The sequence below is a fragment of the Gastrolobium bilobum genome, unplaced genomic scaffold, assembly GCF_033153095.1.
Source record: "Gastrolobium bilobum isolate Gb01-03AN ecotype WA unplaced genomic scaffold, APGP_CSIRO_Gbil_v1 utg57927, whole genome shotgun sequence".
NCBI classification, from domain to species: Eukaryota; Viridiplantae; Streptophyta; class Magnoliopsida; order Fabales; family Fabaceae; genus Gastrolobium; species Gastrolobium bilobum.
Genome location: NW_026895213.1, coordinates 62600 through 134688, shown reverse-complemented (window position 1 = coordinate 134688; position 72089 = coordinate 62600). Strand labels below are relative to the sequence as shown.

Sequence of the window (72089 nt, the reverse complement as noted above, 5' to 3'; positions counted from 1 at the left end):
CATGATTTCCATTTCTTGTGTCTATCTCTCTCTTAAAATGACATAACTTATGTCATTTGAAATGACAAACATCAAACCTGTAAGAACCCGCACCGTTAATTTAGGAAATTAAATTAATTAAATGTAAAATTATGAAATAATTCTATAATTGACCCTAATCATTATGAGATGGCTTAAATAATTATGGTAAGTAATTAACAATGTTGAAAGTCGTTTTTCTGACGAAAAGTGCAGATACCGATTCTGTCTCACGATATAAATGCGTACCGATAAAGTATCCCGAAAAATTATGAAAAGTATGTATATGTCACTAGAATAATATATAGGACTAGCATAACAAGTTTCAGGTCAAAATAATGAGAACTGGTGTCAGAACTGATATTGGCTATGTAAAAGCGAGTACTGGAAAAGTACTGCAAAAAATAAAATAAAAATATGACAAATCTTAGAAAAATGGCTAGGTTCAGAATCCAAAGTTTGGGATTAAAATGCTAAGTGTAGCTATTAATGCTAATACAATGTGCTTAAACTTAAACCGCCTATATATACTCCTTTGGCACAAAATCCTAGGCCATAATCAGCCTCTCTACGTGGGTTTCTAAGTGTGAGTTGCTGCCAATGTTGTTAAAATCGAGATCTTAAGTAAGATCGGAAGGGGATTAAAAAATCGTAAACCGTAAAATCATAATGTAAAAAAATCGTAAAAACGTGAAAGCGTTTGGAATATTAGTAAAATCGTTTTGATGAAAAAAATCGTAAAAACATAAAATCGTAGTGATAAATCGAGATTTTAACAACAATGGCTGCTGCACCTTCTTCCTTGGTCATTCTTGCATGAAAAACCTCTCAAGTCACCTCTTTTTACATTGATTCTTCTCTTTTATACATTGTAAACACTTGGTAGAGTGACTTGTGAGGGTGAGGGTCAGCCATTTCTGAGTTGAAGGTGTTGTTTTCTCTGTGTTGACGTGCTGACTTCTTGGTGAGGGTTGAGGGAGCTTTTGTTCTAGCATTTTGAGCTCCAAGGAGTGATTTTTGGTGAGAAAGAACCAACCTTGATCACCATTTTCGTGTACCTTTGAAGTCAGAAATTGTGGACTGACTTGTGAGCTCCAAGAGCACTTGTGGTTCTGTTTTGAAGCCTTTGGGTAAGCACCGTTACCTTGATCATGAGTTTTCCTTGTTTAAAGGTGGAGTCTTGAAATGTTAATGAGTTGAATAAGTAACCAACTTGAACATGAACCTAATAGTGAATAAAAATGCATGCTTGGACGTATTAGTGGGTTAAAAATGCAACCTTGAAGTGATATATTCGCGAAATGCAGAAATTGCATTCTGTCGCGAAATATCCGGATATTGATATCCGGATATGATATCTGGATATTGCTATCCAGATATGATATCCAGATATTGGTATCCGGATATGATATCCGGATATGGGGCTTGTGATATCCGGATATGAATATCCGGATATAGTATTCAGATATATCCCCGACATATATCCAGATATTCTGGGAATTTCAAGACAGTGAAGGTTCTTTTCAGACAGAACTGTATTATGGGTTTATGGACCCATGATTGGTCAAGTGAACATCTGTCATAACTAACTAAGTCAGAATCAAAGTGATTAAGGGCTTATGGCATTGTGCGAAGCCTAAAGAAATGAAACGTAAAAGGAAAGTGTTGTCTTTATGTCATATGCTTGTAGATTATGTTTGTTGATATTATTGCTGGTCTAAAACAGATTGTGATTCTGCTATTTGTGCACTTTGAGCTTGGTTGGAATCTTGGTTGGATAGTTAGCTTACGAGGTAAGCTTTCGTGTCCTCAGTTGAGCTATTGTTGATTCCACCATACCCCATGGGGGAATGGTTTATATGCATGATGTGTTTTCAAGTATTGATTTTGAAATGTTGTTGAGCTGTTTGTGCAAGTGCCTTATAATATGCATGTGTTGTTTCACCTAGACGGTAAGTCTGTGTATGTAGGAGACATACCATAGGATGATTCTGTGGATGAGTGCAAGTAGTGACTTGCACTGATTGGAGGTAATAGACGTATGTAAATCCTGCATTTCTCTGGCCAATAGAATAGTTGACACATATGACATTATTATTCTGTTGTATTGCACTGATTTTGGAACTTATATTGTAAACTGCTTTTAGAACTTATATTACACATGTAAGTGAGCTTGGGGTGGAGAAATCCTTGAGGACCCCTTGTCTTACTGAGATTTCTGTTTAGAGATCTCACCCCACGTTTGAGACACATTTTCAGGTTTAGGTAACTCAGTGGTTGAGACATCGGGCGGCAGGAGGCCGAAGCTAAGTTAGATATATGCTGTTTATGATGATATGCATGGATGCTGACATGTCATTTATTTATTACCATGTTGTGTGATTTGAGACTCTGTTGGGCTTGTTGCCTTATTTGATGAGCATGGGGTTGTTCATGCCACATTGATTTCTGTTATGTTTGAGTTTATCTGAGTTGTATAATGTATCAGGATATTGTCCGGACTACGTGTTGTAGATCCGTGACTTAGATACTCACTTATTTATATTATGAGGTTATTTAGTGTAGATAACTGTTTAATTGCAATTACACACAGGCAACTTTTTGAAAGTGATTAAGTAATCAACTTGGTTAATAATAATGACGTCATAATTGAAAAGCAAAAGTTTATTCTGCATTTTTATTAAGTGCTTTGGAAGTTGAAAGAAAAGTAAAAGAAAGAAGGAATCTTAATACGATGATATGATAACAAATCGGGTATACACGGAGTGTTACAAAACTCATCTTCTTTTACTGTTATAAGTGAATTTAGTTTGGTGTCTGGTTTTTATTTTCACGTTGTTATATTTAATTAATTAATTAATTAATAATTTTAAAATATGTTAAAAATTATAAGTATTTATTAATTATTTAAATATTTAAAATAAATTAAATATAAACTTATAAATTTTAATCGCTAAAGATAATTATTTTCAAATACTTATCATTTTTATATAATTATCTTTCAATACTTCTTAAATATATAATTTTAATTATTATTCAGATGAAACACTTAATATAATTTTCATTTTAATAAAAAATAAAAGTGTAAGTAAATTTATGTTGCGCTGGTATACAGTACTATTACCAATTTCCATAATATTAATTGATAAAATTAATGAAAGTAAATATTCTCATGTGTTATTTCACATACCAAGTTATTTGAAATGAAAGAGAAAAAATATTCAAATATAAGGTGAAAATAAGATAACTATTAATTTATCTATTTATAATCAATAATCATTTACACGATCTGGTCATATGAAATCTGATCATTTATTTTCCTATGAACGTGACTTGAGAGATATTTCGAAAGTGCATTTAAAAAATCTAAATTTTAATGTATACCACATGATATATTATGTTATATGCATTCGATTTTATTTAAGAAAAAACTTTATCAAGTTTTTTGTTCATAATACTTCTCTCCGAATGATTTGTTAGCATGAGTTCAATTAATATGTTTTAATCTCGGGCAAACTTATTTATTATATTTTTCATGTAACTTTTGTGTAAAATCCTGATTTATAAGAATTCAATCAGCATAAAATTATTATATTTTAAAAGAGAATTTTTTTTGATACATAAAGAAAAGCTAAAAAATATAAAATAAAAAGAAAAGAATCAACCAACACTCACTCCTAATTCGATAAGTGGATGAGGAGTCCGCAATTAAAAACAAGAGAAATTCAAGAGAAAGTTATGAAAAAACAGAGTTGTCATCTATTTTCCAGCGGTCTAGCATGAGGTTCTTTTGTTACTTTTATAGTTAATATAATAATTATCTTAATTATTATAGTTTAATATAATTATTTTTAATAAACTATCAATTAGAGTTGATTAAACTGTCTTATATATGTTATAATGTCGTCCTATTAGAGAATTATATATACGAAAAATTGTTTTCGATATGATTGAATTTTTAAAATTTATTATAATAATTAAAAAATAAAAAATATAAATAATAAACTTTAAAAATATTTTCATAACATTTTTATTGGATTAATTTGATGCTAAACATGATTTTTATGACTAATACAAAATTTTTGCATATACTAACGTTTTGTGACATATTAACTTCGAAATCCAAATACTATTTTTTCCGCTATTTCAACATGTATTATTTATGGGAAAAAATGTATTTATTTTAAGGGTTCGTTTTTTCTGTCGTTACTGCAGATAAGTTATCTGCAGTAAGCCCAATACGACATCGTTTTAGGGCGAAAATTATGGTATTTTTGTAATTTTAATTTATTTCAGGGTTATTATAGTCTTTATAATTATAATTTTCTAATCTTTTAATCCCAAAGCGATGTCATTTTGGAAATAAATGCAAATAACTTATCTGCATTAACTGCAGAAATATTTTACTGTTATTTTAAATGACATATCTTATATCATTTATCACTCTGAAAGAGGTGTGACCTACACCTTTAAAGTTTTTCCCACTCACTCTCTTTCCCATTATCTATATTTTTCTCTCATTTAAAATGTCATAACTTTATATCCTTAAAAATGATACATATTTTTTCCATTATTTATTTATTCTTCTGGTCAAAAAAATTCAACATATGTAATCATGTGTTTTTTTTTTACGTGGAATTCATATACTGTAGTGGGCTGGGAATGTAAACCCATTAAACAAACATTCAGTCAAGAACATGGAAAATGGACCAACAAAAAAAAGTTCAATCTCCATTGTTACCACAAGCCAAAGGCCCATAGATTAATCGAGTCTTTGGGCTTCCCTCATCCTCAATAATTCGCTTCGTCTCCAAGAAAAAACTAATTAAACAAAAACGGTTGTATTTACTTGTCCACATTTACAAGTTAAAAGTGTTCATCAAAATTAATTAATTAACGGGCTACATTGAGCTTGCATATTTGAATTGGATAATAGTTATAATTCACACAAGCTGTGATATTTTAGGGAATAGATGAATAGAAACGTTTTATTAATTAAGGAGCTAGACTTCACCAAATATTCAATAATATTCACATGTCACTACTTAATTGTCCTAAAAGCAATCTATAGGCACTTATATAGCTATGCCTTCAACAGCATATTGACGCATGCTAATGATGAAAGTTTGCAATGATGCACATGTTGTGTCTCCCAACTCCATGCTTTAACATCAGTGTCCAAAGCAAGAGGGAGAAGATACTTAATTTGGATGCATATATTGCAGTTTTTATCCAAAACAGGATATAACAGAGAACTATATTAAAGCAAAGCACACAATTAGATTTACTTTTTCGATTTGTGTGGACAAGCGGGAGTTGGACCACCTTTGATGATTATGTTATGGGAATCATACCTTCTCTATGAAACCACATATATGTTATGTTTGATGTAGTTGAAATGATGTTTATTGGACAATTAAGATATAGTCCAAACTAGTTCTAATTACATTATTATTAATTAATGATTCTGATAAATAAAGTGAAGAATTGCCAGGGAGAGAATGATAGGGTGAAAGGAGGCAGAAAGATGTGAGATTGATCAGAAAAAGGAGAATTAGGAATGATGTTAGTGATGGAAAGGAGGTGGGAGCATGTGATTTGAAGGTCCACATGGGTAGAAGAAAATGGCAGAGAGAAAAAGGTGGGATAAGAGAGGTTGGCCGAGAATAAAAGAAAGCAATGGTTCAAAATTAATGACCTCACTGGAAGCATATAAGGAAAAGGTACCATGTATTAAAAAAAAAATAAACCTTAATAAATGGCTATAACCGCTAAGTACTGAAAAAAAAAAAAATCATAAGAAAATGTATTGAATTAGGATTTTAAAATATTATTTTAAGATAAATTTTTGTATAAATTTAAAAAGATTATCTAGAATTATAATGACTTTAAAATTATAAGAGTGCTGGTGAATAATGACATGTCTCGTGACTCACACTCACACACCCATCAAGCTCATGAATAACTAAACTCCCTCACATAGTCACACAGAGTGAAAGTGCCATTTCGTTTGCTGTTTGGTGTGCTCGAGGAAGAAAATCATTTGTTGGATGAAATCCAGTTTCAATCACATACCTAGCAAAAACACTATTATAAACCCCATGATGTTACTAGTTAATATCCACTTAAAAGTTCAAGTGCTCAACAATGATGTGTTGCCTCAAGAAGCCGAAATAAGCAGTTTAATATGGGGGCCACTTTGTGGTTGCTTTGTTTGCATCTGAGCTAACGTTCGAATGACAAAAATCCAATGAATGATGAGTTAGGTTGAAAAGAAACTTGAGGTTGGGATTGCATGTACCCACCCTTCTACAGTTATTAGTTCTTCCTTCTAAATAAAAGAAGCCAAGAGAAGTGCAGGAAAAAAAAAGAATGTTTTTACTGCAAGTTTGCTTTTGTTGCAGTCCACCATATAAATAAATAAAAAAGGCACCAAACAGAAGACATGTCGTTTTCTATTTTGGATTGAACATGGAAGAAAGATTTATATGTCACACACACATATTTACCATGATCCGCGACGAATTCTCTTTTTTTTTTTAAAAAAGAAGAGAAAATCCAACGTCGGATCCTATTAAAAATATGTCTGTGACAGATAAAATTTTCCTGCCGCAAAAGTATAAATACTTTTGCCACAATAAAATAATGGAAAATGTTCGTAATCATTGCCCAGCTAGAATGGTTTAGTAACACTCTAATGTATTTTCATGGTTTAGTAAATACATTATAAATATAGATTATAGCTCATATTAATCAATTTTGGCCACGCTCTAAATCTACAAGCACATGGTGTTTGAGCCTTCAACTCAAACACTTAGTGTAATCAATATATTCCATCAAACTGCACTCACTAGTAGTAGTCACTACTGTCTAACCCCTGTTATCCCTTGGGTGGCCCGGCCCCTCTTCAACTACTTTGAACTGTTTTTCAAACGCTCTTAATTCCACCGGCTTCCTTCTTTCTGTTCTAATCAGAACGAATAACTTGTTAACAGGACATGGACATGTTGAATTATTTTTATTGAGACAGAATAGGATGTGCATAGAGCTAGATTATGGCTTTTTTTGTAGCTGAAAATGAATGAGAATTCAACGAAAAGACGTAGTCTGGGCCTCTAGAGGGAGGGGGAATTTAGATGTGGATTCAATTATCGAAGTGTATACGTACGAGCAATCATGTAAGTACAAGCCTGAAATTCAAATAAAGAATAGAGAAGCATCCGGATCATCTCATATTGAAAATAAAAATAAAAATGATACGGTAACTTGTATAATTATAATTATATAAAAATAGATTAATACTGATAAAGAAAGAAAGAGAAAAATATTAAAATAAATAATTATGAAATTATAATAGTTAATTTATCTTTGTATAGCTACGATTGTTCACATAACTATCGTGTAATTTATAATAGATAGTAAACATGGTAATTCAAATTGAAAATTAATAATTTAATATCAAAGCGACCAATTAAAAGTAAATATTTTGTCAATTAAAACTGAACAAAAATTACTGAGTAGTCAACATTTAATTAGAAAAATAAAAAAGGAAACAGAAAATAGAGAGTGAAGATTTCATTCCAGTCACACGAATAGTGTTCTATGGATTATGATTAGAGCCTGTGCAATAAGAATGCATTCACATAACACACCTATATATAATATACATGCTGCTGACACGCACGTGATATTAAATGATTGTTCGTGCATACAGGCTGATCCGTATTGTGTAAACATTAAAAATTAACATACATCTGCACAGAAGTGCGTTTTTATATGAGTGTGAGTGTCAATTCTGTGCGTTTTTATATGAGTGTGAGTGTCAATGGTAGGTAGAAGATTTACTGGTTTCAGTTCTTTGATGCAGTTGGAGAAAATTTTCATGTTATAAATATATTTTGTGTAGGGCCTATATCATTAACAAAATAAAAAAAATGTATTTCCGTCAATGATTTTTTTATATATACAAGAATTTCGAAATTAAATTCAAAATCACAATAATGAACTTTTTTTAATCAGACTACACATGTGGAAGGATCAAAATAAAAGTTCATAAAAATTTAAAGAAAACCAACTATAAATGATAAATTTTTTATAAAGTTAAAATAATATGTATATATGTACACGCAAGAATTGCAACCATATTGAGAAACAGAGCAACACATACATTAACCATGTTTAAGTCACAAATTACAAAATGATAGATTTATCAGCTGCTACCATATCAACGTTTGGGGGGACCGCTAATGTCTGACCAAGGGAGCCATGGCCCTACCATATTACAGAAATTGAGTCCCCATGTGAAGAAAGAGGCCAACCAGCTGGATATGTTCAGTGGGAAGCGTGGTGGGTCTCGTCTCTAATCTATTTTATTTTATTCCGTTTACTTGCTCCCTCTACCAATCGCCACCATCCAATGCCAATGCCAGTTCTAATGCTATAGACTATTTCCTACTGTTAATGTTATGTTACCACTCTATCCAATCGCCTCTCCCTAGTCTTGCTGTCTTTTCTTTTCAAAATTGCCGTCTTTTTTTTTTTTTTTTTTTCATTTCTCTTCAACAATTTTATATACTAATGATGATGAATTAAGAGTGGCCTTAACCTAGCTGAATTTATTGGCTTCCTACATAGTTCAAACAAATCACGCTATTTCTTTTCCTTCTTTTTTTTTTTTTCATGTATAAATTATTATATAGGGAAATTTTCAGATATTTGCGTCAAGGAATAAGCAAAAAGATAAACCTTAGAAAAGGGTTACGCAAAAATTTGTTGAATTACAAAAAAGATTAGTGTTTCTCTTGTTTATCTCTTGCAAGAAAAATTTTGGTGGATCGGGAGCATAGAACACGGTGTTTTCTTTTATTAAAAAAGAAATTTTTTTAGGACTTAAAAGAAAAATATTAAAAAAAGTATGGCAAAAAAAAGAAAAAAATTCATTTTTAATAAAAGGAAGCCGGTACATAAAAGTTTTTCTTCCTACGTATATAAAAGTACGTGAGATTTATGTTTTTTTTTCTATCTCTTCTCTTCGTATAGCCGCATATGATCTCTTCATATAGCCGCATATGATCTCATATACTTCTATGGGTGTAGAAAATAAATTTATTTACGTCAAAATAAAAAATATTAATTTTATTAAAAAACTAACTAATTTTCCATCCGGAGTAAATTCTCTTATATTAAAATTTAATGCTAATTAGATCATATCCATTTAATAAGTGTAAAAGGAGAAATAAATACAAATAACATAGAGATGATTCATTTTTAGGGTTTTATTAATCTCATGTTAAAGAAGATAGTTATCTCATGTCATAGAGACAGACTAGTGGGCTCCACCACTTGAAAAAAGAAAAGAAAAGAAAAGAAAAAGGTAGCACAGTTATCGAAAGGTGTGTAGGAGAAAAAACTTATCTCATATCTCATGAGAATAATTTTTCCCTTCATTTCTATTTGAGTATTTTCCATCATATGTAATGCAGTAGATAATGATTGCATGTGATAAAACGTCAACTCATAAGTTCATTAAAAATAATAATAATAATAATAAAAAGAAGTCTGTCTTTCGTATACAAAATTTCTTATATATCTCACATGTTAGAAGTGGAATTTTTTTCTATGAGCTGGTACTTCAATAGTTATTTATTGTCTCACCAACAAAATTTATTTATCCTAGTATATGCAAGCCTGCAAGGTATATAAAAAAATGTTACATGTACAATTAACATTTCTCCAAAATCAAACGATGGCAAATCTCTCTCTCTCTACACACATATACACATATATATATATATATATATATAAATAATGGGATTTATTATTCTTATGTCACATAAGGTAGAATTTATCTCCTACACACACAAATTCAAGATGGGTCCCACTTTATTTTTTTTTCTCCCCTCCTGAAAGTGGACCCCACCTGCACATATGAGTCTGTAGGAGATAATATTTATCTCCTACTACATGAGAAAACTATTACCCATAAATAATTATGTGAAAGCATAATGTTTAAGTAAAATAATTTTAACAATTCACGTTTAATTTTATGATGATTAATTTTTCTTACAAATGTTCACAACCGGCGGCAGTGCCACAGAAGCAAAAGTGGCATGGCTCTGTAAATTGTGAACGTGTGTGATAAGGACGGGTATCGTCAAAGCTTCCCTCTCATAACGGTGCATCCGGTTCCGCATCACGTGGCTTTGTGCGCTGTGTTATTCCTTTTTCTATTCACATGACTCCAGATGAATTGTTATACGTGTAGAAAATAAAATTATTTTTAGAAATATTAATCCCTTTATTTTATGGTTGTAAATTAAAAAAAAAAAAGTTTGGGGGTGAAATAGTTAAGGAGATCCCTTTTAATTTTATGGTGGGCCGTTGTGAAAAGGAGAGGGGTAATATGGGAAAGAGGTCATAAAAGAGTGAGAGCACGCAACCGTCTGGACAGGTACACTACGGTGAATGCAAAGGGAAAATGATAGTGGTTGTTGTCCTTACAGTTACCTCCAGCAGCATGGGTACGAGACAATCTTATTTCCACAACTACCCTTAGCTTTCTCTCTCCTACTCCAACTATAATTACTCTGTCCCCTGCTCCTGTAGTTACTGCACTACACTAACTCTGTGCTCCCAACACAATGAGAACGGTTGTGCGAGCCAATTGATCTTCCCTTCACTTCACACTGAGCTCAGCCACACACACACACACTCTCTCTGTCACTGTGAGAGTGTTTGTAATTCTAGAAGGTGGTGGTTAGCTTAACGATGGAAGCAGGAGAAGATTGTTGCGTGAAGGTTGCAGTCCATGTGCGACCGCTCATTAACGATGAGAAGGTTCTAGGCTGCAAAGATTGTGTAACCGTCGTTCCTGGGAAGCCTCAGGTGCATATACCCTCAACTATGTGATTGTGATTGTGATTGTGATTGAGAACTTCACTTGTCTGCTTTTTGAATGATTCACTCTTGCATTGTGTTTTCCTTCATTTTTTTTTTTGACTGGAGTATTGGATTGGAGAATCTAGGGGAGATCTGGATCATAGATTGCTTGCCTAATTAAAGATGATTCTGCTGAAACTACAGAATTAGGAATTGCTTTTATGATCTGTTGCTTACTTGATTGGGATATTTGACTTCCTTCTATTTTAGGTCATTGTGAACTTGAGAGCATGTATGGTGGAATGGCTTAGTTTCTGAAACGTTATTTTTTGGGGAAAGACGGGTTTTTGGTTTTGGTGGTTATGTATTTCGTGTTTTATTTTCAATATTGTGGGGAGGAGGGCATGTCGTATTCAGTTTTGCAATTTGGATTTTGACACGTAAGATCTTTAGCATATAAGTTACTTAAATGAGGTGTTTGGAACGCTTCAACTTTAGAATTAGCAATAATTTTTTTTTTTCTCATTTCAAATGAAATGGTTTATGAATCCTTGAGGTAACATTTACAAATCAGCAAAATTTGTATGCAAAAATGATTTGTAAATGAATGGAATCCTTAAACTCATCATTCGAAACAAGTTTCATACATGAACTTAGAACTCAGTTATCAATGAAATGAACAGTATGTGTGTGCGTGTTTTTGTTTTTGTTTTTTTTTTGGTTACGTTGGAGGTGCAAACGCCTTGATAGATAAGGGGGAACAGTGACCTAGTGCCAGTGGAGGATCAAACCTCTAACATCAACATTGCACTCAAGTCTAAAAGACCTGAGCTGGTGCCAATTGAGCTACAAGCTCGTTGGCTTAATGAATTTTTTTATTTTTTATTTTAGAGATTTCGAACGCACAGCCAATGACAAGTTGGTCTTAGTTAATGAAAGCAGCTCTTTGGTTTCTTTGTGCCATTTGGACTATGGCTCACTTGCTTTCCACATCAGTTCTGCCTTTCATGTTTTTTAGTTCCTAACTATATCAAAATTCCACTACTTTATTTGGTAAAAATATATGAGCTGATTTTTTTCATCATAATAGGTCAAAGTGATGAATATCTGTATATCCCTTCTATATCCAATTGAAAAAGGGTTACTAATTCCCTCGATTTCAAGGGAATTTAGTATTCAGTATATTTTTCATGTAAACTAATGCATGGATGGCAGTGACTTTATTTTGTGTTAAGTCTTTAGACACCTCGCTCTGCAATAGCTAGCCATAGTAGTATCCTTGAGTGGCTAAAACATCTGGGTGGAATCATATGCTGATTGTGACTATAATACAGGTACAAATTGGTGCCCATTCCTTTACATTTGATCATGTTTATGGGGGCACTGGTTCTCCCCCATCTGCCATGTTCGATGAATGTGTTGCTTCCCTTGTTGATGGTTTGTTCCAAGGATATAATGCTACTGTTCTGGCATATGGTCAGGTATAGTTACTCCAGAAGGAAACAGAAGTTTCATGCCACTTATTTTATTTCTCTTTGGCATGTGAAATTTTCGCTCCATTGCAGACAGGTTCTGGGAAAACATACACCATGGGCACTGGCTTTAAAGATGGTTGCCAAGCAGGAATAATACCCCAAGTTATGAGTGTCTTGTTTAACAAAATTGAGACCTTAAAGCATCAGATTGAATTTCAGTTGCATGTTTCCTTTATTGAGGTCTGTTGGTAACTTTGTTACAGTCTACAGTCATGGTTTCAGAAGTTTTATTGTGCTTTGATATCTGAAACAAATATATTTTGTATTAGTTAATTTGTTTAGATAAAGCATCTAACAACAACTTTTAACTGTTAAAAGATTCTTAAAGAAGAAGTAAGAGACTTGCTGGACCCATCCTCTATGAGCAAACCAGAAACTGCAAACGGACATGCAGGGAAAATGACTAGTCCTGGGAAACCGCCAATTCAAATTCGTGAGACATCAAATGGTGTTATTACCCTAGCAGGATCTACTGAAGTCAGTGTGACAACACTAAAAGAAATGGCTGCTTACCTAGAACAAGGATCATCGAGTAGAGCTACTGGGAGCACAAATATGAACAACCAATCCAGGTTGCTTATGCATTTTCCTTCTCTTCTTTTAACTGCATAAATTCATTCTTATTCATGAAATATTTTTCTATCTCATTTTTAGATTCATAAAGTATTTTTGGATAAATATGCTCGGAAAATATTATTAGAGCATGAGCTGTGTAATGTGACATTTTGATAATAAAGCAAAACCTAACAGAAGATATGGTGTATAAATTACTTTTTGGTTTTAAACTCTGCTGATGGTTCCACCTTTTAACAATGGGACTGAGCTTTTGGTTGTTTCTTTTAAAATCAATTCCATGTCAAATGTTTTGGATTTCTTGTTAGTTAAGGCAATGATTAATAGATGGATCTTTGGGCACTGCAAGAATGCTTGCAGTCAGCAGCACTTTCTAATGATTTTGTCAATGAATTTTCCAGAAATTTACTTGTTGGCATCAATTCAGGATTAAAAGTTGTGACACAAAATGCTGTTACTGTTTATTTTGCTGAAGTTCATTTCTGTTACTTATTCTTCGATTATATGTCCAACTAGTCGTTCACATGCCATCTTCACCATCACATTAGAGCAAATGCGGAAGCTCAATAGTCCTAGTGAGATCAGTTTAAATGATACCATGAATGAAGAGTATCTTTGTGCCAAGTTGCACTTAGTAGATCTTGCTGGATCAGAACGAGCTAAAAGAACAGGGTCTGATGGTCTGCGTTTTAAGGAAGGTTAGGTGGTGGCATTTTTCACTTTTATCTTCTAAACATTCTTTTGATCATTATGTATTCCCTAATATTTTTCTCTTTAAAACAGGAGTTCACATTAACAAAGGCCTTCTAGCACTCGGTAATGTGATTAGTGCCCTTGGTGACGAAAAGAAGAGAAAAGAAGGTGTTCATGTTCCTTATAGGGATAGTAAACTTACTAGGCTTTTGCAGGTTTGATATCTATATATGTAGCTTCCTTCCTGCAGCATAAACTCCTCTTCTATATTATGATGTTGAAAAATACTCCTTACTATATTATTTTTGGGGTGGGAGGGGTGTAACGCTGTTAAATAGACATATTTCCCCCCTGAAATCCCTAGCTTGTTTGATTGAATGGCCAAAAATACTAAAAATGTACAGAATCCAGTTATACATTTCATTTGTCTTTTTGACTTGGTCTTTAGCTCAAAATCTAGGAATTTAATGGAGACAAGAATTAGTGTGCTCTCCGTTTCTCATAACTCCAAATTTGTCAATGCCAAAGCTTACCTTTGTTGGATCTGGATCATACTGAACTGGAATTTATGATTTATCTTGATAACTACAATTGCCAAGAAGAAAAGAAGAAATGATTATTACTGAGAAGAAGGAAAAAATAAATAAATAGGAAACATGTATATGAAAGGTTTTGCATTAAATTTTTCTTTCTTTGATCTTTTTTAATGTAATTTTTCTATTTTTGTATTTATAGATAAAGTTGATTGATTTTGCAGGACTCACTTGGCGGTAACAGCAGAACTGTTATGATAGGTTGGTTGTTTTCCTTGTTTCTATCCCAATATCAATTCTATTTTTTTTCCTCCCATCATTGGCCTTCAAAAGATAATCTTTGCAAACATGTCTAGTCTTCATGGATCTCATGTTTAATAATCTGCTCTCTCTCTTTTTACTGTATGGTAATTTCTTTCTGCTCTTTAATATTCAAGTTCATCAAAACAGTTCTGTCTTTTTCTATGAACATAGTACCAGGGAGGCAAGAAATATTCAATTTGCATTCTCAAATATTTTTCCTCAAATATTCAAGAAATATTTTGATACAAGAATTGCCCTCACCCCACCCTCGCTAGTCGGGTTTTAATGGGGAATGATTTTTTTATGGGAATGATTTTTTAGAACATTTGAACTTCTTGCAACTTCTTTATCAGTTTATCCTGAATGATTGATGGCAAGTATTAAAATGCTGTATTACATGTTCTGGTTCCCTTCCCAACCTGTCAAGTTTCATCTTAGACAACCTGTTGTTGAATTTATAATTTTTCTTACATTAAAAAGATTTTTGTTCCAGCCTGCATAAGTCCTGCTGATATTAATGCTGAGGAAACCCTTAATACTTTGAAGTATGCAAATCGTGCGCGCAATATCCAAAATAAGCCTGTTGTAAGCATCTGCATAATTTTACATTCCCTTTCTTGATTTGCCAAAATATAGATAATTGGCTGCCTTATGATGGACATTGATGTTCATTTTTTTTTTATTCTTCACTAGGTCAATAGAGATCCCATGTCCAATGAAATGCTAAAGATGCGACAACAGCTAGAGTATTTGCAAGCAGAACTTTGTGCTCGTTCTGGTGGCTCTTCTGAGGAAGTTCAGGTAGTTGGTTTCTGTTTACTTAATCTTTGGCAATTTCTTCATTACTTTTAATATATTTCCTATAATAAAGTAGTAGTAACATTGAATGGACATGATTTATAGTCCACAGTTGGAGATCAACCAATGCTTGTCATGTTGGTTATTTAAAAGAAAAATATCCTAGCCTTCCTTGACTATACCTGGGCCTTTTTCAACAGATACTTCTAAATAATTTGATTTACATCAATTACATATATTGATATGGTTTTTGTATCATTAATATATAATCATTTTATAACTGATTATGTAGGTCCTCAAGGAACGAATTACTTGGCTTGAAGCAGCTAATGAGGATCTTTGTCGTGAACTTCATGAATACCGTAGTAGATGCTCTGTTGTAGAACAATGTGAAAAGGATGCTTATGTATGCCTCTGATTCTTCTATTGATAATCTTCTTTGACTGAATTTTTTATCAAATTTTCACTGCCTAGATATGTTCTCTCATCTCGTCTTGATATTTGCATCCAACTGCATGGAATGATTCCCATTAATTGTCATAGTCATGAGTGAAATTGAGTTTAGGATATTGCTTGCTAGGCTATACGTTTACATTTTAAAACTTCATTTTTCAGGATGGTAGCACATACAATGTAAAGACTGATGGGCTTAAGAGGGGCTTACCTATCACAGCCTCTGATTATCCAATGGGTGAAACAACAGGTAAGGCTCTTCTTTGGCATGGATTTAATAATCTGTTATTAATGCTTTCTCTATCACTTTACATGCTACTTCTCAAATTTATTTAAGTGTGGTTAATAAAACTTCAATGCCTCACGGATACAATTGCCAATTTTAGCAGGGGATTCAAGGGAAATTGAAGAAGTAGCAAAAGAGTGGGAGCACACACTTCTGCAAAATACTATGGATAGAGAGTTACATGAATTGAATAAACGCTTGGAGCAGAAAGAGGTTGTTATAGTGCATATGTATAATTAAACACATATCCATGACGTAATATGCATCAACCAATAACACATTTAAATCAACAGAATCATGGGTAACTTCTGTTCTATAATTTGATTAACCTTACTGTGAGAAATTTATGTTTCTAAAGGTTGATATTGTTTTCCGCTTTGGCTTAGAAAATGATTATGTTGTGCTTGAGTTTTATTACTCTATAGAGTCTAAAATAAGGACATGGTTATTAAGATTGATCTTCTTCTAAAAATAATTAAATTATTCATCTTCATCATTAACAAAAAGCCAAAATCAAATAATTAATCCTGAAAGCAGCATTGAGTGGTTTTCTCCCAGTTTTATTGAAGGATTGGAAAGCATTATGAATAGACTCTTTAAGAAGTGCATTCCATATTTTCTTCTCTCTTATTTTATTAATGTACATATTGGGATTAATTTCCGTACAGTCTGAGATGAAGCTTTTTGGAGCAACTGATGCTGAAGCACTCAAGCATCACTTTGGGAGGAAAATAATGGAACTGGAGGATGAGAAGAGAGCTGTGCAGGTTCAATACAAGTTCTGCAAAGTAATTTTGCTCCTACAGAAAATTTATATTCATAAATGCACCTGATTTATGAATGCAGCGAGAGAGGGATCATCTTTTGGCTGAAGTTGAAAATCTTGCTGCCAATTCTGATGGACAAACACAGAAATCAGAGGATATCCATGCCCAAAAATTGAAAGCACTTGAAGTCCAGGTGAGAAGGTTTTTTTATTTCAATTTACTCTTCCTTTTATAAGATTTGAATTGGAACAATTCTAAATTGCTAAAATCTCTTTCAACATATATAAATGCTAGATTCTGGATCTGAAGAAGAAACAGGAGAACCAGGTTCAGCTTCTGAAGCAAAAGCAAAAAAGTGATGAAGCAGCAAAGCGACTGCAAGATGAAATACAATCTATAAAGGCCCAAAAGGTTGATTGTTGTACTTTTTCATTTCTGTAGTTGAGACCTCTTAATATACTCTCTCTCTATTATAAATTAAATAACATTGCAGGTTCAATTGCAACAAAGGATAAAACAAGAGGCAGAACAGTTTCGCCAGTGGAAGGCTTCCAGAGAGAAAGAGCTGCTGCAAGTATGTCAAGATATCTCTTTTTACATTATTTTTATTTAATTTGTGCATGATACTCCTCAGCTTTATCTCAAGGTAATGAAAGTTCACCAATTAATGTTCTTCCCAAAATGAAACAATTGCTTCATTTTCAGTTGAATGTTTCTCTATAAAAATGTAAACATGAATTAGTACCTGATTTATAGTTTGAGTCCAAATGGAATGTGCTGCTCCAAAGCTTTCAAATAACTCAAATTCAAGAGGTAGTATTAGAGTTCGGCCAGTGTGATAGTTGATCATGACCATAGTTGTTAAAATCTTATTTGCGACTTGAATCTCACAATTCGATATGATTTGCAAGCCAATGATCTGTATCATGTGATGAATCGGAGTTGACTTTGAATTGTGCGATATATGTATAAATCGATGCAATTCTGTATCACTTAAACAAATCGCATAATTCAATGATTTGATAATTTTTTTCTTTTTTGCTTTGCTTCCATCAATTTTCATAAAAGAAATTGAAAAGTCAAATAAGCTTAAATTGTTAAATGAAAACGAACTAAAAGAGCGCTATGAGTGCACCCTATTTAATTATTTCATTGCCCTGTTTCATTCCCAGTTTAAAATTATTACATTGAGCATTCCACAACATTTATATGATATACTTAAAGCTATTTTTCATTGTGTCCTGAATCTTACAATTCAATGTGCTCTATGACTTATATTAACTATGTTTGCAAAACAGTTAAGGAAGGAAGGAAGAAGAAATGAGTTTGAAAGGCATAAGCTGCAAGCTTTAAATCAGCGCCAGAAAATGGTGAGTATTTGCTAAGTTGTTGGACGGAAGCCTTGTTTTGCTTAATAATCTTGTCTTGTATGCTTTTCATAATAAATCTCTCAAGTCATATGTGATTAAACTTTTGCTGATATCATCGGCAAATTTGATAGATTGTATGTCTATTACTCTTAGATTTCCATTTAACATATCATTCTATCCATTATTTAAGGATGTCCAATTTTTCAGCAATAGTTACTACTCTAATCCACAGGAGTATCTTTTGTGTATATAAGCTTCTAACTTATATTAGGGATAAATATTATGACTGAGGAAATTGTGGTAGCACTGCTTTTTTGCCTGCTCAAAGGCTTTTAATTTTGGCAGGCCCCGGGCAAAACATGTGCCAAAGGGTGAGGGGGAACACTTTTTGTGTTGTTGTTTTTATGACTGAAAGACAAACATTGAGATATGATAGAACATGCTTTTGTTAAGACATATAATTGAAAATAAATACATGTGACTTTACCTTATAGCTTAAACTTTTGGGATAGTTGGTTGCTTGATATGGTATCAGAGCCTCTGTGTCCAAGTGGTTTAGAGTTTAATCCTTGTCACCCCTATTCTTCTAATAAACTTCTAATAAATAGCACATGTAGGTGAGTCTATGCATTGTCCTCCTTTCAAACTCAATAAACTCTTGTGTGAAGGGATGTGTTAGAAATATAATATTCTATATAAAATCATTCATCTGCTTTCATCTAACAGCATAAGCTATCGAGTTGAATTGGGTCTTGACAGCTTTTTTATTTTATTTTCCAGGTTTTTAATGAAATAAGTGTTATAAAAACTAAAGGAACATTTCTTCTTATGGATTGAAATCTACATAGGAATGGTATGACTTTAGAAGTCTGTACTGTATAATATGGTTCAATTAGTGGTGGCCAAACTGGGTGAGGTATCCAAATTGCTGCTGCATGGTGTTGGTGCAGTCAATTTGAGCAATGGTGCATTGTCAATTTAAGCACCAGTACATAGCCATGTGCAAAATATTAATGAAGATAGAATACATGTTTTATACCTTCATTATCCAGACATCCTTTTAGAGATTAATATTCTCACAAGCATAGTATTCACAAATAAATCTTTTACTGAAAGCTAAATAAAACATTGTTTTATGATGGGATTTTAAAAAATCAAATCAGAATGACTTGTTGTATGTAGATCTGTTTTCTGCTTTATCTACACAACATGTATATTTCTTACTCTGGAAAAAATTGAAAGGTTCTTTAACCAAAAAAAATATATAAGTGAAAGGTTTAGAGAAACACCAACCATCAATTTTATTCTTGACTTATGTGGTTTTCATGACTGATACTTGTCATAATAAATTATTATATTTACTAACTGAATATTTCGTTCAGGTCCTTCAGAGAAAGACTGAAGAAGCTGCAATGGCCACCAAGAGGTTAAAAGAGTTGTTAGAAGCTCGTAAATCTTCAAACCGAGATACTTCAGGTATGATTTTGTTACAGACCTCTACTCGGATTAAGAAACTATTAACAGTAACAGGGACTTTTTGGCCTGAATAACATCATATATTGAGCAAAAGACAACTACAAAGACACTGAACAAGACAACTTACAGAGACAATTTGCAGAAAATAAAGAAATTACAATGAACAATGAACTGGGAATAACAAAATAAAAAAAATAAAGGATAATGTGAGACAACTTTAGAGGTCACACTCTCTCCTAATCCCGAAAGGGCCCGTTCAATACTTAGATTCCAGAATGCCTTTCCATGTTTCCTTCCCCTCCCATATAACTAACTCTCAGACACTACCATGCGTTCCATTCTGTTAAGGGGTAATATTGGGACCCCTGGCAGTGACGTGGCCACAAATGAATTACTCAGTTGAGCCATTTGGGCTTGAGTCCCTTGGGCTTGAGCTGGAGTCTCTTGGACTTGAGTCTCTTGAGTCCATACCTTCCTGTTATTGTCCCTCTTGTATTTCTTGATCTGAATTGTATCAGATTTGTTTTTATTGGATAACAATGTTTAAGTTTTTTAGGATACTGAGACAGAGTCTTGTATGAGGCATTGGAAAATCAGGTTATAGTTTATTTATTAGATCATTTGAAAGTTAGGTTCTTTTAAAATGCCTTAAGCAGAGGGGAAACAATCTTTTTAGTGAATAACAGGGGGGGTGTGGGGGCATGAACTGTTCTCTTTTATTTAATATTCTAATTCTATTTCATCTTCCAGTTACAATGAATGGAAGTGGAACAAATGGACAGGTAACGAACCTTCCTTCCTCTTCTTGAATTTGCTTTGATTATCCATGCTATCTTAAATAAGTTTTTTGGTTGATTCTTTAGAGCAATGAGAAATCCTTCCAACGGTGGCTTGATCACGAGCTAGAAGTCATGGTAAAAGAGCATGAAGTTCGTTTTGAGTATGAGAAGCAGAGTCAAGTGTATGTAACATATGTTACTAAATCATTTTTCTTACTGATTAATCTGTATTGTAGTCTTTTAATATTGTGATCCAATCTTCAGGCGAGCTGCTATTGCAGAGGAGTTAGCCATGCTGAAGCAAGTAAATGAGTTTGCTGCCAAGGGTCTCAGTCCTCCAAGAGAAAAGAATGGATTTGCTAGGTGTGTTTTTTTTTTTTTTTAAAATAATTATAATTAAACTTGCTACTGCCTACCTCTTTACTTTTGAAAGATTGGCTCTTTCAAATAATAACATAGAATATAAAAGGAAAAAATTTCTTTCTTCCTGTTTGCTTTTAACACTTGCCATACTTCTTAGAGCATCCTCCATGTCACAAAATGCAAGAATGGCCAGAATAGCTTCACTTGAGAACATGCTGAGCATATCGTCTAGTTCACTTGTGGCAATGGCTTCTCAACTTTCTGAGGCAGAAGAACGAGAACGGGCTTTCACTAACCGTGGACGCTGGAACCAGTTGCGCTCAATGGGAGAAGCCAAGAATTTGCTTCAATATATGTTCAATTCTATTGCAGATGCTAGGTGCTTTTCTTAACCTAAACTTTTTTAATCTTTTCTTTTGATCTTTTCCCAAACCGAGAGAGAGAGAGAGAGAGAGAGAGAGAGAGAGAGAGAGAGAGAGAGAGAGAGAGAGAGAGAGAGAGAGAGAGAGAGAGAGAGATGTGCATTATTCTGAGTGGCCAAATTTTACATGCTTTTAATCTGCATGCATATATGATCCTATTCAACCAACACTTTTTTATTTTATTAAAATTATAGGAAATTCAGTAATTCATGCAAAACATTAGAACAATACTTTGTCATATTTTATCCACTTGTTTAATTAATGAAATAAGGAAGTAAAGATAAAGAAAGGAAGGACCCCAAGATGCCCATGTATATGAAAGTACTTTTATGGATTTACCATTTACTTAGTTTGGTCTTGGATAGATTTGACTTTGTTATCTTGCTAATTCAATGATTCTGTTACATATAATATTTACGTGATGGAAAGGAAAAGGTGTCATTTAGGGCTTAAAAGTTTCCCTTCATACCTGGTACCTTGTTGCTGGTTTGAACTCCATTAACAGGATGATTGGTTGCAAGAACCTGGTCATCAATAAACTAGGAGGAAAAGAATTACTTCCAATTCTTGATATTTTTGAGTAGTCATTTTTCCTTCCTGCTGAAGGTCAGAATATTTAGCTCTTGAGGTGTGATTTATTTTCTTGGCCATTTCAAAATGACTGGAATGTATGACTATTAGTCATGTTAAAATATTATATACACTCATTTGTGTTTTTATTGAGTGGTTTATATTGGCATGCTTGTATATACTGTTGAAATCTGAAGTATAAGACATTGACTACAGGTTCCAGCTGTGGGAAAAGGACATGGAGATCAGGGAAATGAAAGATCAAATCAAAGAACTTGTAGGTCTATTACGGCAAAGTGAGATTAAGAGAAAGGAAGTGGAGAAGGAACTAAAAGTGAGAGAGCAAGCTGTTGCAACCACATTGGCTACACCAGCTTCTGTAAGATCTTGTCTGCTTAAGATTCAAACAAAACTAAGAATTTGAAAACAAATAATTGTAGTGCTGTCTGCCAAAGAGTCGGATTTTCCGTATTATAAAGTTGAAGAAAAAAATTAGGTTTGTGAACAGAATAAGTTAACATAGCACCTATGGTGGTAGGGCATCATGCATAAAAGCTCATCACACATCTTGATGGCCATGTTTTCTTTGAACATAAACTCTACGTACTCCCAGACCAAGTAGACCAAACTTGAAGCTCTAGTTGAATAATCATCCACTAACAAATAATTAAAACCCAAATGTCTGCTCAAATCTGTAAGACTTGGATGCGATGTTACAAGGCAAGTGCTTGCACCTCTGGTGTGACAAAAACACACTAAACAAATGCTCGAAAAAACTGGATGCAAAGCCCACAAGATTAAATGCCTCATAGACATGACTATATTTGGCAGAGAATGTAGAAAACAGAGAGTGAAAATGGAGTGGAATAGAAAGGTTATGATTTTCACTCCTTGGTGCTTGATAATAGATGCAAAGTGGGTTGAAAGTCTTTCTTCTCATTTTCGTGCCATGCGAGGAGAGACCCAATTTATGGATACATAATTAAAATGGGTTGCCATCTCTCTGTTAACCAAGTTCTTCTCTTTTCCAACCGCTTCAGGTATTTGTACCAAACAACTCTAAAGTAATTTTCCTTCCAAATTGTCTGCCTCCCTTTTCGTTCTATTCATTTTCCGCTCAACCAAGCACACCCCGAGTACTTCACTAATAAGTGCGAAGTCGCTAACAAAATTATTAAAATACCCCAAAAATGAAAGTAAAAAATCTATGATAAGTAGAACCCAGTAATAGCTTACATATAACTTACTAATCCTAATTAGCTCTGTAAAGAACCAATGCTAATCAGGAGCTTACCCAAAAATGAATTGGTTCTTTACATGATATCAGAGTCGGATTGTGTTCGAACTAGCTAGGTGTTTGGCTAGAGGCGGGTTGAGTATTTTGGGTCTGGGTACTCGATTAAGGGGAAGTATACCAATATTGGGTTTCATACTTGAGGAAAAGATTGTTGGGATATTCAAGTGTGATGAGTCCCACATTGGTTGGTAATGGGCCAAGTGAAGTGAATATAAGTAGATGGACTCATTAACCCAATGTCTTAAGATTTTGGGTTGAGATGTGGTGTCGGATCCACTTGGTGTATTTGATCCACTTAGCCCATTGGTGGTGGTCCCCCGCCACGGGCTTCCCTTGGATCCGCCTGACAGTGGTACCAAAACATCGTGTCTCGGATTCGATCCTCACCGCCCTCCACTTTCTTTCTAGTGGAATTTTTTTCTTAGCACAGGTAGATGGGCCTGTGCACTATCCACACTTCAAACCTAATGGGCTGGGTTCGATTCTCACCCTCCAAAATCAGCCTCACCCAACAGCTTAGGCTTTTGGGTTGAATTGGTTTTTTACAAGCTTCATAATAAAAATTAACCAAAATAATGAGATTCTTTTATCTTTAAATTTAAGCTTTGTTGAATCTACTGCCACCTGCATCCGAGATAATATGTAGCTTGAATATAAACTTTTTTGAATCTGAAGGTTTTGCCTATCTTGCACAATTATTTTCCACTACTTGGTTATGGCAAATTACAATTAGATTACCATTATTTACAATATAAAGAAATTATGATTCTGAGATTTTTGTATAGCCTTATAATGACTATCTCCTTCAGTTGGGATTATGTCTTTTGTTGCCTTCGTTTTCCTTGTAGCTGATATTTTATGATTGTTGTTGGGACAAGCTTTTGGTCGGATATGTTTTACTTTTGTGAATTATAGTAATTGTGATCAACATATGGCTTTTATTGTCAGTATTTAATTTATCATCACTTGATGTCAACAGGGAAACTCTCCAAATTCATTGAAACACTGCGCTGAAGACATCAAGGAACCTTTATCTCCAGAGTCTGTGCCAGTACAGAAACAGCTTAAATATACACCAGGCATTGCTAATGGCCAATTGAGGGAATCAGCAGCATTTATAGATCAGAGTAGAAGGGTGATTTATTCTCCATTTATGTTAAATTGTTATATGTCTTTTCATTGGGCTAAATATCTTATATTTGCTGTCAATGCAGATGGTACCCATTGGGCAACTGTCAATGAAAAAGTTAGCAATTGTAGGACAAGCCTCTGGCAAGCTATGGAGGTGGAAAAGAAGCCACCATCAGTGGCTACTACAATTCAAATGGAAGTGGCAGAAGCCATGGAAACTTTCTGAATGGATTCGACACAGTGATGAGACAGTCATGAGAGCAAGGCCACGTTCACAGGCTCTGCCAAATAGCATGTGAATCTGATCGTTTTTGTGATCAGTCATTTGCTGCTGCTCATTACCTACAAGAATGATCCTAGACACAAAGCATTGGAAAGAATTGAAAACTAAGTGCAGGTATTAACATCTTTTACACACACAACCCCCCCCCCCCCCCCTCCCTCTCTTCCCCTTTAATTTTGATTTATGTCTTCTAATTCTATGATAATTATTAATTATGTAATACTCGGTTATAACTATCCAAAAACTTTCCTAGTTTCTTTTATAGAATAAGATGCATTGATCTGACATTCCTTGTTTCTTGCTGCAGTGTTATATAAATGGTTGCTGACATTATACATGTAACCCCAACAAGTTTTGGTTAATGCTGCCCGAATCTTGGAAATGTTTATGTAGTTACTGCATATGGAACATCTTGTGAGGTGTGTTGAAATGCTGCCGACAGCTACCCAAATAATTAAGCATAGGAGATAGTTGCTTGCTTGAAGGCATTGGTAAAGATCTTTCCAGACAAATTATCTTGGAAGTTTTATGTTCATACCAACACTAGAAGAAGAAAAAAAAGGAAATGTTTTCGTGTGAAGTCTTGGAAATGTGTATTGAGGGTCTTCTATTCCTTACTGTTAGCTTCTATGGTCTTAGTGTGTTTGAGTCAACCATGGATTTTTGTTGACAGAAATCCTGTAGCATTCCTCTGTCACATAGCAACAGAAGGAAATTCTTCTGTATTATTTTTTTTCAAGGGTTTGTGTGTAAAGAACATTAGTTATATTGAAAGGGAGCATAGTCTACCCATACAGATTTTGTAATAAGTGGATGGTGATAAACGACATCTTAGTGATTTGCACTTGTAAATTAGATTTTCGTTTTTATTTTTTTTAACTTTTCTTGATTTACGGTTCCCATCTCCTACAGGCCATAACCAAACCCAATGAAATCTGAACCTAAAGTAATCAATGTTTAACATTACATATATCGTCAACATTGTATTCTTTATTGTACATAATCGTACGGGCAGACCAATGTTCCTCCCTCCCTAAATTTAATTTTTTTTAATTATTTTATATATAAAATAATTTTTTTAATAATAATAAATTATTAGTATTAATAATTAGTCACTCCTTCAAAAATATTTATAATAATTAATATCTTTTATTAGTCTTAACAATATTTAAGATTTTAAAATTTTATTTCCGTCACTTATTATAAAAAAAAAAAATACTGGGTACTCACTGTGTATATAGGTGTATTATTTAATTTTCTAAGTTCATCGTGGGCAAAGCCCAAGCTAACATAACTTGCAGGAGGGAAATTGAATGTTTTGGGCCCTTAAAGCAAATCAGGCAAACAATACAGCTTCTTGACCATGGGTATACATTGTACGTCTAAATATTTTGGCCACATACAAGGGAGTTCGCAAAATCTCCGGCAATTTTTCATATCAAATTACTTTCCAATGGAGCATGAGACATTGGAATGAAGTCAATTTTGAGTTGTGAGGGAGGCCTTCTTTTTGGCATTATTTATGTGCGCAAGCTGGATGATAAATACTCTGGCAAACTTCAAAGCTTTAGTATTTTATACTCTCTTTTTTTTTTTTTAATTTCATTTCTCCCTCGGTTCATCGGAATTGATAGAGGTGGTGGTTCTCCCTTTCATGCTACCAATTGCCAACATTGCACAAGAAAATTCAAGGGGGAATCAGATGACTGAAGTTCATATATACTACAGCAAAGGAAACAATTCTGGAAACAATTCTGCCCTTATTGGACCCTCTAGGAGATTTATATGTTGCCTGGAAGTATGAAGTAGTTAAACTCTCTTAATAATATAAGAGAGAACGCTTGAATGAAAAATGAGCATAAAGAAAACCAAAAACAAATAAAGGAAAGAATATGACTAGCTGATAACAGCTATATCATTGTTTTCAGTAAGATAGAATTGCCATCTAAATGTATGTATACATGCCTAAAGTTCATTATTGTTACATGAAAATCCGCAGAAAGAGTAAACACGATGGGATAATAAAGTACTCTTGGCTCAAATAGTAACACTAGAGTCAACATGGACCAACATACATCCAGTATTTACCGGCATTTCTGTATTGGTAACTAAATCACTATGACCATAGCATGACTTTTCCAAAGACCAAGGTATAAGGCAATCAGAACTCAAGTTCCATCAGTCCATCTTGACAATGCATATAAAAACATGGCATCACATAGCAGATGTCTAACCCTATACCAAAGCATTGGGATTAACAACACCAGTATGCATAGTGCTCATCTTTGCGATTGTTACTAACAAGGCCCCCACACTTCAAACAGATGAAGCTGCTTCCATCTGCAACTGCATCCAATACTACTTGCATCCTGCCTGTTTCTGCCAGTATGGAAGTCCCATGAGCGCTTGGGGTAATTGATGGGCTGGCAATGTTATTTGCAGAAGGTTCAATCATTACAGGCTGAGCTTCAGCAATGGCACACTCAGCAAACAAAGAAGCCAGCTGATCAACCTCAGCATTCTCTTGTAGTCTACTTCTATACAGCTCACGAGCACGATGTAAGGACTGAAAGACAGCTTCATCCCCACCTTTATTCTTCATTGCTGTGACCACCTGTTTCAATTATAGGTAAAATATTGACCACCCAAAAGACTTGTACATTTACGGAATGTTTGGTTTATTTCATTTTCAGTTGATATATTTCATTACTAATTATAAGAAAAACATCCTTGTTTTCATTTTGTTTCATGTTCTCTGAATTTTGTGAGGGAAATGATGAAAACAAGATTTTATTATTTTCAGTACTTCCTTTAGTAAACTAAGTGAAATTTTTGTAATTGTTATTCAAAACATATCAATTAAAAATGAAATCAGATAACAACTAAAAACCCTCTTAGCTTTAGCCTATGTTTTCTCATTTGACAATTATATTGCACTTTCTACAAACATATTTTATGTTTCACACATCACAACAGATAATATCCTCCACGGAAAGCTTGAATAGATGATTCCACATCACTTTTTATTATCTAGGTTCTAAAGACATCAAAACCAAAGATAAAACTGTCACATGTCTCCAAGCCGTTCAAAGCATTGGAGTATTAGACCATGTTTATCTGACAGTGATTCCCTGAAAATATAACCTCTTAAAATGTAAAACTACACAAACCTTCTATCAAGGGCCAGTTTTTGAATGAACACACTAAACATGTAACAAGAGCTTCATTTTGACAACGCGAGCAATGGCTTTTACTTTTCTTTTAAAAAAGTATGAACTTGTTTATGCACAATGTGCCTGACAGATCATGTAAATGTGTATTTAGGTAATGCTATCTTGGTAGTTTAGGATATGTTCAGGAATTGGGAGAGGTAAGGAGAGAAAGGAATTAAAAGAAAATGATGGGGAAGGGAAGGGGAAAAGAGGGGGGGTTAATTAATAAGTTTTCTCCTCTTAGTCCTGCAAATTGGGGGAACTTTAGAATGTTCACAAAACTTAATAAGGGAGGGTTTTGGGGGTTGCATGATAATCTCCCATTTTCCTCATCTTAAAACTTCCCAAAAAAGGGTAAAGTTTACTTAAAACATTCCCTTCCCAAATCCCCCACACCCTGAGTTTTTCCATTCCTACATGTAGCTGCACATGCAGAAGGCCAGATGCATGAGTAGCATATATTAGTGCATGTTTGGTTTTGATTGATTTCAAAGAAAAAAGCACTTTTTCTTTACAAAAGCTCTATCTGTGAGATTTTTTATTATCTGTTTGGAATCCAAAGTAAGCAAATTCAAACACATAATGTGCAACTGATCAGTTAAGCAAAGAAGCCAGCTATTGCTTCACCCCGAGGCAAAGCTTTTAAGGGAGTTTGGCACACAAGGGAGACATCCCAGTATCAAACTTCAAGAAGAATCAAAACCCCAAATGTTTGATGTAGCAAATAAACAAACTAACAAATAAAAATCATTTAATTTGACTCAGTATGCTAAAATTTGCACAAAACTGACACTGTATACTGCAAATTACATAAGTGAGTTCAAATTAGCATGGGAATTGTCCCTAATCTTTCTTAAATTCATTCATTTGGCAACTTATGAGTCATTCATCCCATAACATCAAACAGAAATTTTGTATGCAAATTAGCAATTGAAAAGCAGAGAAAAAGAAATAAATAATAGAAATCATAAAGATTACAGCTTGGAGGGCCTGAGAAGGTTTTCCTTGATTGATGAGTTGTCGAGCCAATGTGAGTAAATCACGGACAACATCATTCTGGCCCGAGCTTGACACCTGCGATGCCTCCGCCTCCCTCATCTCAGCATCCATCTTTTTGTTGTCGTATGATGTTTTATTCTTTTCTTTCTTCTGTCTCCTAAACTTTTATCACTTCGATTTCCAAGTAATAATATTAATCAAATCAATTCAAAGGGTTGGGCTTTGAGGATTTTTAACTTAAGATTCTGAATAGGATTGATGAAAAGAAATAAGTGAATTATAAATAGAGTATACAAATGCAGATATTATAATTCTAGCACATTCTGCTGCTGGTTATGTCCATTTCTCATATACCAACAAACAAGCATATGATACCCTTGGGTTAAGCCCACAAATTGATCCACTTACAACTCTCATGGCATGGTCATGACTCATGTCCATTTAAATAGTATGATAAATGAAAATTAAATTAATTTTTTATATACAATAAATAAATAAATAAATATAAATATTATTGAATATTTCTTTGTTAAGTTTTTTTTTTGGTAATAAAAATTCAATATAATTTATTAATTTTTAAATTTTGACTTAATTTTTTTCTTTTGATTCAATTAATAAGATTTTAAATATCCTTAAAACATGGTTGAGAAATTTTTAGATTTTTTTTTTCCTAAAAATGTTCTCTTTCAAATTTTCTTAAAGAACTAAAATAATAATTTATTTTTAATTTTACTTTAATATACAACGAGTAAATATACATATATGTTAAATAAAAATTATTCATTATAGGTGTGAACCTATTTATAGTTTGATAAATAGAAGTTGATTTCATTGGTGATCAATATAAAAAGAAGATTTCATTTTTTTATTTTATTTTTTAAATTTTTACACAAATATAATAGAAAATACTACAATAATTAGATAAATAATAGTGCACCATGATCCATCCAATGTGTTGGGAACTCAGTTCCTTAAGATCAGCTCAGGGGCTTTTTGCGGAAGTCAGTCAGCAAGATCCTGATATCGGATCTCGGCAATACCTCGGCCTGAACTTTACCAGGTCGGGCAGCACAGCGAAAAATCAAAAACACAAATAGGAGAGAAAGAGAAGGAGAGAGAGAGAGAGAACACAAGCAGTTTTAACGTGGGAAAACCTTCTTCAATGAAGAAGTAAAAACTCACGGGACCTAGTCCAGATCAAAAATCCACTATGAAAATAATGGTTACAAAGAATCAAATACACCAATGTGGTGGTTAACTCAACCTCTCCAACAATGGTGATAATCAAACAACCCTAGAGATGTTTCACTCAAACTCTCTCTAGAGATCTCTCAAATACAAAGCATAAAGCTTTGCTCAAACCTCTCAAATAATTTTCTCTCAAATTTCTCTCTCTCAACCTCTTAACCTCTGACCTAGCCTCCACCCTCAACTAATGAATATATAGAGGATGTGGAATTTAGGGTTTAGGATTTTTAGGAAACCCCTCAATGGGCTTGGGCTTAGCATTGAAGGAGGAAGCCCAACAAATCTCCCCGCCGACTTCAATGCGTCGTCTTCAGCATCAACCCGGCTCCTTCACAACAGTCTTCAAATTTCCTTGCTGGAACAAGCTTTGTCATCATGTCACACCAATTTTGGTCAGTGTGCACCTTGACGAGTTCGAGCTCTCCACCTTCCACCACATCCCGGATCCAGTGATACCTCACATCAATGTGCTTAGTGCGGGAGTGATAGGTCAAATTCTTCGCAAGATGGATTGCGCTTTGATTGTCACAACCCAGCTCGTACTTGTCTTGATCATGACCGAGTTCCATGAGGAACTTCTTCATCCACAACATCTCTTTGCTTGCCTCAATCGCGGCAATGTACTCAGCCTCAGTTGTCGATAGTGCAACACACTTCTGAAGTCTTGATTGCCATGAGACAGCTCATCCGACAAATCTCATCATGTATCCCGTCGTCGATTTCCTCGAGTCGGAATCTCCCCCTAAATCAGAATCCGAGTAGCCTTGCAACTCGGCTTTTCCTTCTCCAAATTGGAGGCATAAATTAGTCGTACCTCGGAGGTACTTAAAGATCCACTTCACTGCTTCCCAATGTTCTTTGTCGGGGTTTGGCAGATACCGGCTTACCATTCCAACAGCATACGCCAAGTCGAGTCTAGTGCAAACCATTGCATACATCAAGCTTCCGACGGCGGATTGGTACGGGATCTTCATCATCTCGTCTTTTTCTTCATCAGATCTCGGACATTGCTTCTGGTTCAGCTTTATGTGTTCGGCAAGGGGGGTGCTCATTGTTTTAGCTTTGTCCATGCTGAATCTCTTCAGAATCTTCTCAATATACTTCTCTTGACTCAGCCACAGTAGCTTCTTTTGTCTATCTCGGATAATCTTGATTCCGAGAATCTGCTTTGCAGGGCCGAGGTCCTTCATTGCGAAGGATGAGCTCAACGCCTTTTTTAGGACGGCTATCCTCGATTTGTCTTTCCGTACAATAAGCATGTCGTCAACATATACCAACAAGATCACAAAAATCTCCGGCCTCATACCTCTTCACAAATACGCAGTGGTCGGCTTCTGTCTTCTTAAACTTATGATCAGTCATGAATGATTCAAAGTTCTTGTACCACTGCCGAGGTGCTTGCTTCAAGCCATAGAGGCTCTTCTTCAATCGACATACCAACTTTTCTTGGTTTGGAGCTCGGAACCCTTCAGGTTGCTCCATATAAATTTCTTCTTCTAAGTCACCGTGAAGAAATATCTTCTTCACGTCCATTTGTTCTACCTCGAGGTCCATCGAAGCTGCCATAGCTAACACGGTTCGGACCGAGGTCATTTTCACTACAGGAGAAAAAATCTCCTCAAAATCTACTCATTTCTTCTGATTGCAGCCTTTCACTACAATTCGGGCTTTGTATCTCGGCTTCTGTCCGTTCTCTTCATTCTTAATCTTGTAGACCCATTTGTTTTTCAGAGCTCGTCTTCCTTCAGGCAACTCGGTCAGCTCATAAGTCCGATTCTCGTGCAGAGACTTCATCTCGTCTTGCATTGCCTTTTTCCATACTTCTTTCTCTGAGCTCGTTACAGTCTCGTCATAACTTTGAGGCTCACCGTCTTCAGCTACAACGGTGTATTCATAAGATGGGTATCTTGTAGAGGGTCTTCTTTCTCGAGTTGGATATCTCAGCTGTTCTTCAGCTTGAGAACCCGGTTCATCATTCTCATCCCGGATCTCATCATCAACTCGGACCTCAGTGTCTTGATTATCTTCAGCTTGTTGCTGATCATCATTTTCTTCATTTTCTGGATTTTCTGGATTCTCTTCCCCTGCTTCAGCTCGGACATGAGGGATGGGTTCTTCATGTCTGATAGTAACCCAGACTTTAGGCTTCGAAATGTCATGAATGTTCTCATCTTCATGAAAGATCACATCTCGGCTTCTCACTATCTTCTTATTGATTGGATCCCAAAGTCGGAACCCGAACTCACATCTCGGCGAACCAAGATAGATGCATTCTTTTGTCTTCACATCAAGTTTTGCCCTTTCATCTTTAGAGACATGCACGAAAGCTCGACATCCAAATACCTTCAGTTGATTATAGGCCGCTTTCTGACCTGTCCAAACTTCTTCTGGAATTTCTCCTTCAAGTGGCCGTGATGGTGAGAGATTGATCAAGTCAACAGCAGTTCTGACGGCTTCTCCCCAGAATGATTTCAGCAATCCGGCATTGGATAACATGCTTCGTACCTTCTCTTCAATAGTTCGGTTCATCCTCTCAGCTAGTCCATTCAATTGTGGAGTCTTGGGGGCATCTTCTCAAGTCAGATCCCGACCGCTTTGCAATATGCATCAAAAGGGCCGCAATACTCACCACCATTATCAGATCGGACCACCTTCAATTTCTTGCCAGTCTCCCTTTCAACCATAGCATTGAATTATTTAAAGGATTGGAGTACCTGCTCTTTAGACTTCAACAAATATACCCACACTTTGCGAGAATGGTCATCAATAAATGAAACAAAGTATTGAGCTCCTCCAAGGGATCTTTCCGACATAGAGCAAACATCAGTATGGACGAGGTCAAGAATATACCTGTGTCGTCTAGGTTGATCCGGTCTCACAAAAGAAACCCGGTGCTGCTTTCCAGCTAGGCAGTGCGTGCAACTCTCCAACGCTTGGCCTTTCAACCCGGTCAGTAATCCTTTCTTGTTCAGGATTCGAGCCCTTTCTTGCTCATGTGGCCGAGGCGCTTGTGCCATAGCTCCAAGCTAGGTTCTTCTCGTACAGAATTGGCTTCTCTGTCATTGATCTTTCCTTGCATCACGTATAAGGAGCCTTCCTTCTTACCTCGGGCCACGACCAAGTTTCCCTCTGCCAGTTTCCATCTAACACTACCAAAGTAGTTCACTAACCCAACATCATCAAGCTTGCCTATCGAGATTAGGTTCAATCGCATGTCAGGAACATGCCTTACATCGTTCAACACAAGTCGGCATCCGACATCTGTGGTCAGGGTCACATCACCGACACCAACAATCTTGCTGGTCACTTGATTTTCCATCTTCACGACTCCAAAATCACCACCTCAGTAAGAGGAGAAAAAACCTTTGTGTGGAGTAACGTGGAAGGAGGCACCGGAGTCAACAATCCAGGTGCAGTCATCATATGCAACATTCAAATAATTATCCTCACCAAGGAGGAATATCTCGGCATCCGGGTTGGCAGCCACCGCAGTGGTGCTCTTGTCTTCCCTCTTCTTGGGAATAATCTGATCCGGCTTCACAGAGTCGTTCTTCTCATCATTCTGCAAAGTCCAGCTGTCTGGCTTCTTATGACCTGTCTTTCCACAGTAAAAACACTTCAACTCATATCTCGGCTTTGACCGACCTCTGGACTTTCCTCTTCTATCACGATCTTGACCCCGACTTTTGCTTCTACCCCGAGAGTAAGATTTCCCTTTGTTCTCAGCAACGTTGGCCTCAGACGTGCTCGAAATACCTCATTCTTTTCTCCTGGCTTCTTCGCCCAGGAGGCTGTCTGTCACGACATCCATCTTTAATTTTCCATCTGGAGTTGAATTATTCAAGGTCACCACCAGTATCCCAGCTTTCTGGCAGCGAGCTCAACAGCAGCAAGGCCTGCATCTCGTCATCAATTTTCATCTCAGCCTTTGACAACTGATTCACAATACCTTTATAGGTGTTGAGGTGTTCAATCATACTCATGTCGTCCTTGTATTCAAGCTTCACAAGTCGGCGAACCAGGTGGGCTTTGTTCCTGGGAGTCTTCTTCTGAATCATGGACTCCAACTTTGTCCATAACTCATACGCGTTCGTGAACTCAGACACGTGCTCAAAGAGACTTTTGTCAATATATTTTCTTATCGTAGCTACCGCCTTACGACTCTTAATCTCCCACTCCTTATCGGTTTTGCCCGCCAGTCTCTCATCAAGGATAATAGGCTCATGTAAATCTTTGCAATAGAGATTATCTTCCATCATCGGTCTCCAATAGGTGAAATTGTCTGCGGTCAGCTTGAACATATCTCCATCATTGGTTATGCCACTGGTCTCCATCTCGTCTCCCTCAGAACCCGTCGAACTCGGGCTCTGATACCACTGTTAGGAACTCGGTTCCCTTAGATCGACTCAGGGGCCTTTTGCGGAAGTCAGTCAGCAAGATCCTGATCTCGGATCTCGGCAATACCTCGACCTGAACTTTATCAGGTCGGGCAGCGCAACGAAAAATCAAAAACACAAATAGGAGAGAAAGAGAAGGAGAAAGAGAGAACACAAGCAGTTTTAATGTGGGAAAATCTTTTTCAATGAAGAAGTAAAAACCCACGAGACCTAGTCCAGTTCAAAAATTCACTATGAAAATAATGGTTACAAAGAATCAAATACATCAATGTGGTGGTTAACTCAACCTCTCCAACAATGGTGATAATCAAACAACCCTAGAGATGTTTTACTCAAACTCTCTTTAGAGATCTCTCAAATACAAAACATAAAGCTTTGCTCAAACCTCTCAAATAATTTTCTCTCAAATTTTTCACTCTCAATCTCTTAACCTCTGACCTAGCCTCCACCCTCAACTAATGAATATATAGAGGAGGTGGAATTTAGAGTTTAAGGTTTTTAGAAAATCCCTCAATGGGCTTGGGCTTAGCATTGAAGGAGGAAGTCCAACACAATGCTGGTGTGGTTGAAGACTTACAGTTTTCCTTTGATGCAGTTTATTATGCCTAACTGATTATCAATTGTATTCTTAGTGTCAAGTATTCAGTATGTATATTTAGTCATTATTTTTGATATATATTCTAATACTAAAATTGATAATTTTGAGAATACGACATTTTTTTTTATTTTGGAGGAAATTCTAGTTACGTCCAATCTGAGCTTTGATGAAATATTTTTCTTTTTTTGACAACTTACCCTTAGGCGGGTCAAGGATGAAGCAATAAAGTCAACGAAATATGGATCTTTCAAGTTTCAATGATTTTGCTGAACAATTTATTATCTTTATCTTTTTGCTTTTAGCGTTATTACAATTTTTGTTTTTGATGTGTGAGATTATATAATACATAAATGAATGAACGTGTTTATTTGTTTTGAAATTTAATTAAACCTTCTACATCAATTTCGTTATTTTATTTTTGATTCCAACATATTTGAATTGGCAATATTTTTTATTGTAGTTTCAGGGCTTTTTGACCGTATTAGTTATTTTTTCAAAAAAATTAGCCGAATTAAGGTCATGATCAAACTTATTATTAGAGTAATACAGAACAACACACTTCAAGTGGTACCGTGTTCAGACATACACTGATTAGTAACATGTTGTGTGCATACCTTGACAAGAAACACATAGTTGTCATGCCTCGTATGAATATGGTAGAGTTCCTAACAAGACATTGACAACAAAAATGTCATCTAACATGCCACATTTAGACACGATAGTCTTATTAACGTGTTAATTATATTCAAATACTATTTTATTTTTCCTTGGTAACTTCCCTCGTCGTGGATAAGGATAGACCTCACTCCAAAAAAATCCCCAGCTATCGCAAATTAAAAAAGGAAACAAATTTATTTTTGAAAAAAATGATTAAAATCAAAAGAAACTTTTTTTGGGGTCCATTAAATACTTGTAATTGCCTATTAATAATCCTTTCAAAATCTGCTCCGTTCCTATCTGTCGATGCACATCTGGTATGATTTAATAAGTTATTTAAAAGTATCTAACGTTCTGCCATTTTTTAAAATTATTAAACTAAATGGTCCAAATACAGAAAAAGAAAAGAAAAGCATAGTGGATTAAAGCATATAATTTTATTTTTAAAAAAAAGAAACTATAAAGTAAGAAAAAGAAAAAGAGGTAGCACCAAGAGTACTATGCTTTTATAAAGAACACACCAAAAACTCAGCAATGACTTCATTTATTTGTTTACTATGATCCACCAAGGATGCCGCCATGCCACCAGTCACCAGGAATGGTATTTATCATATTGAGAACTTGGGATCTTCACGTGTCACCCGCTTTAATTTACCTGCATGCATAATTATACCTGCATGCTATTTAGCTGTATTTTAAAAATATGTTGCAGAATTATAATTATTAAAGTTAATTAACAGTTATAACTCTTTATACTCCTGAATTTTAATTCATTATATCAAGACCTAGCTACAAGGTAATTAAATGTAATACAATAATTAAAATGTCAGTGGCATTTCAATTTTCTTTTTGTTGAATATCATATTTGTGTAATGATAAAACAAATCATTTTGATTTACATTATTTATTTTTAGTATGAATACAAAACCCGAGGTTATTCAAGATATTCTAAAAATTAATATGTAAAATAATGTAGATATTTTCAAGACCCGAGGTAAATTAATGAGGTCCATCCTTATCCACGGCGAGGGGAAGTTACAAGAAAAATAAATTAGTATTTAAATATAATTACACTTAAGCAATCACTTTTTTGTGTGACGCACATTGTCCGAAGATTACCACGTCTAAACATGGCATATCAGGTACCATTTTTTGTTGTCAATGTTTGACTGATTGAATGCATCAAAAACTTTACCGTGTTTAAACGCGGCATGACAGGTACCATGTTTCTTATCAAGGTCTGCACACAACACGTTACTGATCAGTGCGTGTCTGAACGTAGTACCACCTGAATCGTGTTGTTTTGTATTACTCTGATAATAAGTTTGACCAGAAGTTTAATCTGGTCAAACTTTTTGAAAATACAACTAATACAGTCAAAAAGCCTAGTTTCGGTCATTATACTATTTCGACTTTTCATGAACTTAAATATACAAAAGAAACAAAGTAGTCATTATCTATAATTTACTAAGTTCAATATGCCATTTTTGAAGATTTGTCATCACAAGTAGTGATAATTATGGGATTTCTCAGTTGAAGCAACATTTATGTCATTATTTTCAGACCAAGGATCTTGAAAAACTTCGATTTTCTTGGGAATCGAGGTAGCCTAATCTAAAGATGGAGTTGTGATATCTAAGAGAAAATATACTCTGGATATTCTTGAAGAGACTACCTTGTTAAATTCTAAGTCTGTTAATACCCGTATGGATCCAAGTGTCAAGCTCTAATCAAATCAAGGGGAGCCTTTTTTAGATCCTAAAAGGTATAGAAGATTAGTTTGAAAACTGAACTACCTCACAGTCACTCGGCTTGACATTTCATTTGCAATTAGTGTCGTAAGTCATTTTCTTAATTCTCCATGTCAAGAACACTAGAATGTCGTCATTCATATTCTCAAGTATATCAAGGCATCTTCAAGAAAAGGCCTTGAATATGGAGATAAGGGTCATGATAAAAGTATTGGATACTCTGATGCTGATTGAGTCAGTTGTCCTACTGATAGGAGATCTACTACTGGATATTGTGTCTTTATTAGAGGCAACTTAGTGTCCTGGAAAAGTAAGAAGCAGAATATAGTTTCCAGATCAAGTGTTGAAGCAGAGTATCATTCCATAGCTACTATTACTTGCGAGCTCGTTTGGTTTAAACAATTTCTTAGAGAGCTCAAGTTTGGGGACACTGGTTCAACAACTCTCATTTGTGATAACTAAGCAACACTACATATTTCATCCAATTCAGTGTTTCATTAAATAACCAAGCATATCGAGATAGACTGTCACTTTGTTCGAGAGAAGGTCCTTGCTGGTGAAATTATGTATAATTTTGTATCCTCTAATGATCAATCAACAGATGTATTTACAAAGTCTTTGAGGGGTCCTCGGATAGAGTTTATATGTAACAAGCTTGGTGCTTATGATTTATACGCTCTAGCTTGACGACGAGTGTTATATATATATATAGAATAGAAATAGTACGGGCTTAGCCCACATCATGTATTTTTAGGTTGTTTGTATCCTGTAACTCTCTCTCTCTCTCTCTCTCTCTATATATATATACATATATATATATATATGTATGTATATATATATGTATATATATATATATATATATGTATATATATGTATCCTTCATTGTGCTATTACACACGGATTCATTCATTGTTCCTTTCGTCTCTTGTTTCTCTACAATAATAATAAAAGCTTCCTTTTATATATTAAATTTATTTTAAATTTAATTTTCATCTATCAACTACATTATTTTATTTTTATACTAATTCTTTTTATAATTCATTAATTTGTCTCGGTCACTAATTCAAAGAATCCTAAGAAGCTAAGACAGTTGTACACTTATATTCACATAGGATGTCATGTTAGTAAATTTCATTAACTTTTCTAATGACGTTATGATTAGAACAAATTAAGTAAACTTTAAAAACATTAGAAAGAAATTGAAATATAACATAGTTGTTGAATTAAAATAAAACTATATAAAGTTAGGGAAACGATTTTCATTTTAAATGACACAATTTTGTGTTATTCTAAATGAAACGACCGTGTTTTGGTATATATTTGTTGATTTTTTAATTTCTATCTCCTCTTCAATACTCTCTCTTTCTCTTTCCTCCTAATTTTGTGAAGGAGAGATAATGTTAAAGGCCAACAAATATATATTTAAATAAAGACGTTTATCTATGAGTTAGATATCCTTGAGTTTAGCATATCACTGTACACAATGGAATAAAGAATAGGTTTTGCCAAAAGGGTGGTGTGTGTGCACAATGACAACATAATAGTAAGAGAGAGAGAGAAATAATCATACCTGTATGGTTTACCTGTAGGCTTTGGATCTATGGACCTTTAGTGCTTCTTCTAGTAGCCCAAGCTCAAATATGATGCTTTCATTTCTGGTTTAATATCCTGGATTAATATTCTATTTAGATTTGATTGGATTCTGGCTTGGATTGCCCCTTGTTGGGCTATATATCAAATGGGCCTCATATGTGAGTCCATAACAGTTGCCCCACAGTCAGACAGTTTGAACGTCCGGGCTGCCGGGGTGTATATAAGTTTCAAAAGATTACTTGGGTTACCGGGTTCCTGTAGGTCTCTGTACATACCTGGGTTAAAGAGAAAATTTCTCGGATTTCCCATTAAGAAGTATCCCGGTTTGTTATATTAGTTCTAAGGGATAATGTATTTGTCCCCTATCTTGGCAAATTGAATGCTCATTTTGCCGAAATATGATTTATATCAATTTAATCCAAGTTATAATCAACTTTGGATTATTTTCGTTTTCTGATGACAAGTTTCCCCCAAGTTCATCTTATATGATCCCAATTCAACTGCTCAATATATGACTTACTATCACTTTGTTACGTGAGGAAATATTTCTCTTGAAACCCGGCACTTAGTCTTTATATAATTCTTATATTGTGATTCTATATGAACCGAATTAGTATTTGTCCATTTGTAAAATCATATATCCGAGATAAAAGCTGCATGTTGCTTGAGCAATGATGAGACGTTTACACGTGGTGACTTCTGCTTTCATTAGCGTATTGTAACTAACATACGCCATCTTCATTTTGTGTGTGCATTAAATGTACGAATCATTTCACCTATCTAATCATTACTTTTGGGGTGAATTGATATTTACGCCCCTGTTGTTTGTTATTCGTAACCCCAGCGGTTACACTTCACGTTTTATATTTATATTCCCCCTTTTCCTTTTCATCTTTTTATTTGCAACTTCTGAGAGTCTTGCGTTGTGTTTTCCCCCACTTTATCTTCTTCAGTACGAAGGATTTACTTCAAAGCGCATTCCCAATTTTTATCATCTCCAATACAGGTACTAATCATTTGTCCTTTGGATTTTCTTTTCCATTGTCGTATTTTGAATATTTGAGGTGTTCATATTCTCAAACCCTCATTTATCTGAAATATCTTTCGTTTCTTCAAAGTTTTTTTATCTTCGTTCGTACTTTCACCTTTGAATTTTGTCACATTTTCTCCATATTACAATATACTTTGTGAAATTGTTGAATGTTGTTGAACTTGTATAGTGTTTCTGGTAATTCTGGATAGATACCATATTACCTTCTCTCTATTTGTCATGAAACCTTAGAGTGTTCGTTATATTTAATTTCTATCAGAAATGAGAGGGAAGAAAAATCCCCAATCTATAGTCTGTGATGAGGGTAAGGAAAAACATGAAGCAAAGTTTCTTAAAAAGATTCCTCTTAGTCTCCGGTATTAGTTTTGGGGAATGCCTAGGATTGAAGAGGAGAAATGCAAAGCAATGCTTCGTAGATATCATCGTGGAAGTAGCAAAAAGAAATCCGAGTTTTCAAATCTCAGAATTCGTGGGAGTCCTGCTGGACGTGATCGAGGTATTATAGGCCGGGGTATTGGTCGGCCTTTTTCAAACACTCGTATCCCAGAATATTTTCCCAGAACCAGATCAAACCCTTCTTAAATAATTTCCCATAAAGCTCGGATGTATCAACTTTGTCATGTGTTCCTCCAAAACCTTTAAGGTCTGATCCCTTCTATTCTTGTGTCTTTTTAAGTTACAAACTTACAGAAAAAGGTCGTGACTCTTTAGCCGAGTCCACCTTGTCAAGTTGCCGCCATGAAAATATTCCAGGATCTAGCTCGACTTCTAGTGATGCAAATAATCCGATTTCGATTTCGGATAAATCTGCAAGTTTATCAACTGGTGATTCTTCAACTAGTAGCTATTTTGATTCAGGTATGCTCATCAATTTCTTCTGATTATAATTCTTCTTGTTTTAGGTATTTATGGGGTCATCTCCGTCAAAGATTATAGGGGAATCTCGCTCTGCTAAGTCAGATTCCGAGCGTCGTCCTGCCGTCAAAGATTATGAGTCGGTTTGCTCAGGGAGGAACCCAGATGAGCCTTCGTTTTTCTTCTTTTACCAAGATCTTATCACAAAACTCAGTATTCGGTTTCCTTTATCCGAATTTCAAATGTGTTTTGAATCATCTCCATATTTCTCCCACTCAACTTCACCCGAATGGTTGGAGTTTTGTCATAGCTTTTGAGTGTTTCCGTGTATATTTAACTTTGCCCTGCACAGTTTCTCTTTTCTTTTTCTTTTTTCAAGCCATTACTTCCCATACTGACCGTGAACCTCTGAAAATAAAAGGTTGGGTTAATATCTAAGGTCATCCTTGAAGAAAACTTTTTCGTGTTTAGTCCAAGTCTTTTAAGAACTTTAAAGATAAATTCTTTAAAGTTAATGCTCAAGTTGGGAAAGAAATCTGGTTCCTTCATTCCTTAGAGGCTGAGGATACAGAGGGAAAATTCCCCTTATATTGGTCTCTTGACCATAATAACTTTGCTCCTTCTAATTATCGTTTCAACGAAACCTAGTTGTCCGATATTGAGGTTAACACGGTTGGCTCTATGCTTGCATATGTGAAACAGTATGTCTATGTTAGCGTGGCATCCTTCACTTTCAAATCTCAAGACGAGTTAGATTTGGAAATGAGTAAGATTTCTCTATTATTTATTTGTTTAATACTTGTAATGTCAAGATCCTGGTTTTACATGGTTCTATTTTTTTAATTTTGCAGTTCCAAATATAGAGGGATAGCAGAATGAGCAGCCGAGTTTCCTTGCTGCACTAGATCGTGGTAAGAAAACCGTAGCCAATGATCTGACATCCCAAAAATAGAAGACCCCAAACTCAAGGGTTAAGAAGACCACTGTTGGGGATAAGTCCAAAGGGACTTCTGCTGATAAGTCGATAGATATCTCATCTTCCCCTACTAGTGTTTCTTCCCAAGTTATGACAACAAAAAATCAGACTCGTCCTCCTTCTTCTTCATCTTGTTTCTCCCAAGGTACCATTTGGGAGATTGGAGTGACCAGTGATCTCCGCAATATTCTCTGTCCTCCTGCTTGTTTCTTTGATCCCAATCCTTTTTCTGATGCCAAGATCAAGGAATTGGAGGTGATTGAATTGAATTCAATGAAGATGACTTCTCTGGTGAGGCCTTCGGTTGCTCTGAAAAATAAGTATAACAAGGCTCATACCAAGATGACATACACTCTTGCGTGGCCTTTGGACGAGACTCTTTGAAGACATGGCAGTTCCGCATATGGGACACGTTTGCTTAACCCGACACCAGCCCCTCCCCTCCTCATTCCCTCATTCATTTTCTCATTTTTCACTTTCTCTCTCTAAAATTTTCATTCTCTCTCTATCCATTTTTTCTCTGCCTTCTCTCTACATTTGGTTTCCTTGCCTTCTCTCTATGTGGAACAGTGGGGTTGTTAACATTGCAAGTAGGTATTCTATATTTGGTTATTTATTCTTATAAATTATTTGATATATTATTTATAAAATCTTAGGATAGAAACCTAATTAGTGATTTAATTAATTAGAAATTATAATTAATGGAATAATTAATTAGGAATTCTAAATAGTTACTTAATTAAATATTCTTTAATTTCATTTGTATGCCATTTATGAAACCTTAGTTTAGAAGCCTAATTAGTGAATTAATTAAGTAGTGAATTATAATTACTCAATTAGTTTACTTAATTTGTAAATTAATATTTGCATGTCATTTTTAAAAACTAATTATTTAATTAAGTAATTAAAAAATTATAATTAGTGAATTATGCTTTTAATTTGTGTAAATTATTTTTTATATTATTTATTTTGTTTTGCCTTTCATGCCTTCTTGTAAGAGACATGAAATTCAAAGAGACTGGTCACCCTTTCTTGTATCAGGATCATAGGTACTGAAGGTTGGGCTTTAACCATATCTGCAATACCATTCACAACAAGTATATATTACGAATGTTATTTACGTTGACTGATAAACACAAATAATTATCAAAACGAGCAGATAGTATTGCACATCGTACTTAATATGGCTATGGAAATAAGTTTTGAACCAAATTATCTTTGATCTTGGGAAAGGAATTGGCTAACACAACTTTGATCTCCAACCCATTTACTAATCACCCAAGTATTGCTATTCTTAGGTTTAATTGCTCTTACTCGCCAATTGCAACCTTGTCCGTGGTTTCGATATTTCATAGACAACTTGGTCGTAGTACTCTCAACCACTACAACTTCTTGATGAGTTTTCATGCAGTGATGTTTTATTGCGGCTTGAACATCGTGCTTGGACTCAAACTCTTGTTTGACATACAATGGATCTCCTCTTGTCCACGGAACCCGACCTAAGCCTTCAACATCCAGTATATCTTCTTGCGGGTAAGCCCAATTAATAGCCTCATAATGTGGAATCGAATTCCAAAATGGTTCAACATTCGCACATTCACACATAATTAATATGTTTTAACAAAAACATGGTAACCAATAAAAAATTAAAAATATAATAATAAAAATAACTAATGAACCTGATGATTGTGGAAAAACAACGGGATTAGGCCTACGGGTACCAGTCTCGTGTGACAATGAATTACCATGATGTACATCAGCTGCATCGCTATCATTCTGATCAAGTCATTAGCCAATAAAGTATCTTTATCTTCCTCTTACTCCTCATTCTTAGGTTCTCTGTCTACCATATAATCGTTATCTTCTCCGTGAGCAACATTTGATTGTGTAGGCTGGGGTGCAGAAGACGATACATATTGTGACTGACTATTAAGGTCCAGTTAGGGTTGGCAAAAACGAGCCAACCCGTCGGGTTGGCTCGCAACCCGTCCTAAATGAGTCGGGTTGGGTTGGCCTAAATGAGCTGCCAACCCGATACAACCCGACCCGATACAACCCTAACCCAAACGAGCCAGCCCTCGGGTTAAACGGGCCAGCTCGCGGGTTGGGTATTTTTTTAAAATTAAAAAAAATAAAACGTTTGGTTTGAGCGTTTTAACACTGAAGACCAGAATCCTTTTCCAGCATCAGGGCGCTAACACGTTCTGTATGGACGTTTTAGCGCTCCAGACCAGCATCTTTTGGCTTCTTTCTGTAGCAGGGCGCTAAAACATTCTGGATGAACGTTTTAGCGCTCAACACTTAGAATTTTTTCTCTTCTTCAGAATCTTCTTCCTTCTCCTAGAGCCAACCCGCGAGCTTTTTTCCGAGCCAACCCGCGAGCTGATTATCGAGCCAACCCGCGAGCCAACCCTAACCTGGCTCGGGTTGGGCTGGGTTGGGTTTTCTGGCTCGTTTATTTTTTCGAGCCAACCCTAACACGACCCGACTTTTACGGGTTGAATGCGGGTTGGGCCGGGTCGAGCCGGGTTGGGCCGGGTTGAGCCAGGTTGGCCCGTTTTGCCAACCCTAGGTCCAGTCCACGAATCGGTATTGATAGATACTTCAATGTGTTAATATCCACATATAACTCAAGAAATTGAGACGTAAAGTTATTCACGAATGTTCTAAGGAAAACAACCACATCCTCATCATCAGATATATCAATACCCACATATTTGCGGTTTCCACTGGGGACTCTACACGCCAATTAAGATATTATTTGATTTTATTGGAGCTTCAACTTTCGACGGATCTTCTCCTTTAAGTCTTCAACGAACATACCTCGGACAATATGCATTGCTCTTTTTTCTCCTTCGAAGGTCAAACAGCTTGCACCTACATTTTTAGAACCATTGTAATATATGAATGAACGAAATTGATCCATAATAGTATTAGAATAAAAATAAAAAATAGACCGCAAGATGAAGAACACAACACAAGAAAGTTAAAAAAATGAGCACTGAACAAAGTAAAATCTCCTAACGTTATCGATATGCTTCAGAAAAGTGAAAAAAATAGGCCGGCAATGGTGGGAGGAAGATAAGTACATGACACTGGGATGATATTTTCGTAGCTGAAGGGATATATATAACAGGTTTGGGCAAGTGTTTGGTAGGATGGGCGGTTAAGAAGAGTTGATGAAGACTGAACTCGTATGGTGTCAGTGTTGGACTAGTCCCATACCTGATTAATATTGGACTATTCTCGTACACATCAAATATGGGACTAGTCCTGTACTGACACAGTACGGGTTCAATGTTGCAGCGATGACTTGTCAACATGTCACGTTCATATAGCATGCGGGACTAAATGGGGGAATCCAACTTGTCAAGGTGTCTCATCCCATATGTATACGAGACTAATCTCATACCTGGAAAGTACGGGTTTGATTGCATTACGACGGAAATACATCTCAAATGTGCTTTGACTATGCAAAACTTTTGCCAAATATTATTATTACGGTGCTTTTACCGAGTTAGAAATATAAACAATCAACTTAATAGATTGGACCAATTGAGATTTGATTGAATCAATAGGATTGGTTGGCCAAGATTTGATAGCTTTTAGGACAGATAGGTTTGATAAATAATAAACATCAACTTATATTTATATAACCCGTTCCATTTAGGTCACTAAATGATAGGTTGTTAACTTTCTTAATTATTTTAGTTTTTTCCTTTCCTTTTTCTATTTAGTAAGGCCATTCCATTTAGCCCAAAATTCATGGAAATTTAAGTTGAGATTTTTAAAACAAACAGCCCATTTCTATCCAGGTTCAATTAACGAAATAGAATGGGGAAAAGCTTAAACTTTTTCCAACCAAAATTAAAATGGGGAATAAAAGAAATAAAAGTAAGTAAGAATTAGGGCAGGTAAAATGGGATCAACTCGACAGGGTGAATTTTATAGCTCACTCTCAAGAGTGGGGTGAGGCGGGCTGACTCATTTTTTGACGGGGAGAGATGAGCCGAAGCGGGTTAGTATAAGTTGATAGACCAACTCACCTCACCCGCCAAACGAGATTGGGTGGATCAAGTTTTTCAACCCACTCTAAAAAATGAGACAGGACGAACTAACTTATGTTTTGGCGAATTAATAACGGATCACTTATATTGCCACCTCTAATCATCACCAAAAGTGTTATTATCCCTTTTGTTTTATTAGGTAAAAGGGAGAGGTCTAGTTAATATTTTACCATTTATTTTAAAAATCCTGGCTGCTCACCTAACACTTCCACTGTGCTGCAGCAAAATCACTGATTGGAGAGCCAATAATTAAGTGGGGGGAAAAAATGCTAATTAGCAATTGAAATGCAGAGAGAGATTATTATTATTTTTCATAATAATAAAAACTGGCACCGGACATACATGCCAACCATGGACTGCGGCATTCCGATAAGCCCACTTGGTTGTGTTGCCCATATTGCTGAAGAAATGCCCATTTTGTATTACCTTCATTTATCAATTGGTTAGAGATAATACTTCAAAGTTAGTTTTTTCTTCTTTTCTTTTTCATTTTTTAAATCCAAAAAATGCAACACTATCATTTTAAAACGCCTCTCTCAAAGAGTCCTGCAATTGAATATGGTTCATAAGGTAATGTCAAGTCCTACAGAGACGTAATCCACTTTTCAACTTTGTGACATTTCACATATAGAATTGATTTCCCAAGATAAAAAGGCTTCCCACTTGTGTTTTTCTGCAAATATCCGTTGACATTAAAAACCCTACAAAACCAAGAACAGTGCCCAGTGACAAGGCTGCTTAGAGATGAATATAACGCCATTAATTATAAAATTATGCATCGATAAGCTCTTTTTGAGCTGGAACGCATGGCCATGCATGGCTTCAGACCTGTATGCATTACCCATCACATCCAAATTATGGGAGTGGTTGAGTCAATTTGCCTTCCCCAAATTTTTCTTTTGCAAAATGAACAGGAAACTGTCTGAATGTTGATCAATCAGTGCTATGGGAATGCGAGCGAGATTTGTGTGCTCCTCGAGCACAAAACATATGATGGAATTGTGGTGATAGAAAGAGAAAAAAGGTTGAGGACAGAAATGAGAAAAAAAAATTAATTTAAATCTCAATTTTTTAGTGGAAGGACCATCGTGATTCTGGATCATATTAAAAATTTTCTGAGATTACAAAAGTTACAAAATCATGATATTGGGTGAAATTTAATTAATTATTTTGTATTTTTTTAATATATCTTCTCACGCTCTCACACGAGCTTTTTGTGCTTAAAACGTAAATATGGTATAGGTCCATTTTTTTGTATAACTTGTACTGCACAGATCCATTTTTTTGTTTATTTTATACTTTTCTTATTTTTACTTGAAAGTTGAATGCGATAAGGATTGAACTCATGATGTCCTACTCACTCCTGTTTTAATACCAGTATATTATCAATAATAGTAACATTTATTTAATTAGAAGTCACACACGAAATACTGTAACTTCACTAATATGTCTTCACTTCACTTGCCATATGAGTTACTTTTACTGCATAAGGGGTCCATTTCCTACACTAGTTTCAGAAGGAAAGAAAATATAGTGTGGTAGCTAAGAAAAATAAAAGTGACTTTGGCACCGCCAACAGGTGCTTCTCCCTGCATTAACACAAATTTTGGGAACATATACTTACTTTGGAAAAAGCCCCTTTTCTTGGCAATTTAGATCCTCCGCCTTTTAAGGTTGTCCAAGCACCTTCTCTTGAAAACCTTGGAATATCACAGTTTGCAAAATCGTTTCATAGTAATTTGTTTGAGATATTATAGTTAATTAGTTCTCGTTACAATTTCTTTTTTCTTATAATTATTTTTTATTGAATCAAAATTAAATTAACGGTTATAAAATAACATTAAATGAGAACCTTTAAATAAATATTAATTTAAAGATAAAAAATTATTGTAAAAAGAGAGATGATAAGAATAACTTATGAAACACCGACACTTCAAAAATTTTGATGTGTCGTGTCCGACACTTCTCGACACTTTCCGACATTCCGACACTCCAATACTCGTTGCAAGGATTCAAAAAAGGTTCAAAGGTTACGTTGTGTTGCATTTTGAGTTCAAACTATTAGATTCGTTAGATCAGAATTATGATTTTATTAAGTTTAATATAAACATTTGGGATATCTCATATTTCTTTGTAAAATTGACAGGTATTATAAGTTTAGCTTTCTTTTTTTGTTAAATTATTAATACTAAATATAATATACAGTACATAAATTAAAAATATTATATAATATCAAAATGAGTTCTAACGTGTCAAAATTTAACATTTTTTAAATTAACGTGTCAGAGTGTCGTAAAAAACATAGAGAATAGCCTACTTCGTTCAATATGTACATGCTAGGTTGTCGTATCACCGGATAACACTTAGATTAGATGTACTAAAAAGTATGCTCTATATATACCAAAATAATCTGCCAGCCACCCAATTTGAAATAGAAAATTGGGTTTATTATCTATCATTTAACATGACCATAAAAAATTTCTTACACATACAATATTTTGTGGGGCCCGCAACAAAAAAAAAAAAAAAAAACTTCGGCACGCAAAACGAATCTCTATAACATAACACAATCACTTTTCTTATAACATAACTCTTATAAAACCCTAGAAAATTAGGATAGAATGACTACGATATATGACTTTGAAGTAAAACATCAGCTGCTCACACTAGCATAAAATGTAGAAAATAGATGGACCATCACAAAGTTCAGTACAATTATACATTACATAAGAAGAAAGAAAGAAAGAAAGAAAAAAAAAGGAAGAGAAAGAATTGCAACCCAAATGCCTTGGTAGATGAAGAAAGATTGGAAGGTCAAGGAGAAGGAACCACCTAAGGAAGCTTACAAGGGATGAAACTATGAGGCCACATAAAGGGACATATCCTTGGGCGTGCAAAGAAAGCTGCACACTCAATCACTGATCTCTGGGATGGAAGATCAGGAATGCAATTGTTTCTAACATCAAGAACTCCATTCTGAATTAAGATCCTACACAGAGGACCCACATGAGTAAAATAGTTATTAGATAGTGAAAATTTCACCAAATTCCTCAACTCGAAACACACCATTTCTGGCACCATGCCATAGAGTAGATTACCAGCCAAATTAAGCAGCTCCACCTTCTCAAGGCAACTCAAAGAGAATGGTAAAGGACCTGTTAACTGATTGTTTCCAACATCAAACACTGTGGCTTTTTCAAGATAACCAATCTCATAAGGCAAGCAACCTGTTAGCTGGTTGTTCACTAACAATACCTCAGTGAGAGTGGACAAAGCTTTGGGAAGACTTCTAGGTATTGGACCCATGAATTTGTTGTTTGCTAAGGTAAGTAAGAGAATATGAGTAGTGCCTAAATTATCAGGCAAACTCTGTGTGAAGATATTGTTGTTGATGAAGAGGACTTCAAGATTCTGGGTGAAAATCTGAGGTGGGACTGCCCCAGTGAAGAAATTGAACCGGATATCCAAGAATGTTAGGGTGCTCATGCCTAGAACAGCCATGGGAAATGGACCAGACAATTGGTTGTTGCTTACATCAACCTCATACAGATAAGGTAACTTGGTGATTTGGGGTGAGATGGTTCCTTTGAAATTGTTGGAATTTGCATGGAAGAGAGCAATATCAGGAAGCTTATCAATGAACCCATCAAGTGTAGAAGCACCAAGTTGAAAGCCATTGAAGTCAACAGAGGCCAAAGCAATGGCAGAGGAGTTATCTGGGGGATTATCACAGTAGAATCCTTTATAGTTGCATATATCTGATCCTACCCAAGATTTAGTAACTCCTAAGGGATCTGAGGTGATGATGGACTTGAATTTTTGGATAACTGGGTACACTACTACAAGTCTTTGGTCTGCAAATACCAAAGCATTTGTTTTGAAAGGTAAAGTTGGAGATGCTTGAATGGTTATTGTTGATTTTTGACATGTGGAAGCCACTGGTTTTGTGTTCAATTGGTTGTTGCAGCTTTTGCTTGAGCTACCATCTCCACCACCTTTGATGAAATTTTGTGTGTCTCTGTTAATATCATGTGCTGACATGTGAATAGGAAGTGCCACAAAGAGGATGTAAAAAGTTGAGACCAACAATTTTGCAGGCATGCTACTCATCTTTGTCTGGTCCTCCTAATGTTTCTACTTTCTTTAGTTTTAAAGGCAAGCAGAAAGCACTAGTGAGGTTATTAGGCCAGCTTTCAACTTGCCCTTTAGTGTGCATAAGCAAAATGATTGAGGCAGCATAATAATCCAAAGAAGTATCTGGAATACTATGATATACTTAGTTATATATACCACACTGCTTTTGTAATATATTTCCAGTTTCGTCACATGCGCATCATATTGGACTGTGCACATGAAGTTATGAACCAATCCTTTTGTTAATAAAGGAAAATGTTTCTTCTGCGCACTAGATTCTAGACTAATGGTACTTTTGCTAACTATGTATAAAATATTTATTAATAATATATCAATTGGTTGTTGAAATCATAATTTTTTGTTAATTTATCGTTAATTGATTTTAATTCCGTAATCAATCAATATATTTTATTAATTAATAATTTACATATAGTTAAGAGCTATATAAAAGGTGTAGAATCTCAAATATAAGTTCTGATAAACAAAATTTTCTTAATTGAGAAAATAAAAATAACATAGTGTGTTAAAATGTAAATATTTATTTTATTTTATTTTAAAATGATATAGAATGATTTAATGAAAATAATGTATAAATATTATTAGTGAAAACAGAATTGTGACAAATAATGTGTAATAGAAAAAAGGAGAAAACAAGAGTAGGTTCCAACCCCAAAAATGAGATCTTCATTTGTCACATCTGATTAATAATGCAAAGTCCTTTCGTATTACACTTTGAAATTTTGGTATTATAGATGTTAAACCATAAATCGTACTTCGTAGCAGGGGCGGACCCACTCAGGCTCACATGTCCGCACTTGCAGACACGAAAATCTGAACAAAAATTCTCAAAAAAAAATTTGAGTTTGCAACTCCCTACACGCTACCTCTCCGTTCACGCTACCTCTCTGTTCTCTCTCTTTCTGCTGCAAGGTTCACACTACCTTTCCGTTCTCTCTCTTTTTGCTGCAAGACAATGTGTTTATTTAGTATCTCAAGAAAAGGACAGCCACCATTGTCTTGTCCTTTAGACGCACGTTTGGGCATTGGAATTAAATAAGGTTACAAAGCAATATTATAAGCCTAAGCATGAATTAGTGTTATGAGTCTCAACTACAACTTCAAAGACCTTCCCCTGCTTCTCATCTTCTCTCCCCCACGTTCCTTTCCTTGTTAAAGAGGTTAGTTTCATATTCAGTTTTCCAATTTTATTTTTTTTGTACATATTCAGTTTTTCAACTTTTTTTACCTGTACAGAGAGCTTCCTCTGAAGTAAATATAAAATTAATTAGGTGTGATTATAGAATTAATTGCAAAAGACAAGAAGATCCCCTTAAATATTTGTTTAGCTTTGATTTATGGTCAATGATTTTATCATATTGTTCTCTTAGCATGACAAACTCTTGGGTTCTGAGCTGGTGGTATTTTCTTTGATCGCATTGTTAATCAAAGTTTCAAATCCTTTGACTTCTTGAGAGTGGTAATGAACAGAATGCATTTTTCAATTTCTATAAATACACACTTAACTGTTTTGCTTAGCTGATGTTTATGGAAATTTAAAAGTATGGCCATCTTGGAATTTTCCTATTTCCCAAGTTAAGGGCTATTTTCAAAACTACAGGATTTAAGTCTTGTGACTTATTATACTGGCTCTTTTCATGAGTTATTGCTAGACTATACTCCCTATCTCTTTTCAAAATTTATTGGTTCAAGCTATCATTATAAATGTTTCCATGAGTTCATCCTAGGTAACTGAGTTATTGCTGTTTGTATTAAGCTTTGTATATCATAATTCCATGAATACGTTCTGCTTATGCATAGATTTTTTATTTTTTTGAAAAGGGGAAGGGGATTGGAGGACAGGAAAGAGATAGGGAATCTGCTACTTTGGATTCTTGTAAATGAAGCTATTCTAGTTTATTTAAATTAAACACTCATCTTAAACATTCAACAAGTCTCAATGAAAGGTACCTTTCTATATTTATTTATTTATTATAACTGTTTTAATAGCAACAAACGATATAATTGATATTTACTTTTGGATTTTTAGGGTTGTAATTGTTTCACTAACATAATTACTTTTGGATTTATTTGTCAGGGATACAATCTTATTTCAAACGTCTAAAACCCACAAATACAGAACCCAGATCTCAAAATGAACAAGTTTCAAATAGTATTTCAGTTCCAATTATCCAAGAATCTTATCAACCTCAGAGACAAAATGTTTCAATTGTGGAAAATTCTTCTCAAGATCAAAGACAAAATGTACCACCACAAGCATCTCAATTTCAAAGTTTTCAATCACCACCTCAAGCAAGAGTTAATATAGAAAATCTTGAAGCGGATCCGGGAAAAAGACCTTCAATTTATTCAATGACACCAAATCCTATAGAGAGAGAGGATATCCGGAGAGCTTATTTGCTCAAGGGGCCAACTCAACCAATTCTTAAACCATTCCCTCAAACGGAAATGTATGGAAAAATGCGTAGATTCAATCCTAAGTGGTATGAAGAATTTGGTTCTTGGTTGGAGTATAGTGTATCACAAGATGCATGTTATTGCTTGTATTGTTACCTATTTGATATGGAGGTGGGAGGTAGTGGTTCGACGAATGAAGCATTTGTTAGTGTGGGGTACAAAAATTGGCAGAAGAAGGACAGAATCAAAGTTCACGTTGGAGATTATAGGAGTGTTCACAATAGATGTTATCAAGCTGGTCAAGATTTGATGAAGCAAGAACAACATATTTGATGCACTTAAGTCACCATAAATTATTATAATTGCAGACGTTTCAGTTTTAAAGCTTTTTATGGATTTTAATAATTGCAGACGTTTCAGTTTGCATGACTTTATGTTTTGTTTATGGTTATTTCCGTTTTGTATCAGTTTTTAAGACCATTGATGGTCTTTTATTGTCAGTTACTTTGTGTATTGCCTTTAAAAGGCTTGTTAGAAGGACGTGAAAGGGGGACTTTTTGATGATTGAAGAATGATAATATAGCAGAAAACTTCTGCATTTTCCTGAAAGCCTACTTTCCATATAATTTTGCATCATTTGGTATCAGAGCTCAGGTTGCCTTAAGATGGCTGAGCAGGAAAATCGCGAAGGCCGTGGTCGTGGTCGTGGACGAAGAGGTCGTGGCGGCAGACGCGGTCAACCTACCGATGGTGATTATTACACTGATGCGAGAGATGCTGAAATTGAGGAAAAGGACAGACGGATCCAAGAACTCGAACAACAGCTTGCAGAGGCACAGTTGCACGAGTCAGATGAAGGATGGGAATCTGAAAGATCATCTCATGAGGAGGAAAGGAGATTCTGGAACCGGAACCAGGAGCGACGAGGACGAAGTCAACCTGGAAATCAATCATTTTTTGCTAATATTGAGGTGATGATTGAGATCCCGGAATTCGAAGGCACCACTCATCCAGATGAGTTTATCGACGAGTCACACACCGTCGAAAAGGTCTTTGACATCATAGACTTGACAGAAGACCAGAAGGTACCAATCTATGATGAATATGATGATTCTCAAGATGATGAGAATCCTGTTATGGATGCTCTAATTTATGAAAAGTTCCCTATCTATGATAAGTATGATTGGGAGCAAGACGACGAGAATCCAGAGGTGAAAGAAATCTCTTGTAGTGATTCCGATGGAAAGTCAGTTATTAGAAATTCTAATATCTTTGACAAAGATGAAGTTCTACCCAAAGATATCATGCAGAATGATCCTTCATCCAAGACGTCTTTAGTTTGCAAGCAGTATTATGAATTTGGGGACAACGAGCATAACAACCTTATGCTCCATAGAGATAAAGATTTAGCTTTTGGTAAAAGTTTAATTGGCCAAGGGCAATGGGACTTGCTAGTACATCAGACAAAGTTTTCCTATGACGGATCACAGATGCGATCATTGATCCAAACTACAAATGAATATACCAAGCATGTCAAAGAATTGCATTTCCAAGTCCTAATCTTAATTAGGAAATTTGGTGATATTGTACCATAAGAGTTGCCGCCTGGATTACCACCTGAAGACGTTGCAGATTCGAGGGTGAATCTTTTCCTAGTGGGAGAGGATGATGCACTTAAGTCACCATAAATTATTATAATTGCAGACGTTTCAGTTTTAAAGCTTTTTATGGATTTTAATAATTGCAGACGTTTCAGTTTGCATGACTTTATGTTTTGTTTATGGTTATTTCCGTTTTGTATCAGTTTTTAAGACCATTGATGGTCTTTTATTGTCAGTTACTTTTTGTATTGCCTTTAAAAGGCTTGTTAGAAGGACGTGAAAGGGGGACTTTTGATGATTGAAGAATGATAATATAGCAGAAAACTTCTGCATTTTTCTGAAAGCCTACTTTCTATATAATTTTGCATCAATATTGATATTGCCTTTTCAAATATTTTTGAGCAACAAAGAATTGATTATCGTATTCGGCTGAAAGCTTCTTTAGATTGTGCTAGATACCTACTACGAAATGGTCAGCCTTTTCGGGGAATTGATGAATCTGAAAGTTCAAATCAACAAGGTTTATTTATTGAAACTCTAAACTTTTATACTAAGCCAAATAAAGAGATGAGTCATGTGGTCTTGCAAAATGCCCCTGATAATCACAAATTGACTTCACCAAAAATTCAGAAAGATCTTGCTCAAGCTTGTGCTGATTTGACTGTTAAAGCAATAATTAGAGATCTCGGCGATGATTACTTTTCATTGCTAGTTGATGAAGCTCGTGATGTTGCAATTAAAGAACAAATGGCAGTTGTACTTCGGTACGTAAACAAAAAGGGGTCCATTGTTGAATGTTTTATTGGTATAATTCATGTTTCAGATACTACCGCACAATCACTAAAAGCTGCGATTGATGGGCTATTTTCTAAACTTGGTTTAAGTTTGTCTAAATGTCGCGGTCAAGGCTATGATGGAGCTAGTAATATGCGGGGTGAATTCAAAGGGCTTAAGAGTTTGATTTTGGCAGACAACAAATCTGCATTCTACTTTCATTGTTTTGCTCATCAGTTACAATTGGCACTTGTGAAGGTTGCAAAACATTATAAGAAGATTCAAGAATTTTTTGACATGCTTCAAAAGATGGCTACCGTTGTGGGGGGGTTCATGCAAGCGGAAAGAAATTCTTCTAAAGAATCAATATGAGCAGATAGTTGAAAGAATTGCTCGCGGTGAAATACTAACTGGAAAAGGTTTGAATCAAGAGACAACATTAAAGCGACATGGAGACACTTGTTGGGGTTCCCATTTTGGTACAGTTACAAGTGTTATCTCATTATTTTCTCCAATAATTTCCTTGATGAAAATTATTGAAGACGAGCCTAAGAATGATGCTGCAAGAACTGATGCAGGTTGCATTTTGTATGCCATGGAGGATTTTGAGTTTGCATTCTTGTTGCATCTAATGCAACTTATCTTGGGGATTTCTTATGAGTTGTCACAAGCACTACAAAGAAAAGATCAAGATCTTTTAAATGCAATTGGTTTAGTGAAGGTAGTCAAGATTCGCTTACAAGAGGTGAGAGATCATGGTTTTGATGAATTGCTTCAAGAAACGAACATATTTGCCAATAAATATGATATTGACATTCCAAATATGGAAGATGTTTATTGTCCTAAAGGGAGATCAAGACGAAGATTGGAATCATTCACATTCTTGCACTACTTTAAGGTGGAGTTATTTAATAGAGTGATAGATACTCAAGTTCAAGAGTTGGGTGATAGATTTGATAATGTCAATACCAAGTTGCTTGAGTGTTTGAGTTGTCTTGATCCTCGTGATTCATTTGCTGCTTTTAACAAAGAAAAGTTGATTGAGTTTGCTAGATTTTATCCTTTGGAGTTTGATGAGGTTGCAGATATTCCTTTTCTTTTTTCAAGTCTGGGTAATTTTATTGTTGATGTAAGAGCTGATTCTGATTTTGTCAATTTGAAAAGAATTTCTGAACTTACTTTGAAGATGGTTGAGAAGAGAAAAGATATTGTTTATCCATTGGTCTATTTGTTGATAAAGTTGGCACTCCTTCTACCGATAGCAACTGCTAGTGTTGAGCGAGTTTTTTCTGCAATGACTTTTGTTAAGGATAAGTTACGCAATCGAATAAGTGATGATTGGTTTAATGCATGCATGTTAACTTATGTTGAACGTGATATATTTGATAAGATTGATGATGAAGATATAATGCAATATTTTCAAGCAATGAAGAATCGAAGAATGCTTTTGTGATCGTTCAATTGTAATAACTTAGTTAACTCTTGATTATTATTTTTATGTTAAGTTGATGTTTTCTTTTCTTTTCTTGTTTATATTATTTTGTTTTTTAATGCATTTAAAAATTCAATTAGATGGTTTGGCCACTTTGGGACTTTTTTGCATTTTCCTCCATCTCAGTGTACCAGCTTTTCATGGAGGTTAGTCACTGTTAATTTTGCCAATGCAGATGTTAAATACCTTTTTGTTTTGAGATTAAATGTTAGTAATTCTTATGTATACTGTTTATCAGGTAGTAACTAAAGAGATTGGATGACTTGATTTTTATTCTGGGTTTGCACACTACAATCGCTCAACTCAACAATCATTGGACATAGCTTCACTGCCATACTTGCTTCACAGGTAACTTTTATTTTATACATCATTTTTTACTAGTTTATGTCCTTCTTTTTCAACATTCTTAGTCAAGGGTTGCTAAGTATTTGTCTGCAAGATCACCGGGCTGCTTATGACATGTCAGGGTAGGCTGGTTTTAGTGGGAATGTTCCTGCATTGATAAGTCAACTCCTCCACGTGAAAGTTATATCAAAAATATTTTAAGTAAATTTTGATATATGGAAAACTAATCTATACATTCAAACTATTCATAACATATAATATATCATAATTATTATAGAGTTTATGTTAACACATAGTGACATATATAATATCAAAGAAACAATTAAAGTGCTAGAAATAAAGAGTTTAGATAATTAAAACACAATATATCCTAGTTCAGTCACCACCACTTGTGACCTACGTCTAGACTGAATCTACTCGATCAAATCTTTTACTAACAGTCTAGCTTCACATGTGCTTTACAAATCGCTACAACCTTCCAAGACTTCGGGCTCTTGGATGCCTTACAATTTTCACTCCAAATTTACTTAGGTATTTGGGTACCTTTCAAACTTAATGGATCTCACAACTCTTTACACTCAAGAATACAAAGAAAAAAGTGTGGTTATACAACTTGAAACACTATGGGTATATGAATTTTCAAGATATAAGCTCAAATATATGTAATCTTTAAAAGATATGAAAGAATAAGCAAATGATAGTGTAGAAGCTCTCAAAATATGCTTAAGATGAGCAAAAAAATGATGCCCAAAATGTTTTAGAGTTATTGGAAATGTATATATAGTGTTTTCATTGAAAACTAGTTGTAAGTAATCGATTACTTTCGTGGAGTAATTAATTACTTGATGAAGTAATCGATCACCTTCATAAAGTAATCAATTATGTACTTTCATCTGCAACTTGACAGCAAGAACACGGTTTAGTATTTTAGGCATAACTTGAGCTATTCTTGTAGGATTGATATGATATTGGTCTCTTTGGAAAGATAAAAGAAGATCTACAACTCCTATAAAGAACACAAGATCTAAATCCATCATCTTGTATACGAAAAATTATTCGAAAGATAGCAATTAAATTATGCAGCAAATTTTAAGTTCAAATGTGTTCTAGCTTGTTTCCAACCACTTTTTATGAAAGATCTTGAGTTGATAAATATTTTGAAGTTATAAAATATGTCAAGGATCTTTTCCATGGGTTTTTCAAATCTCTTTCAAGTGTTTAAAGTTATGGATGATGCAATTTGAAAAACATGTTTACTTTGAGAAAAACTTTGAGCTCATGCAATGCAATCTACCATATACCCTTACACATGAGTCTACGTTCTAGAGATATAATTCTAAATAAGATTTTGGAATTAGGTTCACATCTTGATTCTTTACTTGAACTTGATGCTTTGAACTTGTTGGATATGACAATACTTGATATTTTGTTGGTTTTAAAACTTTTTCACCATGGTTGTGATATTGAGCTTCTTTTAGATGTTGTCCATGGTTTGTTGTCTTTGATTTTGGTGTTTCTCTTTTAATTATTCCTTGTTTCTCTTAATTGAATTTCTCTTGACTCTTTGCTATTCTCAAAGCTCATCCATGTTGTTGCAACTTTGATGTCTTTAATCTTTTTATGTGGCTCCAACATGTATCTTCAATCCTCACGCATGGTTAATGTTTTTTGTTCTTGATCAAGGTTATTCTTTTTTTGTTGTTGCCTCTTTGTTATCATCAAAACATATCTTGTATCTACATGTAGACCAACTGTTACTTTTCTTCAAGTCCTTAATTCTCAAAGTAAGAATAAAAAATCATTAATTGCGGAAGAGGAAGTAAATGAATTCATTAAAAAAATTTCAATAAATACTTTGTAAGCTTAAGCATAAAGGAAATGATAACCGAAAAAATAAAAGGAAATACATTCTTAGCATATATTTATTTTTTATTTTACTTTTTTAACAATACTAATGTGGAGGTTTAAACTCTATGACCTCAGTAACTTTTTAAGAGAGCATTTTAAGTCCGAAGATCCAACATATTTTCTTTGGTTAAAAGTTAAGACAATTTTTATTTTTGGCAATTTTAAAAAAAAATTACTATTTAAGTGAGCCGACGACCATTTAACAAAGCTCAAAATAAAAAAATTATTATAAAAATTTATTTTTCATTAAATAATTTTATTAAATCATTTGATTTATTTGAATAGTAAATTATTAAATATTTTGAAGTTTTTAAGACTTTAAATAATTTTTCATTTCATAGTTTATATTTTAAATTTCTTAACAAGTTAGTCATAATTTTTATTATATATAAAGTCTCAAACAAAATGATTTCCAAAATTCAACCTTTTTGGATTGTACAGGGCTGGATAGGTCAAACCATCGAGCCAAATATCTCTTGGAGTGGATAAAGCCCGACCAAGTTAATCATGACCCAACTCTTCAACTACTTCAGGTGCACAGACGCTCTTTTCTATTCTAAGGGATTCCTTGGACACCAACACATGGGTAGTATAAACTATAGCTCAGTTTCACTAATCACTACCATCATGCCAATGAAAAAGAAGGGAGACTTTAAACACACCACGTAAGTGTGAAAAGTAACTTTGTGATGGAGAACATCGTGAAAGAACTTGAGCGAGATAAGGAAGATGTAATATCCCAGAAAAATAATAGTAATTTATAATACAATAAATTATTTATAATTTAGTAGTAGTAATAGTAATAGTAATAATAATAATAATATATGTATATATATATATATATATTAGATGATAAATTGTGATTTGTGCATTATGTGATTATTTGATTAGTAATTTGATTAGATATGATGAGTCAGCATTGAGTCAATAATGAGTCAGTCATGAGTTAGCGATATTCTGAGCTATAAGAAATTAAGAATAAAAAAGGAAATAGTGTATGAAGCCAATATTTGAGCCAGGTACATCAATGAAGAATAAGGAAATAATTGCACGAAACTCATATCTGAGCCCAGAACTCCAACTATAAATAGAGGCCTAGTCTAACAAAATCAAATCACTTTCAATCCTCAGTAATTCTCCTCTTCTCCTCTGCTACTCTCTTCTTACCTCAAAATGTTATTTTATTTTTTTTTATTTTTTATTTTTTAATTTGGTTACAACCGTTTCTTTTCTCTAATCGCTTTTCTTCTAAAAGGTAGCAAACACGAAGACCAGGTAATCCTAATCTCTAGAGAGTCAAGGGTTAGATTTATATGAATTTTTGCTTGATGTAATCTCGATACTTAGGGCACTATAGTTTTATTTTATATTAAATTTATTAAATGTGATTCTAATCATCATGGAATAATCAGTTAATTTGATATTTATGTAATCTTAATCCCTAGGTTCTCTTAGATTATTTGTGTATATAAAATTTGGAATTCCTATGTTCTTTTAGGTTATTATATATATATATATATATATATATATATATATATATATATATATATATGAAATTTGGTGTATGTAACCTTAATCCCTTCGTATTTGTAAGTTATCTTTTGTATGAATTTTTGTTTGTAATTCTAATACTTAGAGCACTGTAGTTTTGTTTTATATAAAAATTTATCCTATTTCTTAATCTTTAATTATCTGTAAAAAATTTATATTATCTGGGAACTTTATTGGGTTTTGACCCCTATAAAATAATAGGATTATTTATAAAATTATTTATATTATTTGGGAACTCATCTAATTAACCCTAGATAAGTATAACATTAATTATATATTATATATGAGTCTTATTAGGAATTTTATTTAATTTCTATGGAAAACTTATTATGTGCGATCTATAGAAAATTTGTTATGTGTGTGATGTGCTTGGGAATAATATTAATACCTTGATGGTGATAGATAATAAATCATAAAGTAAATTTTGTCTTTGATAAAATGATGAAAATTTTATTATGTACAATATGAGTCTTATTGAATAAAATAAAGAAATTTTGATTCCCTTGAGTAACTGACAAATAGGTTATATATTAAAGAAAAAACTTTCTAAATATGACAAGATTGAATGTTTCTGATTGTGTGTGATTAATTAATTAGTGGGATGATAGCTTTGGGATGGTACCTCATAAAGTGATGAACAAAAATTTTGGACTTTATGCCTCCAATAATTATGTGATGTGAAAAGAGATTATTTGTTCTTCTCAAAGTGGTATCTGGCAGGATATCTGGGATACTAGTAGTAACTTTGGAAAGAAGTGTACACACTAAGAAGAGATATTGTTGATATGTGACTGGCAGGATATCCGAGTCAGGGTAGACCGGCAGGATCTCCGGGTCTACCATGGTTCTCTACCCACTAAATGAACATAATAAAGATTATAAATAATATTTGATTCGATGTGAATATATAATGAAGTTGATATTTGATGTGATTATGATGGGAATATATTATATATATGATGAAGTTGATATCTAATTTAATTATTATGTAATTATATATTTAATTTGATTACTATATTTGAGTTATATAAATTATGTTTTGATTAGGATTACCAGCTTTGCGGACTTTTGTGTTTGTTTGGTTGCAATGATCCTTCGGGGGAGTAGATTTTCAGTGATCCAGGTTGCAAAAGATTGGGCTAACAGTGGGCAGTGAGGATAACTACTCAGAAATTTTTAGCTAATCCTAAATTTTACGTATAAGACATAGTCTCTGATTTTATTGTAATATTATGAATGTAAAAGAGCCTTGCACTTGTCCCTGTTACAGGTGAGGCGGTAACATTTTCCCAAATTAGTTTTAGATTAGCTTTCGCAACATTTATTATATTCAAATAAAATATTAAAATGTGAATTTTAGCAATTTCTTTATTTTAAAAATTGTTAGAAATTTGGGGGGTGTTACAGAAGATCTCTTGGAGCGGGGTGTCAAGAAACCTAAAAAGAATAGGGTCGAAGACTCCCCCATGGATGAGGAGATGAAGAAAGATAGTTTTAATGGAACATGTGAGGAGAAACTAGCAAAACGCTCTTCACTTATTAAGACTGTGGAAACTCCAATCAGGGGTTCCAAGAAGCTAGTCTCATATAAGGATATCGTCCTCAAGATGAATAGGGAAGGGGATGGTGGAAAAAGTGATGAAGAGGATTGGATGTCCACTCAAAGAAAAGAGGAGGAAGAGGACGGTATTATGGAGGAGGTGATTTTAGAAGAGCATGATGACCTCTGTGCCCAGTTTATAGGTTCTCATTACATCAGCACAAAGAGGATTGTAAAAAGTAGACTAGTGCTCGCATTAACTATCAAACTCCTAGGGAGGAAGATATGCAATTATTTTCTAATGTCAAGACTTTTGAAACTCTAGTGTCTTGAAGGTAAGTTTGAAATTATTGACCTGGAAAATGGTTACATCCTTTTCAATTTTCATATGAATAAAGATTATCACCATGTCCTGCAAGAAGGATCATGGGTAGTAGTGGAGCATTATGTTACTGTGCAAAGATGGAGGCCAATGTTTGATCCCTTTGATGAGCATCTGAAGCGCCTAGTTGTATAGCTAAGGATTCTAGGGCTTCCATTGGAGTTATACTCTGCTCAACATTTGTGTAGGATTGGTAATTTATTTGGCAAGACTTTAAAGATAGATAGGAACTCTTAGAGGAATTCAGAGGGTGGAGATGGGGAATACACAGAGAAGGCAAAGTATGCACAAATTTGTGTTGAAGTAGACTTGAGAAAAAGTTTCATCCCAAAGTTTCAGTTAGGTGGAAAAATCCTCCCAGTGGCCTATGAAGGCCTTCACTTAATTTGTTTTGGATGTGAAAAATATGGCCAAAGGCAAGAGACATGTAGTGGTGGAGTGGAGAATACCAAGGTTGATACAGTTCCAACAGAGATATTGACAAGCCTTCTGACTCAGCCAAGGCAATGTCTGGATTCAAAGAGGAGAAGTCAGAAGCATTCGGTTCTTGGATGGTGGCCCAGTGTCAAGCTAAGGGATAGAGACTCAAGGCGGTTCCTCAAACAACTTGGTGATGGCCTCTAGGTCAGAGATGCAAAGTTTGGAAAATGAAAAAAAGGTTAAGGACACCAGCTATCGAGGGGGTAGGGATGATAGCGCGCTAAACAAGCAACTAGTCACTGCAACAGTTGCATAGGGGGCTGATACAATGACTTTGCAGAAAGGATAGGAATCTCCTGAAGGTAATACGTTGACCTTTAAGACCACGACAAAATGAGAGCTAAGTAAACCACTTCCTTCTATTTCTAATTCTCTAGCATCAAAGCTTGTGTATGTGGTTTAAAATAAAGATATCTCTATAGGGTCACTTCCTCTAGGCTAGAGCAGGTAAAGAAAGGTAAACCCCCTAACATGACTGAAATAAAAGGATTACAATTAATGAACCCAAACCGTCAAAATCAAGGAAGATGGAAAAGGCTCCTGTAGCAGGAAGCAAAAAGCCTACTTCAAAAAAACTACTTGTTAAAGCTAATGAAAAGTTTATTCTGGTAGATGTAAAGGAGAAAGCTAGGTAGAAAGAGCATGAGGTGCTCCAAGTTATGAGATACATGACTAATGACCAAAAAGAGCAAGCCTTGGAGAGAGTGGTCTCCTCCATGCTTGCCGCCAAAAGTGGTTCCCCTTCTTTAATGCTTGAGTCCATCTAGGAAAGGATATGGAGGTTTCAATGGTGGATCTCAATCTTAGAAAAGTGGGTTGGAGTTTCTACCAGACAAAAATCGAAACCCCAATGTTGGTGCTCCATCAAACATAGATTGTTCCTTTAATGGAAGAAAAGCCACTGGGAAAGGTAGCTCCATGCATAGCGGCCAACCTTCAAGTTGTGTCTTATAAATCTGTTGATTTGGAATTGTCGTGGGAATGCTAAGAAGCGCCTTAAAGGTATTATGTTCACTTTTATGAAGAAGCATAAAGTTGAGATTATTGTTCTATTAGAGCCTGGGGTGGCTAAAATTATTCGTAGTCTAGGTTTCTCTAACTTTTGTATTGAATAAGCTAGAGGTTTTTTTTTGGGAATATGGATCCTTTGGAATAAGTTGAATTTTTCAATGAATCTTATTGAGAAAGGCCATCAATGCATCCATGTGAGAATAAATTGCCATGAAAATGATCAGTTTATCTTCTCTGTTATTTATGCTTGTCATAATTTTGACCAAAGGAAGCTTCTGTTGGACGAGATTAAGAGGTTTGGTTGTCATGTCCAAGAACCTTGGATGTTAGCTGGTGACTTTAATAAAGTGCTAACAACTAATAAGAAAATAGTGGTGCTCCTATTGATGTGAACAGATTCTTAGTATTTGGTGAGATGATAGATGAGTGCAACATGTTAGATCTCAACTTCTCTGGTCCTTTTTTCACTTGGAAAGGTCCCAAGTTTGCTCACTTGGCTCGTGTTTTCAAAAGGATGGACCATGTTTTAGCTAATGCTTCTTGGAGGTCTAAATTTGATAAAGCTAGAGTGAAGATCCTTCCTAAGAATTATTCAGACCATAACCCTGTACTTATCAATTTGTTTGTTAAGTTTGATGTGTGGTAAGATCGTCTCTTTCGTCTTTTCCCTGCCTAGCTTGACCACCCTCAATTTGCATAGGTGTTGTTGGATAGCTGGAGTAATGAGATGGATACCTGTAGCAATTTGGAGTGTCTAGTTCCTATCCTCTGCGAGTGGAATTCCAATACTTTTGGGAATATTTTCCGAAGAAAAGATGCCATTATTCGAAGATTGGATAGTATTCAACACAAGCTAAATTTAGGCCCCAATCTATTGTTGGAAGGTCTGGAGTTTGACCTTAGAATGGACCTAGAGGAAACTCTGGATCTTGAGGAAAAAATTTGGTATCATAAGTCGAGAAATAAGTGGATCAAGGATGGTGATCGTAACATTAGGTATTATCATACTATTGCCATTGCGAGGAGAAGAAGAAACAAAATAAAGGCCTTGAAAAATGACTTGGGAGTTTGGGTTAAGAACGAAGCTAGCTTAAATGAGCTGGTGTCCAATTTCTATATGCATTTGTTCACTGAGATTGAGTTGCTCCGTCCCTAATTTAATACTTCTGTGACTTGGCCAAGGCTGGATGGGGTGGATATCGGAAGATTGAGTAAGTCTCTATATAAGAATGAAGTCAAAGTTTCTTTTTTTCAATTAGGCGACAACAAAGCACTGGACCGAATGGTTATCCAGTTTCCTTCTACCATAGAAACTGGAACATCATGGAGGGGAAGATTTTTGAGGATATTGTTAAAATTTTTGACAATCCATAAGCCATTATGAGTCTAAATGAGACCATGTTTGTCCTTATCCCCAAAATTGATAACATGGAGAACATGGGCTAGTTTAAGCCTATCTCTCTGTGTAATGTGTTCTATAAGGCAATAACCAAAATAATTATGAACAGGTTAAAGCCTATTATGAACAAATTGGTTTCCCGTTCCAAACAAGCTTTGTCCCAGGTCGAAATATTCACGATAATGTGATTATCACTCAGGAAATGACTCATGCTATGAATAGGAAAAAAGGGAAAAAAGCCTACATGTCTATCAAGATTGATCTTATCAAGGCTTATGGTCCTTTGAGCTGGAGCTTTGTGGAAAATGTCTTGTGGAAGCTGGTATCCCGTAGAAGTTAGTTGATGTGATTCGAGAATGCATTTATTCTCCAAACTTTAAAATTTTGTGGAACGGTACTAAGTTGAACAACTTCTTCACTTCTAAGGGAATTAGGCAAGGGGACATGATTTCTCCCCTTTTGTTTGTCCTGTGTATGGATAAACTCTCACACCTAATAGCAAAAGAACAGATGGAAAACTATGAAAGTAGGGCGAATAGGGCCTTTTATATGTCATCTCATGTTTACATATGACCTTGTTTTGTTTGGTGAAGCCCCTTTGGAGCAGTTGGAAGTGATAGTGAACTGTCTCAACACATTATGTGCTATGTTTAGTCAAGCTATAAGTATTGAAAAAAATGTCATCTATCTTTTCCAAGAATACTCTTTAGCCCATCAAATAAGCTATTATTTAGGCTAGTCGTTTTAAGCCTGCAGATTTCCTAAGAAAATACCTTGAAGCTACTCTCTATCATGGTCGGGGCAAGAGGAAGAATTTCGAGAGTATTATTCATTGGGTCAGACAGAGGTTAGCTGGGTGGAAGAGCCATTTGATGTCCTTTGCAGGGAGGACTACCTTGGCTAAATTCGTTCTTAGCTCTATTCCAACTTACCATATGCAGTATAGCTCTTTACCAGATTTCATTTGTAAAGAAATTGAGAAATTGCATAAGGTTTTCATTTGGGTTGATTCAGATCATCAAAGGAAGCCTCATTTGGTTTCTTAGGATAATTTATGCATTCCCAAGAAGTTCGGGGGTCTGGGCATCACTAATTTGCAAGCGCATAATAAAGCCTTTATTCATAAAGAGCTTGGAAGATTTTGAATAACAAGGAAGAGCTATGGGTTTAGGTTCTATATGGAAAATATGGTGTAACCTTGATCCGAGAAGGAGCATCACATATTCTAATATTGATTCCAACCTTTGGAAAGGGATTTGTTCGGTTTGGGCTAATTTTTCTCAGAATTTATAGTAGGAGACTGGAGATGGCCAAGATATTTTGTTTTGGCAAAATTGTTGGCCGAGTTTGGAGAGGCCTCTGCGAGATTATGCTCGCAATGCATTGGACAATGCTCAATTTCATATGAAGAGTGCAAATTTCGTGGGAGCCACATCAGGTGAGTGGAATATAGACCTGTTGCATAACTTCCTTCAAGAAGATGTCATTTAGCATATCAGGTCTGTTCTGCCTCCTTCATTTAATAAAGGACCTGATCAACTTGTTTGAAAGAATTCTATAGGAGAAGGGAGCATTGTTAGGAATGCTTATTATACAATCATGGGGTTTAACAATTTGCTTCCTGACCCAATTTGGAATATAGTGTGGAAGTGGGCAAGACCTTTTATGTTGCGATTTTTTGCTTGGCTGCTTCTCCAAGGTCGTACCTTCACCAAGGAGACCACTGCTAAATGGGGGGAATCCTATTTTTGCCATATCTGTTTCGGCATGGTAGAAGATAGTCTTCATGTGTCGAGGGATTGTAAGATGGCGAAGTCTATCTGGAAAAATTGATTTGCAGGAGGTATTGAGGAAGATTTCTTCTCCTTAAACTTATTGGAGTGGCTTAGGAAACATTTCTTTGGGGGTTGGGATCGTTACGGGCGTTGGATTTGATGGATACTTTCAAAAAAAAAATATGGTTCCTTTGGATGTGGCGTAATAAAGAGGTTCATAATCCTCTGTTCTCCAAACCCATTTCCTTTATCCAGGTGATTTCTAGTTACATAATAGATGTGAAGGATATAGTAGGAAACCGTTCCTCTCATACCTTATCCCATGTTTTCCCCGTTCATGAGACTTAGTCTCTACCTCCCTTAGGTTTTTGGAAATTAAATGTAAATGGGACGGTAATGAAAACCTCCAATAGAGCGACGTGTGGTGGTCTTGTAAGGGATGTTAAAGGAGCCTGGGTTAAGGGTTCTACTTATGGGATTGGGATATGCACTACTCTGATTGCTGAATTTTGGGTGATCCTCATTGGAATTCAGATTGCATAGGACTGTGGTGTGACTCACTTTATTATCAAAAGTGATTATGCTTTAGCAATTAAAGGCGTTTAGCACTGAGAATGCATTAGGGTCTGCTCCTCGCATGGTGAACTGCATTTTGGAGTGGTGTTCCAGAGATTGGGAGGTCCAGTTTATTCATGTTATAAGAAAGAGGAACAAGAGTGTTGAATGGTTGGCAAAATTTCCTTGTGATTCAAATGATAATTTGATTATACATCAGGATTTCCCTCTTGGTATGGGGTTGTTGTTGGTGTTAGATGCTAGCGTCTTAACCCTTTAGTTTTTGCTTTCTTTTGAACTTCGACCCCTTCTTGTATTGAAAAAACGCACCTCGAGATAGGAACCTCACCCACCCTTTATATTAATGGGAACAGTGACCAAAATGTCACTGTTCACTCACTTTTTATCCAAATGTCACACGAACAGTGTTATTTCCCAATATGCCACGTGTGCAAGTTCGCTATAGTGCCCACCGAATTTGGTTTGCTAATGTGGCACGTTTCTGGTGGACAACAAGTTCCCTACTCCCAGTAGCGAACTTCGTTACAATTAATGGACCTGCACTCTCCGCATGCCATGCCACGTGGCAGACATACAACAAAGTTCGCTGCAGTAGGCAGCGAACTATGTGTAACGACTAGTAGTCCACATGTCTGACATGCACCAAGTTCGCTAGGGTGGGTAGCGAACTTGGAGCAACGGCTACCCATCCCTATCCTATATAAACCAGCCTCCACCATTCCCCCCACCCCAAACTTTTCTCCCTTTAACTCTCACTCTTTCCTTTTTCCCTCTCATTCTATATCTCTCTCTACATTAACAAGGTTAGTAATTTCAATATTGTTTTTTTTTGCAGTTTTTTAGGGTTAGTTATTTGATATAACTTATTTATAAGATGAAACCTTAAGTTAGAAGATTAATTTTATTATTTGGACAATAGGATAGAATATGTATGTCAATGTTATTAGGTTTAGTATTATATATTTATGCATTATATAATAATATTAATTGTATAATATTATTTATAGGTAGAAAACTTAGGTTAGAAGAATTTTATATTAATGTTGTTAAATTTAGTATTTAATAATTTTTTAATTATACATTATTTAGTAATATTAATTGTGCAATATTATTTAGTTATAAGGTTTAAAACTTAGGTTAGAAGAATATTATATTAATGTTGTTAAAGTTTGTATTTAATAATTTTTTGATTATGCATTATTTAATAATATTAATTGTGTCATATTATTTATTTATAGGTAGACAACTTAGGTTAAAAGAATTATTAATTTTTTTTCAGACCGTAGGTTAGAAGCTATGTATATTAATGTTGTTAAAGTTAGTATTGAATATTTATTTATTTATGCATTATATAATAATATTAATTGTTTGATATTATTGATTTATAGGTAGAAAACTTAGGTTAGAAAAAAAATTTGTTTTTATTTTAATAATTACGATTTTAGGTCTCTTAGGTAATAGGATATGTTTAACATTTTGTTTTCGTCTCTTACGATACCGTCCATGTTTATATATAATCTTATTGTAATTTGTAATGTTGTAACTGTAATATAATTTTTTTATATAAATAGATCCATTGAGCAGCACAACCCGCACCAGAGTGTGATCGACCCTGGTCCTTCCGACCGTTCTCTCCTCAAGTTGTAGGAGAAACACATTTCCACTCATGTGTGGAACACATCTGAGGACCTAGATATATGTTATTGTGTGCTTAATGTCAGACACACCGCTACACACAATCACCTTGACATACCTGAGGACATCCAGTCGTTTCTGATGAACATCTTCGTATCTCCTTTAAACACTTGACCGTTCGATCCAAAATATCTCCTCCCATTGTAATATAAAATGGCGATTAAAACATTGCTACTCTCACTCATTATGTCGTGAAATATGAAATACAAAATATAAAGAACAAGAAGAAAAAACTGGGATTCTTTGGAAAACAACGCACCAGATTAACAAATTGAAGGTGGGAGTTGGGTGGGGGTATAAATAGCACTGAGTTCGCTATACATATTAACAAACTGTAACTGTCGGCAGCTAGTTCGCTGGCCCATATAGCAAACTAGTGGGGAGCTGCCACGTGGCACCTAGTTCGCAGCAGGGTACAGCGAACTTGGTCAGGTGCTGCCACTTGGCACCTAGTTCGTTTGCCCCTACAGCGAACTATCAGGGAGGTGCCACGTGGCACATATTTCGCTTGGACCTTCAGCGAAGTAGGTTAGATTCAGTCACATGGCACACCTAGTTCGCTGCCATCGTTGCATATGACAGCGAACTTCTCTACGTGTTCTGCCAATGTGTCAACAATAATTGCAACATAGAAACGCGTCACATCAACAAACCCAGTTCGCTATGCACTATAGCGAACTTGCATGCGTGGCATATTGAAAAATATCATTGTTCGCGCGATATTTGGATAAAAAAATGAGTGAACAATGGCATTTTGGTCAATGTTGCATATAAATGTTATTGTTCATCCTTTTAATTTTTTATATTTTCTCTCTTTTGTATTTTATTGTCTATTGTGCACCCCTTGTATACATGTTTATTGTTCACTCTCCATCATATTTTGAGTTGGGTATTACAATGCTTATACAATTTACAAATACTTTCGCTGCCGCAATGGACCAACTTTTGAGCCTTCAGGCAGGTTCGAGTCACCTCGAGCTAAAGCATCTGGAACACCTTTCCATGTTATTAATCCAACAATTTTTTTTTTCTTTCATCGTTGTTCGTTTTTCCCATTTGGCTGAAAAGTTTCCAAATTCCCCATGTTACACTACAATTTTCTAAGCTTGATTCTAAGTCCTAAACATCTTGTGGGCCTACCACAAGAATTCGTCTAATCAAAAGTGAATCGGGCTTTGATCGTCAAGTGGCACCAGCCCAGTAGCTCAATGAGGATCTAATCCTAATTCATTGGATTTTGGAGGATATTCCTACTTTGACGCGACGGTTTCTACTAGCCCTAAAGAAAATGACAAGCAAATATTTTATTGGGAAAATATTTTTGCTTTTTGCTATAAGAAAAAAAAAGTTGCCACATTTACATAAAAGTGAATGAGTTTCACAAAATATTTTCTCTCTCTTCTCTTTGTAATGGGACCACATTTTTATGTGATGTAATAGAAAAAAAATTCTACAACAAAAGCAGAAACATTAAACTCATATTTTATTATGAGTTTTTTTTTTTGCAAATAGCATATATTTACATAGTTTTTTTTTTAAAGATTTATATGCCGATTCATCAATTAATCCGGTCGAATTGGACAAGACCTCTACCAAATTTTTAATATAATTGCATACTCAGACTAAAAAAGTCCGATTTAATTTAGAATTCCAAATTAAATGAGATCTGGTCCTTTTTATTACCAGAAAAATAAGGAATTGCAAACGAAATCAAACAGTATTACCATAGAACACATTTTATACTCATCAGATACTAAAATATAATTCTAATTTTTCGACAGGTCCCAGTTTTGGTGTTAGTACTAACGCAACAAAAATACAAAAAAAAAACTGTAAAAAGTCCACGCAATGATGCGAAAGAGGGCTAAAGCACCATTTTAAAGTTTTTGGACAAAAGAATTGCCCGGTTAAAGTTGATTGCATAAGTTTTTCCAAAGTAATGCAGTCAAACATGTCACCTATGCTGACGGGACTAGTCCCGTCACTGATACTGACGGGACTCGTGTCACGTCAGCGCCACGTAAGCAGTCCAATTACCGTAAATTTTCGGAAAACCATAACTTGTGATTCGGGTATCCAAATCAGATGATTTTTTTTTTGATTTCACATAACTTTTCAAGATCTACGCAATGACACCTCATTTGATATATTTTATCTCCCACAAACATAGTCTTATGGATAAACACTCTTGTGATTGTGATACAATTGTTACAAATTCAAATTATGTTTGTGGGAGATAAAATATGTCAAACGAGGTATCATTGCGTAGATCTCGAAAAATTATGTGAAATCAAAAAAAAAATCATCTGATTTGAATACCCGAGTCACAAGTTATGGTCTTCCGAAGATTTACGGTAATTGGATTGCCTACGTGGCGCTGACATGGCACGAGTCCCGTCAGTATCAGTGACGGGACTAGTCCCGTCAGCATAGGTGACATGTTTGACTGCATTACTTTGGAAAAACTTATCCAATCAGCTTTAACCGGGCAATTCTTTTGTCCAAAAACTTCAAAACGGTGCTTTTCCCTGCGAAAGAGTGTTAAACCAAAACCAACGTCACCTATGATATAGTCGTAACAAAAAATTTAAGATTCAACCAACCGAGAGTAGGAACTCCTAAATCATCTTTTTGACTTTGTTATTTGTTCCCTATCTAGGTCGAATCAGTATCCTCAAAAGTCAATAAACCTCTCGTTAGGTTGTCAAAAAATTCTCAAACCCATCCATTGCTTCTTTCTCATTCAAACGTAATAAGCAAAAATAGAATAACGCGTGCCTCACCAATGAGGTTTCCTCGTCAACTTTCAAAACTTAAAGCACACGAAACCCACTCATCAAATCGAAGCAATGCAACATTTTTCTCCAGCCGTTGGGGCCGTGACTGTATACCTTCCTGTTCTCTTGTCCCCATTTTCAAATTCGCACAAGGAGCAAACAAGACATATCAAATCAAGGTAAATAATAGCCATAAAACCAAAAGCTCCTTGCATATATATCAAACTTCTTCTGAATTCAACATATCAATGTTGTTCAATTTCTTTACCCTTCCTCTATAAAATATATAACAAAGACCAACC

General features: G+C 34.9%; 5 protein-coding genes across 5 annotated transcripts in view; 2 read left to right on the top strand and 3 right to left on the bottom strand.

Moving 5' to 3' along the window:
- Nucleotides 1-10785: 10785 nt before the first annotated feature.
- LOC133300071 (kinesin-like protein KIN-4A) lies at nt 10786-25354 on the top strand. The gene is made up of 26 exons (XM_061499564.1): nt 10786-10902; nt 12231-12377; nt 12462-12611; nt 12750-13003; nt 13521-13702; nt 13788-13912; nt 14455-14491; nt 15027-15118; nt 15227-15334; nt 15624-15737; nt 15947-16034; nt 16171-16283; nt 16739-16837; nt 16917-17030; nt 17132-17248; nt 17331-17411; nt 18136-18207; nt 19590-19683; nt 20434-20465; nt 20547-20644; nt 20727-20825; nt 20983-21204; nt 22034-22196; nt 24094-24249; nt 24329-24642; nt 24836-25354. The coding sequence occupies exons 1-25, from the start codon at nt 10786-10788 to the stop codon at nt 24542-24544; spliced, it is 3090 nt and encodes a 1029-aa protein (XP_061355548.1). The 3' UTR covers nt 24545-24642; nt 24836-25354.
- A 1073-nt stretch (nt 25355-26427) lies between these two features.
- Nucleotides 26428-29060, bottom strand: LOC133300086 (uncharacterized). The gene is made up of 2 exons (XM_061499583.1): nt 28719-29060; nt 26428-27142 (listed from the first exon to the last, which is right to left on the bottom strand). The coding sequence occupies exons 1-2, from the start codon at nt 28848-28850 to the stop codon at nt 26783-26785; spliced, it is 492 nt and encodes a 163-aa protein (XP_061355567.1). The 5' UTR covers nt 28851-29060; the 3' UTR covers nt 26428-26782.
- Nucleotides 29061-48798: 19738 nt separating this feature from the next.
- Nucleotides 48799-50049, bottom strand: LOC133300111 (uncharacterized protein At4g06744-like). The gene is made up of 2 exons (XM_061499610.1): nt 48999-50049; nt 48799-48921 (listed from the first exon to the last, which is right to left on the bottom strand). The coding sequence occupies exons 1-2, from the start codon at nt 50040-50042 to the stop codon at nt 48895-48897; spliced, it is 1071 nt and encodes a 356-aa protein (XP_061355594.1). The 5' UTR covers nt 50043-50049; the 3' UTR covers nt 48799-48894.
- Nucleotides 50050-53146: 3097 nt separating this feature from the next.
- LOC133300102 (uncharacterized) lies at nt 53147-56309 on the top strand. The gene is made up of 4 exons (XM_061499600.1): nt 53147-53897; nt 54286-54347; nt 54485-55114; nt 55233-56309. Exons 1-4 carry the CDS (start codon nt 53147-53149, stop codon nt 56307-56309), a joined length of 2520 nt encoding a protein of 839 aa, XP_061355584.1.
- A 15752-nt stretch (nt 56310-72061) lies between these two features.
- The window catches only part of LOC133300081 (probable WRKY transcription factor 7), a 1767-nt gene continuing 1739 nt past the window's right edge, over nt 72062-72089 (bottom strand). Inside the window, exon 3 of the mRNA XM_061499572.1 lies at nt 72062-72089. This exon is cut by the window's right edge and continues 380 nt beyond it. The gene's annotated coding sequence lies outside the window, so the exon portion shown is untranslated.

Bases quoted from the DNA above. Each gene is read 5' to 3' on its own strand.
- LOC133300071 (XM_061499564.1), top strand. From the start codon at position 10,786: ATGGAAGCAGGAGAAGATTGTTGCGTGAAGGTTGCAGTCCATGTGCGA. The intron at 15,738-15,946 runs GTATGCCTCTGA...TTCATTTTTCAG, and splicing joins AATGTGAAAAGGATGCTTAT to GATGGTAGCACATACAATGT. The intron at 18,208-19,589 runs GTGAGTATTTGC...TATTTCGTTCAG, and splicing joins TAAATCAGCGCCAGAAAATG to GTCCTTCAGAGAAAGACTGA.
- LOC133300086 (XM_061499583.1), bottom strand. From the start codon at position 28,850: ATGGATGCTGAGATGAGGGAGGCGGAGGCATCGCAGGTGTCAAGCTCG. The intron at 27,143-28,718 runs GTAATCTTTATG...TAATTGAAACAG, and splicing joins CTTCTCAGGCCCTCCAAGCT to GTGGTCACAGCAATGAAGAA.
- LOC133300111 (XM_061499610.1), bottom strand. From the start codon at position 50,042: ATGAGTAGCATGCCTGCAAAATTGTTGGTCTCAACTTTTTACATCCTC. The intron at 48,922-48,998 runs GTGTGTTTCGAG...TCCTCTGTGTAG, and splicing joins ATGGCATGGTGCCAGAAATG to GATCTTAATTCAGAATGGAG.
- LOC133300102 (XM_061499600.1), top strand. From the start codon at position 53,147: ATGGCTGAGCAGGAAAATCGCGAAGGCCGTGGTCGTGGTCGTGGACGA. The intron at 53,898-54,285 runs GTAAAAGTTTAA...GTTTTGTATCAG, and splicing joins AGATAAAGATTTAGCTTTTG to TTTTTAAGACCATTGATGGT. The intron at 55,115-55,232 runs GTTGCAAAACAT...CAATATGAGCAG, and splicing joins TACAATTGGCACTTGTGAAG to ATAGTTGAAAGAATTGCTCG.